General features: G+C 53.4%; 3 protein-coding genes across 4 annotated transcripts; all 3 read right to left on the reverse strand.

Annotated features, from left to right (window-relative positions):
• Positions 1 to 30589: 30589 nt before the first annotated feature.
• On the reverse strand, positions 30590 to 40892 carry BUB3 (BUB3 mitotic checkpoint protein). Of its 2 annotated transcripts, none has more exons than XM_051837326.2 (8): positions 40753 to 40892; positions 40174 to 40368; positions 39711 to 39780; positions 37873 to 38024; positions 35315 to 35473; positions 33581 to 33758; positions 33119 to 33335; positions 30590 to 30907 (listed from the first exon to the last, which is right to left on the reverse strand). In XM_051837326.2, exons 2-8 carry the CDS (start codon positions 40366 to 40368, stop codon positions 30898 to 30900), a joined length of 981 nt encoding a protein of 326 aa, XP_051693286.1. In that variant the 5' UTR covers positions 40753 to 40892; the 3' UTR covers positions 30590 to 30897. The 2 variants fall into 2 exon arrangements, with proteins under 2 accessions (XP_051693286.1, XP_002722642.2); XM_002722596.5 differs by having other exon boundaries at positions 30590 to 32128.
• A 3307-nt stretch (positions 40893 to 44199) lies between these two features.
• HMX2 (H6 family homeobox 2) lies at positions 44200 to 51738 on the reverse strand. Its single transcript, XM_002722595.5, has 3 exons — positions 51612 to 51738; positions 46030 to 46298; positions 44200 to 45189 (listed from the first exon to the last, which is right to left on the reverse strand). The coding sequence occupies exons 2-3, from the start codon at positions 46295 to 46297 to the stop codon at positions 44636 to 44638; spliced, it is 822 nt and encodes a 273-aa protein (XP_002722641.2). The 5' UTR covers position 46298; positions 51612 to 51738; the 3' UTR covers positions 44200 to 44635.
• A 2803-nt stretch (positions 51739 to 54541) lies between these two features.
• HMX3 (H6 family homeobox 3) lies at positions 54542 to 57732 on the reverse strand. Its single transcript, XM_051837325.2, has 2 exons — positions 57116 to 57732; positions 54542 to 56562 (listed from the first exon to the last, which is right to left on the reverse strand). Exons 1-2 carry the CDS (start codon positions 57525 to 57527, stop codon positions 55880 to 55882), a joined length of 1095 nt encoding a protein of 364 aa, XP_051693285.2. The 5' UTR covers positions 57528 to 57732; the 3' UTR covers positions 54542 to 55879.
• Between the last annotated feature and the right edge of the window lie 11802 nt (positions 57733 to 69534).

The following is a 69534-nucleotide window of genomic DNA, read 5'->3' on the forward strand; positions in this document are numbered from 1 at the left end:
TCCTCATGGTCATGGCCAGGGCCGGGCTGGGGCTGGGGCTGGGGCCGGAGCCGCGCTGGTCTCCTCACCGTTGTGTCCAGGTCTGTGACCGCTCTGGTCTCCTCACGGTCACGTCCAGGGCTGGGGCCACACTGGTCTCCTCACGGTCACGTCCAGGGCCGGGGCCACGCTGGTCTCCTCACTGTTGTGTCCGGGTCTGTGACTGTACTGGTCTCCTCATGGTCACATCCAGGGCCGGGGCCAGGACTGCACTGGTCTCACAGTCATGGCCAGAGCTGGGACGGGGCCAGGGCCGCGCTGGTCTCCTCACTGTTGTGTCCGGGTCTGTGACTGCACTGGTCTCCTCACGGTCACGTCCAGGGCCAGGACAGCGCTGCTCTTCTCACTGTCACGTCCGGGGCACCCGCCGCCATCCCTGACTCCGAGCAGCTGCCCTGCAGGCACGCGCCCAAGAACTGAGTGCAGCCCAGCGCCTGGGCCGAGCTCTCGCAGCCCGGCCTCCCCTGCCTCTTCTCCTCGCTCTCGGGCCCCCTCTGCCTGCAGAACCAGAACTGGCTCAGACCCACCGAGCTGCTGGGCCTGCTGCAGCGTGGTGCTGAGGGAGTCGGGCTGGGCCCCGGGAGTCGCCGTGAGCCCCCATGCAGAGGGGCCGCTCTCTGAGGCTGCCAACCATCGCAGGAAGCTATGCCCGGGGTGCCCGCCAGCCTCAGCCCCCCTGTTCCTCACCAGGAAGCTTCTCGGGTTCCTTTAGCGACAGGACTCGGGAACGGTGACTGGCGCCCGCGGCTCCGAGCTTTGCGCTGCTTCCTGCCTTACAGAGAGCGCCCTTGCATTCTCCCACTTCTCAGATGAGGAAGCTGAGGATCACACAGGGAAACTGGCACTCCCAGGGTCCCTCAGGACAGCCACGGGCGCCACCCACGCGCAAGTGCTGCTGGGAGCCAGTGCTGGAAACTCCCGGCCTGGACGCCTGGCACACAGGCAGTGCTCGGAAAGTGGCCAGCACCAGAGCCCAGGAAGGCAAGAGAGAAGCCCCCACCGGCCCTGTGCCCAGCCACGTCAGCACACCCACCCTCTGTCTCATTTCTCATTTACCCAAGGGGCGACCCCCAGCCCCCACCCCACTTCCCTGCAGGCAGAGCCCACACCTCGGGCTTATTCCTCATGGACCCCGGCAGCCCCTCCCTGCCCTTGCACCAGCTCCGAGGAGAGGAGGCAGCCAGTCCCATCGAGGATGACCCCAGCCCCGTACCCCTGCTCGCTCACGAAGGGCACCGGAATCTGCAGCAGATCCACAGAGGTGCCCAGCCCACAGAAGCCGGGTCCCTCACCCCCACTCCAAGCCCAAGGACCATCTCACAGGGCCGCTACAGAAAGAGGGCCTGGCAACCAGGGAGCAGGTCGTGTCTACTGGAACCCCAGCACCAACTCCACACGGCCCTGGCCGTTGTGGGCATTTGGGGCGTGAGCCAGCCGGTGAGAGCGCTGTGTGCGTGTACGCATGCGTGCCGCACCTGCCTTCAAATAAAACAGCAAGCATCATCGAAGGGGTGGGGGCACTGGACTGTTCACACGCGGCCAGTCAGGGCGTCAAGTGTGCGGCCGCTGTGGGAAGCAGTGTGGTGGCCCCTTGGAAAGGGGTCAGGAGTGCGGGTGGCTCGGGACACTCCTGAACGAGCGGAAAGCCCCCGCTCAGATGCACCGAGGGCTGTGGCAGCCGCGTTCGTGTCCAGCCGTGAGGTTGAGACACCTGATGAACATGAACGAACCTTGAAAACAGGCAGCACAGAAATACTAAAAACAGCAAATACAGTGTGGCTGCACATCCGTGGGGTTCCTAGAATATGCAAATGCAGACAGAAGTTGAAACAGGGTTGCTATGGTTTCGGGGGACAGTTTCTCTGGGGTGATAAAACTCTGCGAATGGCCCCTGCTGGTGGCGGCACATTACGAGTGTGCCTCATGCCACTGAGCTGAACCCTAAACAAGGTTCACACGGTGTGGAAAGGGGAGGGGAGAGAGGTGTTCTGTTCAGAAGGCTTGGTTTCCCAGGGAGTCGGCCACGGGCAGGCCCGCGCCGAGCTGGGCGTGGAATCCGGTGGGCGCTCGATCCCAGTGTGGATCTCGCCTCCAGGTGGGCTCTGCAGACGCTGAAGTCACCGCGCAGAGCCAGGAGGTTGTTAGGAGCAGGGCTGCAGAGCGCAAAACCACGGGGCCGCAGTGTGTGGCAGCCTGACACTCTCCCAGGACTGCGGGCTGGGGGTGGCACAGGGCACAGCAGAGGTCTCTCCAGCCTGTCCTGGGGGGTGTGGAGGGGAATTAGCCGAGGGAGAAATCGGGCAGGGGTGGGGCAAGCAGGAGGGGCCGGGTCACCCCCACCCTGACGCTGAGCTGCCTGGGAGCTGCAGAGATCTGTCAGCTCACAAAGTCAAGCTTTCACCGGGAGCCGGGGTTCTGCCTGCATTTTCTTGTCAAATGCCCGCCATGACATCATTTTGCCACGGAGAGCCTGGGTTCCCGGGAGAGGAGGGGTTCTGTCGGCTGGGAACTGCACAGAGAGTGCTACTTCTCACTGAGAGTAGGCGTGAGCCGAGTCGGGGAGCTCAGGTGACAACGGTGACTCCTTGAACCTAAAGCTGCCCACCCCGTTCTGGTTCCAGAGCGGAACTCTGAGGGTCCCGGCCAAGCCTATGGGGGACACCTGCCACCCTGAATTATCTGTGGACTTGGGGCTTTGCTCCCTGCCTCTGACCTGGGAGGGGCCACAGCTCCCACTCAGTGCCCAGAGAACCAGAAGCAGTTCATGCTAGAAGGAAACAGCCTAACCCGGGCGCTGGTGAGGGCCAGGGCCTCACCACCTGTGTGGCATTTGTAGGCGGCCATCATCCATCTCCCAGGAGAAGAGCTGAGGCTTCAAGAGGAGAAATGCCTTGTCTCGGAGTCCCACAGCAGGTGCAGAGCTGGCTCCACAGGTGCTGGGCCGGCCAGCACAAAATAAATGCAGGGTCCCTTGCTCAAAAGTGATGAAGTGATGGGTGTTGGGTTAAGATGCTACTTGGGACACCTACAACCCATATTGGAGGGCCTGGGTTCAAGTCCCAGCTCCACTCCTAATTCCAGCTCCCTGTTGATGTGTGCCCTATGGGGCTGCAGGTGATGGCCCAAGTACTTGGGTCCCTGCCATCCAGGTGGGAGATCCGGGTTGAGTTCTGGGTCCCTGGCTCTGGCCTGGACCCGCTCTGCCTATTGTGGACATTTGGGGAGTGAACTAGCAGGTGGGAAATCAATCTTTCTCTCTCTCCTCTCTCTCCCTCCCCCACCACTTTTCAAGTAAATAAAATAATAAAAATTAATTTTAACATGTTGAGAATTTCAAGATGGCGACAGGAGAGCACTAAGCCAAATGCAGCCCATCTCAGCACAGCACGAGGGGCCGCCCGAGAAGCCAGCCCTGGGCGTTGGGAGCAGAGCCAGGACTCCTGTGGGGGTGGGGCAGCTGCCCCGGCTGCCCCTCTGCTCCGTCCTCCGCGGCAGCGTGGCAGCCTGAAGGGCCTCCACGCAGCCGGCCACAGGCTCCAGCGGGCCCCATGTCGCTGACCGCATTAGCTGAATTCAATTGTGATTCTCCCTAATTGCAATCCTTCTCTAGGAACAAGAGGGCCAAACTGAATTAGGAGGGGGAAACAGTCCATACTTTCATTCAGAGAAGGAAAAAAATTGGAAGAAAAGCAAAATTAGATTTTACCCTGCGGGTACTGGATTTAGGAGCTGGAAGGCCCAGAGCTGGGTCTCACCTCGGATGCTGCAGCTTGTAGGTAACACAGAGCACAGCTCTCTCTCTCTCTCAGCCTTGATGTCCTTGTCTGTGAAATGGTGCTTTTGTGAAGATTAAATTATGATTATTATTTCAAGATTTGTGTGTTTATTTGAAAGGCAGAGTTACAGAGGGGTCTTCCATCCTCTGGTTCACTCCCTACACGGCCACAGCAGCCGGGACTGAGCCAGGCCGAAGTCAAGAGGCTGGAAAGCCATCCAGGTCTCCCAAGTGGGAGCAGGGGCCCAAGGACCTGGGCCATGTTCTGCTGACCTCCCAGGCGCATTAGCAGGGAGCTGGGTTGGGAGCAGAGCAGCTGGGACTCAAACCGGCACCCATGTGGGGTGCAGGCATCGCAGATGGCAGCCTAACCCGCGGGGCCAAGACGCCAGCGCCCGTGAAGATTACATTAGACAATGCAGCGGGGCTTCAGCTTTGGGAAGAGGCTCTCCTCCTGTCTCACTGCAGGGGGTCACGCCCCGCGGTACAAGCACAGTCTCTGGACGTGCCTGGAGATCCAGCTGAGAAATGCTAAAGAAAGAACTGAAATATATGGCATGATTTTGTGGGATTTAAGCCCCTGTCATGTGAAGACAGTGAAGTGAAATGCTTTGTTGAAATAGTCAGACTTTTTAACAAACAAGCCAGAGGACCTATGCATTATTTTGTTCTGCTCCAGCATGAATATTTCATAAATTACATGCAATTATTAACAACATCAACACCAGCAAATTAATTACTGTCAATTCATATTAATAAAATTGCATTTTGTAATAAATAAAGTTAGTTCACTGCGCCACATCAGTCTCGGAGGTATTCGCATTTGTCAATTGTCCTCTACTTCAGGCTAAAACAAAAGTAATCAAATAACTAATTATTGCAGGAGATGTATCACCGCTTCCACATCAATGCAAACTCAGTTATTTATAACCCTTAGGACGGAATATTCAAATCGGTGTTTATTCCTAACCAAGGGAAATGTTCAGCCTCTGCTTTCCGCTGCTCTCTGCGTCCCCACCCTCGGACCCCTGAGGAGCAGCTCCTGGCCCACCCGGGCCCCAGTGCACAGGGCGGCAAGCGGACAGTCAGCGGCCGCAGCGGGGAGCAGCGGGCAGGGCGTGTGGAGCCTGACCCCGCCTGCGCGTCACCATGGGCCCTGCGCCCGGCTCCTGAATCCTCTCCCAGGTTTTCTGTCTCAAGCTACAGTGCTGTTCATTCATGACACTACACAGAGGCAGAGCCGGAGGCTCCTCCAACGCCCGGGAATGCTGATTGCCCTGGCTCTAAAGGAGAGACTCGACGGGACAGGCCAGCAAGGCTTGGGCCCTGGACAGGACAGCCCTGGAACAAGGCTGTGGGGGCAGCCATGCCTTTCACGGGGACCAGTACAGGGGCTGTGGGTTGCAAGCTGATTTTCTAGAACACTGGCTGGACGTTTCTGGAAACGTCTGTCGTGTCCGGCACTGGCGTACAGCAGTGCTTCTGGTAGTAGCCCTGGATGTCCTTGGAGCACTCCAGGGACTCCCTGCACTTTAACACAAAACCTGTTTTCAATGTATCCATCTCACTGCCACAGATCATCATCGTAATCAGGACCTTATCACCTGTCCCCTCCCCCTTCAGGGAGTCAGACAGGGGCTTGCTCTGAGGACTCTGGGCCAGGCCAGGAAAGCCCTCCCCACGTCTCCGTCAACTTCCTTCTTGGCGCTCTCCAACATGTCACAGGGCCGTGGTCAAGACACCTGTCAGGCACGTTCTGGGACTGCCACAGCCCTGCCTCCTCCCACGAGGCTGCCACTTACCCAAGTGGCAAATTTCTCCGTCTCGTTCTCCCACTCCAGCAGCCTGGAGGCCCCGGACCCTGGTTCCCTCAGCGCATAACCAGTGACGACGGAGCCACCTCCGCCCCTGTGGGAACAGCTACCTTCAGACGCGTCTGAAACAATGTCCTCCTGCAGACGGGTCTCGTCCACTTCCCTGTGGGCGCTGTGAACTTCCCCAGCTCTGGCTCTGTCCTTGAGCGGACGGTGTTGGTGAGGAGTCCTCGTCAGTTCCCAGGCCCTTCCTGGCAGCTTTTAGCTTGGAAGCACCACACTGAGCTGCTGTCCTCAGCATTCCCAGGTGGCGGCCAAGGCTGACCTCCCGGCTGCTGCGTGTCCCTTCCAGGTCCTTCTCTGCAAGGCAGAGGCAACCTCCCGTCTCTGCGCTGCCGTGGGTGGTCACAATGTTGACAGCGGTGACCTCGCCCACACCCGTGGTCCTGATGGCCGCCTGGAGGTTCAAAGCATCCCGCCCGGCACTGAAGCTGATGCGGGCTTGGCCTGATCCCTGTGCACTTGGAGTTGGAGCCCGCACCCGCCACGCTGAGCTTGCACAGAACTTGGTGAACTGTACACGTCTTCAAATGAAGCCAGGCTGGGCGCCAAGAGCCGCAAGCATCCTCAGATGCTGGGCCTCCCTCTCTCGTTTTCCATTCTTGCATATAAAGATACCCCTTGTCTTTCCCAAGGCCTCTTGAGCTGTAACCTGGGATAACAACACTGGTTCTATCTCCCTGTGTCCACTTCAAAGCCAGGGTAGTGTACTCACCAGGCTGAGATCCAGGTACCAGCAACGAACATGAGCTAGGAGCCTGCTGCAGGCTAAGGCACACGCCAGTGATTCATTTGCTTACCATGTACTGAGGCCACACAGGGTCAGGTGACTTGTCCAGGAGCACTTGGGCCAGAAGCGGGGCAGCTGGCCCCTCTGCAGTGAGGTGGGCATCGAGTGTCCTGGAGGCTCCCTCAAAGCAGCATCGAGAGCAGGCTGTGTCTGCCCCAGTGCTGGCTTCCTCTCGGGACGCTTGGGCCAGGCCAGGTAAACGCCAGACCTGAGACTCAGCCGGTACAGCCTGGGCCACCAGCACCTGAGCCCCTTGGTGTTCAACCACCAGTTGAGCAAAACCAAACCAAACAACAATCTGGCAGTGCCCATGTTCCCCCCAGCGGGAAACTATTTTCTGAGATGTGTGTAAATGCTAGAATTACATCAAGCTATCTAAATAGCGCGTTTCTGCCTTAGCACGGGCTGTCAGCACACGGCTGAGCGTCCGCACAAGTGTCCCATGGCTGCGTAACAAAGTGCCAGAAACTGGGAATGGATTCACTCCCAGTGCAGAATCAAGGTGTGGACAGGGCCTCTGAGGAGGGTCTTTCCTGCTCGCCCAGCTGCCCAGGACCCTTGGCTTGTACAGTGTCTGCCCCTTCCCAGGACAAATTCCTGTGTCTGTGTGTCCAGACGCCCTCCTTGTAAGATCAGCAGCTACACTGGCGTTAGGGCCTGCCCTATTCCAGTAGGACTTCATCCGAACCCGATTATGTCTGGCCAGACCCTGTTTCCAAACCAGGTCACACGCACGGATTCTGCTCAACCCAGCACGCAGCACACATCGTGGCTCAGCTGGGCCCACCACGGCCCCCTGGCTGCAGGGGAGTGACAGAGGGGGCCTGGAGGGCCTGCCTGCAGTGAGCCATACATGAAGGGGACTGGCACAGCACAGGCTCCAGATGTACACGATGTGCAGAACGAAGGTGAGGGGGCTCGATGACCGGGGAAGTAAGCCAGGGAGAGCATTACCCAGGGAGCCCAGGAAGACAGAGACGGGCTGGAAAGCTGGGACGAGGTAGAGGAAGGGGCCAGCACTGTGGCGTGGTAGGCTACGCCTCCGCCTGTGACGCCAGCATCCCATATGGGAGTCAGTTCATGGGCGCCTGTTCATCCCATATGGGTGTCAGAAGTGTCCCACTGCTCCACTTCTGATCCAGCTCTCTGCTGCGGCCTGGGAAAGCAGCAGAAGATGGCCCAAGTGCTTGGGCCCCTGCACCGTGTGGGAGACCCAGAAGACGTTCCTGGCTCCTGGCTTCAGATCGACCTAGCTCTGGCAGTTGCAGCCATTTGGGGAGTGAACCAGCGGATAGAAGACCTCTCTCTCTGTCTCTCCCTCTCTTTGTAACACTGCCTCTCAAATAAATAAATAAATAAATAAAAGAGTTAGGGGAAGGGTGGCCGGATGCAGCACCCGCACGACAAGGCGACGGGAAACAGCAGTATCAGGAACAGCAGCCACCGTAACAATAGCTCAGTACTGAGCAGCCCGGGCCCGTGCTCTGTGCGAACCACCTTCCGCCGGGCCCATCGTCCCTGGTGAGGAATGACTATGGTGCCCATTGCACAGACAGGGAAGCAGGCTCCGAGAAGATAAGCAACCTGCCCAGCGTCACCAGAGGTGTGCACGGCAGACCCAGGACCTGGACCCTTACCCATGCGACTCCAGGCCCACCCCAGAGAATCCTGGAATTCAAGTCCCCTCTTGGGTGGCCCTCAGGGAGCTGTGCTACAGGGGACCTTCCGGGAGCAGGCGCAATCCCAGAGGGACTGAAGCGACCCACTCCGGCAGTTTCTGGAAATGCACACTCCAGGTGGGGTGGGGCACTGCCCACTCCCACAACGGAGCAGTCAGCCCCTGACACACAGGAGCTTTCCACAAGCTGAAAAGAGCACAGACGGGCTCCGCACTCATGACGGCAAACGTGCAGCCCAGGCAAGGAGTCCTCACACATCCGCAAGAAGAGGAAAAGAATTGGGGCAACCGTGGAAAGCCACATGGGTGCAGCCCCACGGAGGGAAAGCCAGTGCTGCATGGATCATCCTGGGTCCCTCCAGCTTGAGAAGCTTGTGCTGTGTGGACGCGGAGCTGGCAGTGTCCCCACGTCCCAGCCTAGGGATTCAGAAGACACCAGACGGGAACTGCGAGAGTCAGCAAGCCAGGGGTTCGGTGTGCCTGGGCCCAAGGAAACCAGCGTCATTACGGCAGGTGTTTGGGGCCCACACGGTGGCACAGCAGGTAAAGCCACTACCCACAGCACCTGCGTCCCACATGAGCACCAGTTCAAGAGCCATGCAGCTCCCTGCTGATGCACCGGAGAAAGCAGTAGAGAACGGCCTAAGTGCTTGGGGCCCTGCCACCCCTATCAGAGACCCAGATGAAGCTCCTGGCTCCTGGCTCCTGGCTCCTGGCTTTGGCCTGGCCCAGCCCTGGCTGCTGCAGCCATTTGGGGAGTGAACCAGCAGATGGAAGATCTCACTTTGTCTCTCATTCGCACACTCTCTCTTTCTACTCTGTCTTTCAAATACATAAAATAAATCTGAAAAGAAAAGAAAAGAAGAAAGAAAGAGAGAGAGAGAGAGAGAGAACAAGCAGGTGGGAGCTGCACACACACAAACTTCAAGTCTAGAGGACAGCGCTGGCCCAGAGGTTGAGACGCCATTTGGGACACGCACAGTCCAGATCAGAAGGCCACGCCCAGGTCTCATCTCTGCCTCCATTCTTCTTGGAAATGTGCATCGCTGGGTGGCTCAAGTGGGTGGGCCCCTGCCACCTATGTGGGAGCCCTGGAGGGCGTTCCCGGCTCCTGGCTTCAGCCTGCCCCAGCCGCTCTGCAGGCACTTGGAGAGTGAACCAGTGGATGCAAGTGCTCTCTCACTCTCGTTCTCTCTCAAAAGCATACATGAAAAAACTAAAAAGACAAACTTCAAACACAGGCCCCTTGGAAGGTCTCCGGGACACCATCCTTTCCGCAGCGACCGTCAGAGCTCTGCGGTCCCACAGACTGGAGAGCTCTGCGGCCTCCTGCCTCTCGCCCGAGAGGACCAGGAGCTGGCTGCAGGAGCCCATCCTGCTCCAACCACTCAGCCAGGTAGAAGGGACCCGGCCCCGCCCAAGGCCCCCGTTCCCTCCTCCCACCTCATCCAGCTGCTTCTTCCAAAAGACAAAGAAGCAGAAGCACACGCGTGTGCACACACGCACTGACACACACCACGCAGACGGACATTCTCCTTAAAAATCAATACAAATACTTGAAGACGGGACAACAGGAATTCCACGTGCCTTCTCCCTTAATTAACGAGGCTCTGCCCGCACGGCTCTCTGTTCAGATTTGCTGTGTAACAACAGGAAGAGCGGAGTAGAGTGGGGACTTTAGCTCTGAATTTCTCGCCATTAACAGTTGGTGTCACCACCTTCGTGGGATGCGAATTTAGTTGCTTTGCTTCTAATTGAAGCAGTGCACAAAAAAAGGTAATTTGACATCCAAGGAGGAGTGAGAAGAGACGGGAGAAAAGAGGGGACATATTACTTAACTTTATGATGATAATTACCCGAAGCACAAAGACGCTTATAAGAACGTTCCACGCTGGATATCATCCAGAAAAATTAAACCTATGTTGCTGCTTCAATACATCTGAATACTAGGAATTGGCAGAAAAACATCCATTCTATGAATAATAGCCTCTACAGCCGTGGAGGACAGCGGCGCATGAATTTTTTAGAGAAAAAAAAAAAAGAAAATGAAAAAGGAAAGAAAGAAAAAAGAAAAAAAATAGAATCTGAAGCTTTTTCCAAAATGGTGCTAATGCACCACTGAAACTTAATTTTATAATTTACTGGCAGTCAAGATGGCAGGAAATAAAATAATTTGCTATATTCTGCACAACAAACCCTGCTTTTCCTGGGAAGGGGTAATTATCCCCATGGAAAAAAAAAAGAAGAAAAAAATACGCCATCTCATATTAAGCTAAAGTCTCATCAAGAAGAGAAAAAGTGCCTCATTACACGTAATTACCAGAGAATTAGAAACATCATTTAACTAAATGAGCGAATAATGCTCAGGATATTGAAGAAACTTGCCTGCACTTCTGCAGAGCACTCTAAGTCCCATTACAAAAATTGCCCCTCTTTAATGCAATAATTTTAGGCCTTGTCTGCCTTGCTTTAAAAATAAAGAGGCTGTGAGAGGCAGAGAGAGGCTGGAGCTGCCATAAACAACTGTTGAAAGGGACCGGGGGGAAGGCGCTGTCTCTCCTGGAGCCCGCGACGCAGAATGACTCAGAATCTACCATCATCAGGAAAATTAAGCCTGAGGACCTGAAAAAAAGGCTTTGCCCCCTTTTAATTGTGCCTCCCCAAGACGGCCGTGTGCTTGTGGGGAGGACGGAGGGAAGATCTTGAGTTCGGGTGCAGCCTCCCTGCTCCAGGACAAAAGCAGTTACAGCCATTCAGCGCTCTTAAAAAATACAATTACACATACCTGCAGATTGATGTTTATTGCGGCTTAATGCAGTGATTTTCCAGCCACTCAAAGCTGCCAGGCTGGGCTGCGATCCCCTCCCCCTCTCCTTCCTTGCCTTTAATATTCGTCAAGGGTTAGCATGAAAGCGTAAATCTAACAGAACCATCCCACCATCTAGCAATACTAACCTTTAGTCCCCCGAGTTTCTTGACTTCAGAGCAGGTAAAATTTAGAGAGGAACGGATGTTGGTCAGATTCTTAGCAGACGCCACCTTAGAAACGAACCCAGTTAGGGGATGGCACTGAAGCACTGTCCCGAGGACCCCAGACCCGACAGAGGCGGCCGCCCACCCCGCCCTGGGGCGGGCAGAGCCAGGGCAACAGAAAGTGCCATTACCTTGGCCATGGCCTTTTACCCAGCGTCAGCTGCAAACCTCCATTTTTGCTACAAGGAAGCCAAGAGCAGCCCAAAGCCAAGGAGCTCCCAGGCTGGGTTCCTCACGGCCAAGTCCCAAGGCACACGCTAAATTCCAGCCAACTCTCGGCAGGGCCGGGACGACGCTCCTGCCTACCACCCCACGCCTGCATCCACTGCCCCCGTGGAAACTCGTCACCAACACCCACCCACGGGCCCTGGAAGATGGTGGGCAGGGAGAGCTGAGGGGGCTGAGCCCCGTCCGTCCCCTGGAACCACTTTCAAGTTCAGAGGCCAGGACGTCAATAAATTACCAAAAGTCATTGGCTGTTTTTCCAGGGATGAAAACAGCCTCACATGGGTAAAGTTCTAGAAAAAGAAGCCACATTTGGGGTTAACGGACAAGGCCCCCTGGACTGAAGTCCCCGTGTAACTCCGGGATGGAACCAGACGAGCGGGAACAAAGGGGACGCTGCCCTCCTAGCCCAGGCACATGGAACAAGGACACAGTAGTGACAGCGACTGTGTCTCCACTTGAGGAAGATGAGTCAGGTGACTGATGTGCCCTGTAGGAGGGCTCAGACCCCAAGCCCTGTCCCAGGCTCACGAGAGCAGAGCACCTGCCAGCTCTCAGGCTTTTCCCTCCAACGGGTGGGGCAGATGGCAAAACCCCGCTTCACCTCCAAACTCCAGTGCATCTGAGCCATCCTGCCTCTGACGCCTTTGTGCTCACGGCGGCGGGACAAATCCTCAGAAGATCCACCCAGCCCGGGCTGGGGAACAACCTTCGGCTCGCTGCACGTCATCACCGAAGCGTGCTCGTCACTGTCGGCCACCCAGACTGTAAACACCGGGACCACGCTTTTAACCATCATCCCCAGTCAGTTCATCCAGATCACGTGAGCCAGAGTGGAGCTGGCACACGAGAATTCAAGCTTCGACGACCCTCTGCAGTGGCAGCTGGTGAGCTAAAACGAGGAGAGAAAACACGGAAGACAGAACCAGGCTCTGGGACAAGAGCTGAGCACTGCTGTGGACGTGAGGAGCTGACTCTGGGCCAGAAGCAGGGAGCAGCAGGGAGTGGAATTTCTTCTGGGCAAAAGGGGACAGCGAGAGAGAGGATGGGGCACGGAGAAATCACAGCCGTGGCGAAGAACCGCAGTCGAAACTGCCGCTCAAAATACGCCGGAAAGTAAACATCGCAGTCAGCCGTCAAAGCGAAGCTGAAATACGGGCACTGCAGGTTAAATTGATTTTATACTTGAGCTGCCAATGACTCTACGTTCAAAACAGTCAAGGAGGGGTGCGTGCCTGGCTCGGCGGCTCTGACTTCACTTGGGACACCTGCATCCCATATCAGCAACCGCGTCCAAGGCCTGGCTCAGCTTCGGATCCCAGCTACCTGCTGCTGTGCATCCTGGCAAGCAGCAGGCCCCCCCACCCAACCCCTGGATGTGTTTCAAGCTCACGGCCTCCGCCTGGCCTAGCTCCACTGTTGAGGACGTGAGAAGAGCAACCCAGCTGATGGAAGGTCTCTGTCTTTCAAATAAATAAAATACAAAAAAATGTTTAAATGCTCCAGTCCCTGATAAACTGGCGTGTCAGGAAAGCTGTTAGAAGCTTCGTGTCTTCTGCACACGTACACTTTCCATTCTGATGTCCATCCCGGGAGGCAGCAGATGACGGCCAGTACTTGGGCCCCTGCCACGCACGCACGTGGGAGACCCAGATGGAGCTCCTGAGTCCCAGCTCCAGCCTGGCCCAGCTCCAGCTGTTGCAGGCGTTTGGGGAGTGAATCTCCCCCTCCCACTTTGCCTTTCAAATAAGAATAAAATAAAATTTAAAAAGCAATAAAATATTCAAAGAGATGAGGTATAACTCCAATAAAAACAATACAAGAGATGTTATATCATAGACAGGCAAACGCAGGGAGCAGGCATTGAGCCCGGTGGTTCAGCTGTCCCTGTCCTGTCCCATGAGTGATCCCTGGCTCTGGCTCCGGACGCCAGCTTCCTGCTAATGCAGACGCTGGGAGGCACAGATAACGGGGCTCCTGACATCCTCCTACACTGAGTTCCCAGCCCCCAACACTGAGGACCCTGAGGCATCTACATGACGCTTAGAACAGACCTCCCTGAAACGCACAACGGCTGAAAACAAGGGAATACAAATGTACATCACATGCAAAAGCTAACACAGAATTATAAGCAGAAACTGGCACACAAACTTGGTGAGCTCTTAATGTGTCACATAATTGATCGACAATGTAGTTCAAAATTTATTAAGAACACAGTGGAACTGAACAAAAAAGTAACACTCTAGTGAATATAAAAAAAATGAACACTGGGGCCAGTGTTGTAGCACAGTGGGTTGAGCCACTGCCTGCTCACTGTATCCCAATATGCTCAAATGCGCCACAATATGCTCATATGCGCAAGTTCAAGTCCCAGCTGCTCCACTTCTGATCCAGCTCCCTGCTAATGTGCCTGAGAAAAGCAGCAGAAGCTGACACAAGTGCTTGGGCCCCTGCACCCACGTGGGAGACCCAGATGGAGCTCCTGTCTCCTGGCTTCAGCCTGCACCAGCCCTGGCTGTTGCAGCCATTTGAGGAGTGAACCAGCAAATGGAAGATTCATTCTCTCTCTCTCCCTCCCTCCCTCTCTCTTTCCCTCTGTCTCTGTAACTCTACCTTTCAAATAAATAAATTTTGTTAACTGAACAGTTAATTAACACATAGAGAAAAATGAGAAATATTCTTTGCACCCTCATATGAGTCATTTCTAAAAACTAACCATGTCACAATAGAAAACAAATGTCAAGTACTGGTATCATTTAGACCACTCTGATCACACAGCCATTAAGCTACAAATGAAGAATAGGCCATGTGTTTAGAAACTTAAAAGTGTGTGTCTCAGTAATTCAAGGACAAAGGATGAAATCCAGTTGAAACCGTAAAGTATGAGGAACCCAACAAGTGAGGCTTTGTTGATCAATTATCTGACACGTTAAGATCTCTCACTCTGTTTATGTGTCAGTTTCTGCTTGTAATTCTGTGGTTAGCTTTTGCATATGATGTTGCATATCAAAACCTGAGAGCTATAACAAAGGACACTCTAGATAGCTTTGTATCAATTCATTTTAAAATGAGGAAAACTGAAAATTACTGAGTTTTGTGTCCAAATCAAAAAGCCAGAGAAACAAAAGAGTAAACTCAACAAAGGTAGAAGGAAGGGAAAGGCAGCAGCAGAGAGGATCAACGGACCCAAGAACGCTCTCTGGGGGGAGACAGTCAAGGAGACAGGCAGCCCCTCCAGCAAGGCCATCAGCATGACAATCAATTGCTACCTGGGACAATCCACTCAAGAGTGAAGTTTGTTTTCTATCATAGAAAAACACTACAAACAATAAGTTTGCCAATGTACATGCAACAAATAGCTTTTTAAAATTCATGTCTGAATTTCCAAAATTGACCCAAGAAGAAACGGAAAACTGGAATAAAGCGAATTGAGTTGCTAATCCAGTCTCCCCAGTGCTCCTAACGATTCAATCCTACGAGATTCACTTGAGCTTTCAGGCAGGGGGTACCAGATTTTCATGGAACTCACATTCTTGTTTTAAATTGTTTCAGATTAGAGAGAGAGAAAGCTACCCAATTTGTCTTACAAGGCAGACCTAAGCTGATAGCAACAGCAGACAAGGACCCTACAAGACAAGGAAGTCAGAGAGCATGCGGGGACAGTGCGAGACGGGAGCTTCAGCCCAGGATGGCCCAGCAGGCCCGCCTTCCTCCCCAAAGCAGCTGGAGCAGAGCCACTGCAGGCTGCAGCCGTGACACTCCCACCAGCATCGAGAAAACTTCAAGTGGAAATCCAGGGGGAGTGAGCTAGGACATTCTTGTTTGTTCTCTGCATTTCCAGAAGTCATAGTTCGCTTGCTCTAGGTTACAATTATGGATACCCAGGTAGGGGTGTGAAATCACTTGAGCCCTGGTCATGAAGGCGCAACCTCCAGACTAGCGATGCACAGTCCAGGGGAGCTTTCTGTAAACAGCCAGTGTGTACTCAAAACATGTGCTGGGCACTGGGACCCCGAGGGGTGTGTGTGTGTGTGTGTGCACTCTTACTAGTGTACAGTCCACGGACATTACATCTACTCAGTCTATAACCATCATCACCACTCATTTCTCATCTTCCCAACCTGAAACTCCGGACTCACTGAACAGTAAGTCTGACTCATCCACCTCCATGTCTCTGGCAATGACCATTCTGTCTCCAAGAACTGGATTACTCCAGAGGCTTCACACAGAGGACTCATGCAGTGGTTATCTGTATGCATTGGCTTATTTCATTTAGCACAGTGTCTCCAAGTTCACCTAAGTGTAGCGTGTGCCTGAATTTGCTTCCTTCTAAGGCTGAATAACACTCCATTGTATGCATGAGGATACTTCCAAAAGTTTGTGGAAAAAATGTTTATTTTGGTGCAAAAAAATTTAAAACCCGGGGCGCCGGCGCTTGGCACAGTGGGTTAACGCCCTGGTCTGAAGCGCCGGTATCCCATATGGGCACTGGTTCGAGATCCGGCTGCTCCTCTTCCGATCCAACTCTCTGCTATGGCCTGGGAAAGCAGTGGAAGATGACCCAAGTGCTTGGGCCCCTGCACCCACTTGGGAGACCCAGAAGCTCCTGGCTCCAGATCAGCACAGCTCCAGAAGTTGTGGCCATCTGAGGAGTGAACCAGCAGATGGAAAACCTCTCTCTGTCTCTATCTCTCTGTAACTCTTTCAAGTAAGTAAGTCTTAAAAAGAAAATATTTAAAACCCATGCATAACTTTTGGATGATACACATTTTTCATGAGTTTTTTTAAAAACTCTCCCCATATGTATGCACCTCATACACACCGCATTTTGTTCATCCATTCATCTGTCTGGCATTTGGGTCGTTTCCACCCCTTAGCTATTGTGAACACTGCTGTGATGCACATGAGTGCACAGTTCTCTCCAAGTCACACTCGGAACGTCCGCGTCCCGCCTCAGAGTGCTCGGTTCAAGTTCTCGCTCCACGTCCCGTCTGAGTGCCTGGTTCAAGTTCTCGCTCCACGTCCCGTCTGAGTGCCTGGTTCAAGTTCTCGCTCCACGTCCCGTCTGAGTGCCTGGTTCAAGTTCTCGCTCCACGTCCCGTCTGAGTGCCTGGTTCAAGTTCTCGCTCCTCTGCTTCTGTTCCAGCTTCCTGCCGATGCAGTCCTGGAAGACCCTAGGTAACGGCTCTGGTGTTTTGGTCTCTGCCACCCACGTGGGAGACCCACACAGGTGGAGCTCCCAGCTCCTGGCTTCAGCCTGACCCAGCCCTGGCTGCTGCAGGCATTTCTAAAATGAACCAGCAGATGGAAGCTCTCCCCACCCTGCCCAGCTCTGCCTTTCAAATAAAAAAGATTTTTTTAAATGCATATTCTCAGGTCCCCGCCCCAGACTGATTGAATCAGAGTCTGCAGAGGTGAGGGTCATGTGCCTGCATTTACATGTTTGTGCAGGTGTGTATGTGTGGTGGAAGTGAGCGTTCAATTCTTTGACGCATATGCCCAGGGGTGGGAACTGCTAGGTCACTGGGTAATTCTTATTTCATCTTTTTGAGAAGCCATCATCCTGTTTTCCAGGGACACTGCAGCTTGTTACAGTCCTACCAGCATCACACAGGGTTTCTTACTTCTCTACAAACTCACCAACACTTGCTATTTCTGGATGCTTCATAAAAGCCATCCTAAAGGCTGTGTGGAGACATCTCAAGGTGTTTAGACTTTATTAACATGATACAGTGTTGTAGGCAATCAGCAAAGGGGAGGAGTGAGCTCTTTCCCTTATCTCTTTTCTGTCCTTCCAAAAAAAAAGGGGTGGGGGGTGGTGTAGCGGGCAAAGCCACTGCCTGCAGTGCCAGTGTCCCATATTGGTGCCATTCAAGTCCCGGCTGCTCCACTTCCGATCCAGCTCTCTGCTTTGGCCTGGGAAAGCACTGGAGGATGGCCCAAGTCCTTGGGCCCCTGCATCCACAAGGGAGACCTGGAAGAAGCTCCTGGCTCCTGGCTTCGGATCGAAGAAGCTCCAGCCATTGCGGCCATTTGGGGAGTGAACAAGCAGATGGAAGACCTCTCTCTCTGTCTCTACCTCTCACTGTCTATAACTCTACTTCTCAAATAAATAAAATCTTCTTTTAAAAAGATGGACGTGTACGTATTTGTATAAAATAGATATCGTGCATGTTTATACAGTCTCTCCACACATAGCCAATTAGTACTCCCTGAGCTCTCCCTGCACAGCAGGCACTGGGTGAGGCTTGTTCCGTGCATCTCCACTTACTCCTCTAAACACCTGTGGTTTTTTACAAATGGGACGGCTGGAACCTAGGGGCCAGAAAACTCACTCAGGAACCCCCAGGCCCTGGCACAGCCAGGCTCTGAGCCCCAGGCTCTCTGGGTCTGGGTCGGACTTTTCATTCCCTAAGGCGTACGACTTCCAGATTTTTTTTCTGCAGCTTCAGTGCTCCTTCTTGTCAAACGTCAGTTCAGATCCCGCCTTGCTCACCAGTCAGCTCCCACACACTTCAGAAAATGGAAGCTTCCCTGAGGAGGATCAGCAGCCACGCTGCAGTTCTCCAATGAACCTGTTATGTCCCAGGTGTTGACAAACTCTCCTCCCAGCAGAGGCCAGGAGAGCGCCGCATCCATCAGGTGCTGGAGGGGCGGGGCGGGGCCCCCACAGATGCTCACGGGAGAACCGATGGGTTGGGTCTCCAAAATAAAAGCTCAGTTTTAATGGAATAGCATCTGTCTGGTGACTAACAGCCAGGTGGTTTTTAACTGCAACGCAGATCAGAAGGAAAGGCCAACAAAGTCAGGCATGCAGGAAATGCAACAGAAGACACAGCCTGGGCAGCGTGGACAACAGCCCTGGGCCGGCCTCACTGGAAGCGAGACCCCTGCGGTTGCCACTCAGCGCACACCTCTGCTCCTTGTCCTCAGCGTACACACACCTGCTGTGTGTACTCAAACTCCCAAATCTGCACCACTCTCTGCCCAGCTGCGGAGCCCACCCTGGGTTCCGTCTCTCCAGTGCCCCAGGGGTTTCCCTTGCCTGGTCCAGCTCACCCTTTTTGAGGACAACAGAAAGTGCAAGGTCACCATCCTCAGGCCAGTCACGAGAGCAGATGTCTTTGAGCCCAGTCAGCACCTGGGGGTGGGAGGGGCCAGGTACCTAGTTCTCTGCTTTGGGCACCATGCAGAGGAAGGAACTGGGCCAGGACAGAAGCAGCCCTGGTGCTGACAATAAGCTGGGACATGCGATTATCTGGAAGACTTTTCATTCTTTCTAAACATGATTATCACTGGGGCAGGTTCTGGCACAGTGGGTTGGGAAACTACATCCCATAGCGGAGTGCCTGGGATCACGTTCCCTCTTCCCACTCGGCTTCCTGCTTCAGGAAGCAGATGATGGCCCTGCTATTTGGGTTCCCGCTGCCTACCTAGGAGACCAGGATGGAGTTCCTGGCTCCTGGCTTCGGCCTGACCCAGCCAAAGCATTTGGAGAGTGAAGCAGCTGATGGAAGCACTCTCTGTGTATTTCTTTCTCTCTGTGTCACTCTGCCTTTCAAATAATTTTGAAACTTCTTTAAAAAATTAAAATCTCAAAAAAGGATCAGCATTATGAAAATGTGGTATTATTTCCACTTTGCAGGTATCCACGCAATGTTCATCCACAATACCTCCAACAGCTCCGAGCGGTGAAGAAAAGTGTCTGCTTACGTAAAGGGGAGAAAGACAAAGACACTCGACAGCTCAGAAGAAAGGAAAACCGGAAACTCTGCCTGTGTCCTGACGTGCTTCTCACTCACGTCCCTGTCCAGATCGGGTGAGGACACCAATGAATGCCTCCCTCCCCTCCACCCCAGGCCACCTCAATAAACTGCGAGCTTCCTGAAGACAAGGATTACATGGGATTCACCTTTAACAACAACAGTAACAGCAAGCAACACTGCACTCACAGCACACGCTGTGCTGATTGCCTTACACCCACGTGCTCTTCCGACGCTTCGAACCACCCTGTAACACAGGCACCCCGTTGTCACCACTGAGAACATGAGGCTCGGCAGTAATCAGGGGCCCCCAAACTCCAGTTGCTGAGTCACAGCAGCTGCATTCAAGCCTGAGAGGTGTGCTACGGAACCCACCCTCCTGAACTCAGGGCCAGGTCACCCTGAAACGTTGGGTTCAGGAGGTGAATGAGTTGGCAAAACAAAAGGTGATCCACTGAGGAGTGTGTCGGTGGCCAGTGACGTCAGCCCACCAAGGCAAGGCAGGTCGAAGGCCTGGCCTTGCTGTATGCCGGGTTTGGCTAAAACTTAGACATCTATGAAAAAACATGCCAACCACTGGTCCTGAGAGCACCAAGGTCGCGTCAGAGAGAGGGAAGGCAGGGAAGACAGAACTAGATACGTGCTGAGCACGGACTTTGCATGGGTCTGGATCCCCTTCAGAAAAGGTGGTGGCTGTCTTCATGTGAGTAAGACGTCTCACTATGGCCTGGAGGCCACAAACCACGAACGTCTCAGAACCACCTGGAAGACATGCCCTCTACAAGGGCTCTACTTCACTCTTGCCTTCACTTCTTACTCCTTTCGTTAGCATTCAGATGGGGAAGCAGACACCAGGGAGCAGCTACCATCCGGCAGTCGGCAGCCCAGCATCTGCGAGGGGCCTAAGCTCCAGGTGGGTGTGAGCGGAAGAGAGCAAGGTCAGGGGCGTTACCCATCAAGCGCGGATGCAGCCGCCCGTCACTGCCCCGACAGTGATGAGACCCAACCAGAACGGCCGCTGCCTTCCTTCGGCCCTCCCCCCAGCTGGCTGCTCCCCTTCCCTCTACCCCGGAAGCACACAGGGAGGTGAATGCTGGGAAACACAGTTCCCAGCTTAACCAAGTTGACCCAGCACAGTCCACCAGACTACTTTAATTAAATATAGAATACTTAAAGTGATTATTCACATCTTTGGGGAGACTGCACATTTTAATCATAATTACATGATAAATATTTCATGGTATATATCTTTGTCATATAATTAGGAATAAAAAATGTAATCTCAAAAAGATGCTAAATAATTCAAGTGGCTGAGAATGTGATTAAAGCAACGATGTGAACGTGGTCAGAAGGTAACTCAAGGTCTTCAAACATGATCTCCCAAGCAACCTGTCTCCTGACTACCGGCCGAGAGCTGTGAGCACGGCTTCCATGCCTCAGGTTTTATGTTAGGGTACACATTCTGCTTCAAGAACAAGCTCACATTATTTTTCCAACATCTTCCTCTCTTTACAAGTACTAGATCTGGAAAACCTGTACACGATCTATCCAAATGACCATCTTATTAATGTATGTATTTTACCATCCGAATACCAAAGTGTGAAACACCACACCCAGAAGTGAGGAGAGCAGCTCTAAGCTACTGCTTGGCAGAACCCTCCCACAATGCACACGTTTTAGGATTTTAATGTCTAAGACATTCAATGGACTGTATAACCTTTTTTTTTTTTTTTTTTTTGACAGAGTGGACAGTGAGAGAGAGAGAGAGAAAGGTCTTCCTTTTGCCATTGGTTTACCCTCCAATGGCTGCTGCAGCCGGTGCACCGTGCTGATCCAAAGCCAGGAGCCAGGTACTTCCTCCTGGTCTCCCATGTGGGTGCAGGGCCCAAGGACTTGGGCCATCCTCCACTGCCTTCCAGGGCCACAGCAGAGAGCTGGTACTGGAAGAGGAGCAACCGGGACAGAACTGGCACCCCAACAGGGACTAGAACCCGGATTGCCAGTGCCGCAGGTGGAAGATTAGCCTAGTGAGCTGCGGCGCCATCCCCTTTTCTTAATTAATTAATTAACTAATTAATTTGAAAGACAGAGTGAGAGGGAGAAATCGAGAGAGATCTTCCATCCATTAGTTCACTCCCCATATGGCTACAACACACGGGGCTGGGCCAGGGCAAAGCCAGGAGACAGGAACTCCATGTGGGCTGCCCATGTGCGTGGCAGGGGCCCTAGCACTCTTCCTTTGCTTCCCCAGGGGCATTAGCAGGGAGCTGGATCCAAAGTGGAGCAGCAGGGACTTGAACCAGCGCCCACATGGGATGCTGGCATCACAGGCAATGGCTAAACCTGCTGACCCACATTGCCAACACCCCTACCCACCCACCCACCTTTTTTTTTAAAGATTCATTTGAAAGGCAGAGTGACAAGCGAGAGAGGGAGAGACAGAGAAGAGATCCTCCCCCTGCTGGTTCACTACCCAGATGGCCATGATGGCTGGGGCTGGGCCAGGCCAAAGCCAGGAGCCTGGAGCTCCATCTGGTCTCCCACATGGGGGCAGGGCCACACTTGGGCTGTCCTGCACTGCCCATTGAAGCTCAAGAGCGGGGAGCTGGATCTGCAGCAGAGAGCGGCTGGGACTGGAACTGGGATCTGGGATGCCAGCATTGCAGGCGGCGACTTAACTTGGGGCTCACACACTGGCCTCCACTGTTCCACTGCTCCTTCGAACACCCATTACTTCATGGCACATGCATGCTAGATCAGATCCAACTCAGGCCTGTGAGCCCCCACCAGGCGACTTATCCATCGCCATCTCCCACCACTTGGACCAAATGGCACAACGGAGTCTCAAGCATCTGTGTGACAAGCCGACCAGCCAATTGCTACATTTTCCTAAGTCAACCTCTGCACAAATGTCTTTTATTGACTGGCTATTGACTGAAGGGAAGAAGAGGGAGAGAAAGGAAGACGGAAGTAAGGGGCAGAGAGAGAGAACGCAAGCTACATGCCCAGAATGGCAGACCCGTGTGATTACCAGTGAGGAGTCACGAGACCTTAACAGTGTGCCCCCCTCGCAGTCAGCCTGGTGCGGGCTTCTAATCCCTGAGGGCTGCGAGGCTCTCAAGAAAGACCCCTGACAGCTTCTCTAGCAAGCAGCTGGCAGTGATGGATGATCCCATTAGAAGAGCAGCCATGGCCCCATGTACCCTAGGAGGTCTCAGCACTGAGAGCACTGGCCGTAAACTTTTCAGACCCCCATTCTTCAGAGGTCCAAGGAGTTAGGGTACCCTCCCTCAGCAAGTTCCAGTACAGGCAAAAGGAAGCTTGTTTCAAACTGACTTCTTCAGTTTCCAATACCTGACCTCTAGCTCTATTTCAGGAGAGCTAATAAAAACAAAGATTAATCCCTGTCTCACAAAAGCAGTCATTCTTCCACAAATACTACAGACTCATACTCTGACACAGCTATCACCCCCTCCAGTGAATCCTCTCCCCTTATTGTGAAGCAAAGCACAGGTGAAATCCAACATGCAACAGTGTTCTCTTAGCATAAAGTGAGCAAACACCAAGCCACTGACACCAAGCTTTTAAGAACACTGCCCTTGGGGCCAGCCCTGTGACGTAGCAGGCAAAGCCACCGTCTGCGGCACCAGCATCCCATATGGGTGCCGGTTCGAGTCCTGGCTGCTCCACTTCTGATCCAGCTCCCTGCTAATGCACCTGGGAAAACTGCAGAAGATGACCCAAGTATTTGGCCCCTGCACCCACGTGGGAGACCTGGAAGAAGCTCCTGGTTTCGGATCAGCCCAGCTCCTGTTGTTTGGGGAGTGAACTGGCAGATGGAAGCTCTCACTCTAACTCTGCCCTTCAAATAAACTGACAAATCTAGACTTCTGCTCATCACAGAAAAGGGCGATGCTCACCTGATGAACAGTGTCAAAGGGCGGCCCGTTGGAAGGCTCATCACTCATATACCCGTCCCCACTTCCAAGATCCCCTTTACACTGGAGTCCCACGTGCAGCTGTACTTTCTCCACATCATTAGCAATTGTGGGGAACTAACAGCAAATGCAGCAGCCAGCCACTTGTATATCCACAGCCTGATGAAGGCGCACTCTGCCAAGCCAGGGGGTTTCTTTAAGAGCAGAATGCTAATAACTGAATGGCACATGAAACAGTGAAATAATGAAAGAACTAAAGGACTTTGGTCAGGCCAATCACTACGAACGTTAAGTCTTGGCAGCTGAGGAGATACGGGGAATAAAACCCTGAAGACAAATCGTCTGGGCTCTTTAAGAATACATGGCTGGTACTAAGAAAATCTTCAAGAGCCAAGTATTTTGAGAATTATAAAGTGATGTTATAACAAGGTCAGGAGAACAGGTACAGAGGTTTGAAATTACTGCAATAGCCTGCATGAAAGGTACTTCGTTACAAAACTGGAACAGCAAACTTAGGTGCCTCTGAGACCAGCAGGTATAATTTGGATGGCTTCTTCAGGTTTGTGTTTACCCCACAGTGTCAGCCAGCACGGCCAGAGGTGAGAGAACATTTCCTGGGAAATTAGTTCATGAAATAAACCATGGGAAGTGAACCTTTAATTACTTAGGCTTGACATCCTGCCACACTGAGCTCCGTGAGGCAATCCCTTCACTTCTCTCTGCAAGTCAGGTGGCTTGGAAGGCCAAACCACCAGTGGTGGGTTCCAGGAAAGCAAAACCAACTGCTTTTTCATTTAAAGCCAGTCCTAAAGACCAACTGTCAGATCATGAGTTACATCAAATGGGCAGGCTGACCCACGTCATGCAGCCTCCCAATTACAGCAGCCTAGGTTTTTAAACTTCAGATCCCCCCACCCCACCCCAGCACACAAAATGCTCCCCAGCCAAAAAGCCAGCGCTCTGCAACAACCCCAGGGCACGTTCTGTGGGCATCCTTTGAAAATGAAAGCATTGTAGGGCCGGTGCCTATGGCGCCGGCACCCCAGGTTCTAGTCCTGGTCGGGGCGCCAGATTCTATCCCGGTTGCTCCTCTTCCAGTCCAGCTCTCTGCTGTGGCCCTGGAAGGCAGTGGAGGATGGCCCAAGTGTTTGGGCCCTGCACCCGCACAGGAAACCAGGAGGCACCTGGCTCCTGGCTTCAGATCGGTGCAGCGCACCGGCCGCAGCAGCCATTTTGGGGGTGAACCAACAGAAAGGAAGACCTGTCTGTCTTTAACTTTGCCTGTCAAAAAAAAAAAAAGAAAAAAAGAAAAGAAAATGAGTGCTGTTAAAACAGCCACTGGTCAAAGGGAAAGTGCTTTTGGACTCAAGGGTCCAGGTGGTACTTGTGGCCACCAAGAGCAGCAGCTTTCATTTTTCTGAGCACCAGTTCCAAAGCAATGGAGCCAGGTGCCGTTCTGAAAGGCAACTGCTGTGCTAGTCCTGACGGTTTAAATCAGTACTTCCCCAAGTGAAAGAGGGACAGAGACGTTTCCGAGACAGGTGGGGAAGTCAACAGAAAAAAGAACCAAGAAGCCAAATGTCCACACGGATGTTACACATTAACACACCTAGCCTACCGGGTACTGGGAACACTGTTTTCCTGGAAGAGAGTTTTGGTTTGATCTAACAAGCCGCAGACAACTGCCAGTCCTTTTGTAATGGTGGCCAACCTCATTCAAGGGTGTGCTGGTGGCATCCAGCGGGGGCACCTGTCCTGCTCACACATCAGCATCCCACATCGGGGTACCTGGGCGCACACACAGCTCTGCCCTCACTCCGCTGCTAGGATGGCAGCAGTGAGCAGGTTCCTGCGACCCAAGGGGAGAACAGACTGAGCTCCTGACTCGCAGCTTCAGCTCAAGGACACGGCAGGCACCTGGGAAGACGGCAGCTATCTCTGCCTGTCAAGTTATAAAGAAAAAGAGGGCGTGCTGGAAGAAGTGCCCAGCCCAGCCTGTCCACTGCACCACCTTACTGCTGCGTCTCCCTACAGCGAGTTTGAGCTCTGCTCCTTCCCTTCTCTTGCACCTTAAGCACACCCAACATTGAATTCAGGTGAACAATTTCCTACTTACGCCATCTTTTAAAATATCCAGAACACATGAAGATACTATATGAGCACTGGCCATATATTGGTACAATATTTGAAAACAGAAAATAGGATTAAAGGTAAGGGAGGGGGGCCGGCGCCACGGCTCAATAGGCTAATCCTCCGCCTTGCGGCACCGGCACACCGGGTTCCAGTCCCGGTTGCCCCTCTTCCAGGTCAGCTCTCTGCTCTGGCCCAGGAGTGCAGTGGAGGATGGCCCAAGTGCTTGGGCCCTGCACCCCATGGGAGACCAGGATAAGCACCTGGCTCCTGCCTTCAGATCAGCGTGGTGCACTGGCCGCAGCGCACCAGCCGTGGCGGCCATTGGAGGGTGAACCAACAGCAAAAAGGAAGACCTTTCTCTCTGTCTCTCCCCCTCACTATCCACTCTGTCAGGAAAAAAAAAAAGGGAAGGGAAGGGTATAAATGAGACTTCAAGTATGCGCCAAGTTTTATTTAGAAACAGAGAAGGGGGTGGGCATTTAGCCTAATGCCCATATCCCACACTGGTCTAGGTCTGATACGCAGCTCCAACGCCTGACCCCAGCTCCCTAACAAGGATCCTGGGGGCAGAGATGACAGAAACAACTGGGTTCCTGCCGCGTTCGTCGGTACCTGGATTGCACTGCTGGATCTGATTCAGCCCCAACTGTTAGAGGCAATTGGATGTGAACCAGCAAATGGGACACTGGCTCTGCCTGGTTTTTTTTTTTTTTTCTTTCAAATGTAGCAAGTATGGCAAGATATCCATTTTTAAATCTAGATGGTCAACTTATGGATGTGATCCTGAGTTCTTCTGAACGCTTGAAACAGTTCAAAAATGTTTTACAAAGAAAAACATCCTGGCATATTTAAGGACTAGGAATCCATGGACATTTGAGAACTACATTAATTTACAAGGAAAATTTCTAGAAGGGAAGTCGGCAGTGTGACAGCAAATCCCTGCTCTGAGAGCTGGTATGCACATACACAGATATGACTGTCTTATGGAGACCTAATGTACGGCATGCTGGCTAGCCAATACCACATTGTGTATCTGAAATGTGCTAAAAAAAAATCCTATACAAAAAGTTACATGAGGTGACGGATATTAACTTACTTGACTGTGGTCATCCTCACAATGTATATACAAGTTTTGCTAATTATACCACAATAAACTTGAAAAAAAAAACTTACCTTCTATCAAAGAATGGCAATAGCTTTATTCATTACTCATATCTAAGTTATCTGGATTTCTACAATGAGAATATCATTTCTACAATAAAGGCCTAACACTCCACACAGCAGACTCAGAACGGCCATCACTTTAAATAGCACCCTGACCTCAGAATCAGCCCTTAAGGCATTTCAGTCTGGCTGAAAAGCCAAGACACTGTGGCAAAAAAAAAAAAAAAAAAAAAAAAAAAAAAAAAAAAAAAAAAAAAAAAAAAAAAAAAAAAACCAACCATGTCCTGCACGAAGGACCTCAGTAGGTGATACCCACAGTGGAAAGAAGTGGTCATCAAAAGATATACTCTTCTCTGAAGGGAGGAGAGAATTTCCACTTTGCTTATGGCCTTGACTAAACACCAATGGAGTTTGTGGATTTAAAAGGCTTGCATAGCTTAGGAAGCTCATGTCAAGAGCCTCCGGTTATCACTGACATCATAAATAAGAATGTTAATTGTTAAATTAACTTAGTCACTGTGTACTTACTTTCATGCAAGACCTCTGTCCTCAAAGAGTTAGTTGTACTGTAACTATGTCTAAGTGCTCCCAAAAGATGTATCATTCTTGGGTTCTTCTTTAAAGAATTAAGTCTCAAAATTTAAAAAAAAAAAAAAAAAACAGTAAAATTAACTTCAAGATGCAATGACTTTGAACAGCACTCGTCCCGACTGTTTAACATGTTTTTGTTCCAAGCAAATAACTTTATAGAGTTGGTCGTCTGTGTATAAAGTAATCAAAAATGGATCTCAGTGGAGAATGGGATTGGGAATGGGAGAGGAGCAGTAGTGGTGGCAGAGTGGGTGGGAAGGCGGGTATGGTGGAAAGAATCACTGTATTCCTAAAGTTGTACTTATGAAATGCATGAAATCTGTATTCCTTAAAGGTTTCTTTGGGGAGAAAATTTTAAAAATAAATTTAAAAAACAATAAATGCCTAAAAGTTGAACAAAACCAAGGGTGTTTATGCACTGAGCAATGTCTATCTAAACCATTAAGCAATATCAAAATGGCCTAAAGGCATATGCCATCACTTGGGAAGCCTGGAGTCCCGGCTACTCTGCTTCTGACATAGCTTCCTAATGCATCCTGGAAGTCAGCAGCAGATGGCTCAAGAGCTTCGGCCCCTGTCACCCAAGTGGGAGGCCCAGATAAAGTTCCAAGCTCTTGACTTTGGCCTGGCTCAGCCCTGGTTGCTGCAGGCAGTTGGGGAGTAAATAAGACGAAACCAAACAACTCTGTGTTTCTCCGCTTTCAAGTAGATGAAAATTAACTGAAAACAAACAAACAAAAACCCTGGCCCAACACTCATGGGCCAGAGTATACAAACAGATGTGGCTCCCCCATTCTTGATGTAACACAGAGGTGCATGAGAGAAACGTTGTAACACCAGGCAGCAGAACCACTGCCCAAGGTTAAAGCAGGAGGGGCTTCACCCCTGTGAGCTGCAAGTAGGCATGGAAAAAGGGACCCTGAACAGGGTCTTTAAGGATCCAAATCAAAGCCTGAGAGAGTAACTCAGAAAGACCGAGCACACTAAGATTCAGGAATCAACACAAGCAGATAGATGAGTGAACAGGGAGGCAGTCCAGCCAGCACTTCCTGGAGAATGGAAGAAGGTAAAATGAGTGGAGCAGAAACCAGCTGTGGCTTCTGACACCACCACGCCGTACGCTGCTTCTGGTTGTTTCCTGCTGATGCATCCCAGGAGGCAGCAGATGTAGCCAAGTTCTTGGTTTTGTGTCACCCAGGTAGGAGACGCAGATAGAGTTCCTGGCTCCTGGCTTCATCCCGTCCCAACCCTGTCTGTTATGGGTTTTGGGAAAGTGAACCAGTGGACTGAAGATCTCTTTCTCCCTCCCTCTGTCACTCTGCCTTTCAAATATAAGACTTTATTTTAAAATGAGTGGGGACAGGGTGTACAAGAGCAGACAAAGGATCCAAGGAATCTGAGGAAAATGGAGGTAAACAGATTTACATGTATCTTTTTTCCACTGAATTTCTCCACGTTCCCCAAAGGCTTCCCAGTGAGGGAAAGGAGGTAATCTTATTTGACCACAGAACCTTTTTTCACAGAAAATAAAAATGCTTATAAGCAACACCAGACTTTTAGTAGATAATGAAGGCAAACAATGAAGGAATTAAATGCCAGTGTCAAACTGGGAAGAGGCCTGGTCCTTGGAGCAAGACCTTAGTATCCCACAGAACAAAGGAAGACCTGCTAATATGCACATGCATTTGTACGCAGTTAACTCAGACACTGCTGCCTCCCTAATTCCCATCTCACCCACTTTGAAGAATTCCCAGTAACAGTCCTGCCACAATTCTTCTGAGAGCACTTTATTGTCAGCAGTCCCTTGGTGTGAACGCTTTGGAAGAAGTATCTCCATAGGAAGTACTATGATCCGTGGGAAGCCTCGGAGAACTCCAAGTATACAGTGATAAAAATGAGTTTAAAAATCCTGCATGGTATTGGGCAATTTTTTGCAAGTCCTAGATAGCAAGGATGCATTTACTGTAAACTCAGTTCAGAAACACTTGATTCATCACATGCGAGACAGGCAACTGATGTTTTATGAACCTTCTATCTGTTCTACATGCTATGACCAAGCTCTGGACTGAAACTCAAATTTCAAAATGAGAAGAAAGGTTAACGGCTACAACGCTTGACAGTCACTGCACTAGACACTTTTAAGAACCTGGACCGGGGGGCGGGGGTGGGGTGGGGGAGGTGGACATCCCAGCACTGTGACATATTGGGTTAAGACACTGCCTGCAGAGCCAGCATCCCATATGAGTGCCAGTTTGAGTCCCCACCATTCCACTTTCAATCCAGTTCCCTACTAATGTATCTGGGAAAGCAGCAGAAGATGGTCCGATTACTTGGGCCCCTGCACTCACAGAGACCAAAGAATCTCTTAGCTGCTGGCTTCAGCCTGGGGAGTGAACTAGCACATAGAAGATCCCCTCTCTGCCTCTCCTTCTCTAATGCTTTCTAAAAAACAAAACAACCTCAGAAAAGGGAACTAATGAAAAAGCCAAGGTAAGGGGCCTGCACTGTGGCATGGCAGATGGAGCCGCTGCCTGAGACCCTGGCATCCTATATGGGCATCAGTTCAAATTCCAGCTCAGCTGCTCTACTGCCGATCCAGCTCTCTGCTAATGCACCCAGGAAAGCAGAAGAAGATGGTCTACGTGCTTGGGCCCCTGTACCTGCATGGGAGACCCTAAAGAAGCTTTTGGCTCCTTATCAGTCCAGCTCTGGCCCTGGCAGCCATTTGAGAATGGACCAGCAAATATATCTTCCTCCCTCTCCGTAAACTCTTTTTCAAATAAACAAATCACAGAAGAAAGAAAAAAAAAAAAAAAAAAAAGGAAAAGGCCAAGGCAACCACACCTGAGTAATATGGGGAAGAGCAGCAACTATCAGCAGACAACAGTTAAGAGCTGGCTCAGGTATATGTAGGGAAGGCAGAGCCATGTGGTTTCAACATACAAGAGGATGCCCTAGATGAACTATCAAAAAGGGGGAAAAAACAAGTCCTTCCACACAACCTCCAAAACAGGTCCTCAACACTGCTTTAATTTGGTCCCCTTTAATACTATATTCCCGCAGTTACACAATGTTTTAAATTCATGCTACCCTCAATCAAGTGGTTATGACAATACCATCAGTTAGGGCCCTGGCAATTACATTATTTACCATCCCCAGGGCTTCTGACTTAGCATGTGATGGATAAAGACAGAACGATCTATCATTTGGCTGTGTGTGGACAGCAATTTCCCCAGCACAGGCACGAATGAGTGCCACTGCACTGGCACCACTAGGCAAGCAGGAGGCCAAAAGGCACCCAAAGGCTGCCACACAGTCTCCGTTTGTCCAGAGCAGAACTGCAGCTGGCTCAAGGGCCTTGCTGATCCACGGAGGCGGCACAGGGGAAATGGCTGACCTCCAGCACATCACTTTATCCAGGGCTGAATCCCCAGCATTCATCAGAGCAGACATAATTAAACGAGGCAGAGTGGACTTAAAGGTAAAATGTCATCCTCAGCACGCCCTTGATGAAGAGAGTTTTGCTTTACAGAAGCCTTTTAAGCAGTAAATTACATTAATTACCAGCATTTAAAAACATCCAACATTTAAGGGTTCTGAATCTCTGATTTATTAGACAGCAAGGAAATAACAGGTTTAGAGTGTTACAAAGAAAGACTCAAACTACTCAAACAGCAACTGGGCTTGCTGGGGGAAGGTGGGGAAATTCTCCAACTACTACACGGGCACAGAGGCCTCAGCCTCGACACACGTTCTTTGTAAGATAAAAACAGAGAAATCCACATACTAACACATGCCACAGTGACTCAAAGACACCCCTTAGGGGACAGGGATAAGCATGTATCGTAGGAAGCAAACAAAGCTTTCCACAGAGAAACCACTTTCAGGAGATGGTTAGGTGGACCTGCAATGAAGAAAACACATTTCAAAAGCTGGGTTCAGACTTACACTACGCTTTCACGAAACAATCAGAAGACAAAGAGCCTTCTCTGCATCAAAACAATGTGTTCCACATACATCAGAGATAAAACAAATTTCAGTAAAGGTCCAAGTCCTGTTCAGAGACACACATTTGCAAATAACAAATTGAAAAAAAGTCTGACATCAAAAATATTGGGAGCTACCTAGAATAGGCCAAGCTAAGTTCATGTTCTGCTTCAACGCATTACACTGAAATCTCATTCTCACTGTCATTTTTTTTCTTTTTAACCTTAATCACCAGCGGCTGGGCAACTGAAATGGACATGAGAACTATATAAATGTCAGAGAAATATGCAAACCTCATTAATGTTTCCAAAAATTCATTTAGAGATAGAAACAGGTCCAAATAGATGCCTGTCTAAATGTACTGCAATTACGTTACAATTATTTTTCCAAATACACAGATATGCTCTGTCTTTTCTCAGCTCATTACTGACTCAAACAATTTGCCCTTCTGGGATCAATTGTTTGCTAATAAATAATTGTTTACAGTCACAAAATGATGTTAGGAGGTTTTCTTATTAGTTTTCCTTCTGCACCCTAATAAGATTGAAAACTAGCTGATTCCCAAGAGTCTAACCTTAACCTCGCTTTGTTTAACAGCCCAGGAAATGATGAACCATCTGCTTCAGAAAATAATGGCCGGCCGAGAGGAAATATTGTTTAATTGTAGATTAACCTCCTCGTGAGGCAGTCTGAAGCAGCTTTAGAATTAGCAACTCTGACCAGTGAGAGAACAAATGGCTCAGGAGCCTTTTCCTCTAATTTCAGGTCCAGAAAGAATGCAAAAGGATTTTTATTACCCATATTTATTTACAAACATTTATTTCCACAGTGGAAACAAAAATCATCAAAGTCAAAACTGATTCTCAAAAGTGCAGTCACTGCCCTCCAATTTTGTTTGCCCAAATACCTTTAATGCAGCAAACCATCAAACCATCTCATGCACTTAAGAAATTGTTCATTAAAAAAAATTAATAAAAACCTCTTTTCCATTATTTTCAGGCTCTTATGATATTAAAATTAGTATGTTTCCCTGGTTTCTTTGTTAATAGTAATAAATCCACCATTGGGGAGTACGAATTGTTTTATTATCATCAACATGGCACTTATGTAAATGAAATCTTGTCAAGTACATGGTGACCTACAAGTTCAAAAGAAAAAAAGAAGAGCATAAGATCAAAATGGCTGGCCAGGACAAGAGACACAAAAGTGACAAATTAAATGCAAACATAGCCCTTTATCCAACAGGTCTCACATGCTAACACTCTTCTAAAGTCAAACCCGTAAAAACATGTATAATATGAATATTTAGTATTCTACTCTTTCTCAGAGGCTGAACTGATTTAGCAAGGTTACTATACCCATTTAATTCAAAAAGTATAGGAATCCTGAAAACTTTGTTATTCCACAAATACTCAGAATTTCCTTCAAGGGCCTGGAGGATAAGCGAGAGAGAAGAGGACAAAGACACTTGGGGAAGATACTTTACAGTTTAACAAATGCTTAAATGTTAATCTTCCCTCAAGCCTAGTGGAGATAATTTAAGTAAAAAAGCTTAGCTCTGTTAGCATTAAACAAAAAAAAAAAAATGGTTTCTCTCAGTCAATAATTATAACCAAGAACTAAAGACGTCTATGAAAATTTCAAAACTAAGGAAATCCGCTACTCCAGGCAAGGCCGTGTTATTCTGGATTTTCAGTAAAATCTGAGGGTCATTCACTTTGTGTAAATATTAAAGAAACAGCCGCTATGGAGAGGATTTTTGGCCATTCAAATCCTTAAAATATCTTAAATAGAAATTTGCTAAAATAAATTATTCTTGAATTCCTCAACTTAATTTTGATGCAATGAGCTAGTAATAACTCCAGAGATTCAAATAATAGAGCCCATTCAAGAAGAATGAGAGTTTGACATTCTTCTCTACAAAACAACTAGGCACAATTTTATCCATCAGACGTCTATCAACCTACGGATATTGAAAGCTTGGGAGAACAAGATAAAATCAACTCCAACCCTACAGTCAGCTGTAATATCAAGCAGGCATCAACAATGCTATTCATGAATTTAGAAAAATTAATAAATCCTGGGTTGAATGCAAGAAAAGGCTCAAACACAGGTGAAGCATACTCACTTGGGTTTTGTTTCTGCATCTGTCACTTGGCGAATGAAGATACCATCTTCAGGATGCTCCGTGTCATCCATTTCATACATATATGATGATGCTATTGCAAGCGTAGTCCCGTCATTACTGAAGGCAAGTGATGCGATGCTGGTGGGGTACCGATGGAACTGGCACAGTCGCTTTTTGTTAAATGGATCCCAAATATTTACAAATCCATCAGAACCACCTACAAGTAATTTCAAAATATTTGAAATGGTTCTTAATACGAGATACCAAAGTAACCTTTAATCTTAATTTTGTTAAAGTCATGAAGAATTTTTTCCCTCAATACCAGAAGACTAAGCACAATTAAAAAAAAAAAAAAAAAAAAAAAAAAACCACAACACCTACCTAAGCATAAAAACTGCTCAATTAACTTCAAAAATTATATTATCTTAATAACCAGATACAAGTTAGCATGCCGTATGTTACCTGTGGCGAATGTATTGTGAACATTATGAAAGGAAATGGCATTGACAGGGTAAATCTGCTCGATGTTGTTTTCTCGCAGCCTGTGGCACTTGAAGGCATACTTCTTCTTCTGCACCTCAGGGCTTGGGTCCAGGTACTCAACTGCCACTCGGCCTTCAATGGAGCTTAACACATACCCCTGACAAAAGGGAAACAAGGGGACAACAAGGGTGACACGGGTTCTAAAAACAAAGCACTAATTCCAAATTCAGTCCAGGTGGAAAGACTACTTCTTCAGGAATCAAAAGAAAGCACAACCAAGTGTTAGCAAAGTTTTTACACTACACTAACACAGATATGACAATTCTACAACATAAGACTAATCCTGTTTTATGAAAAACAAAACTGTCACAACTTGCTTTCTCCAGCACCTCCCCCATTGCAACCAAAAATGTCTAGTTATTCTGTCAAACCTAAACAAGAATTGTAAAGTGTTTTAGCGGCATTTATCTGTTGTCCTGTCTGGACTCAGATTTGTTCCTGCAGTTAAAATACACACTCCTGTGCTCCAAGCCTCTTCACCTCTGACTCTAAGAAATGTGCCGCCTTCACCGGGGGAACCGATAATCCACATCGACTGAGATACTCCGTCTTCCAACTCAGTCGCTCTGCCTTCTGCATTTACATCAGCAAGTCAAGTTTGTACACACACAGACCAGGTTTACAATTTCAAACTGTTCTCATCTTTCCTTGTACAGACAGCATGCTAAAAGGAACAGATAATAAACAAATATGCAACCTGTTTTGTATCTTCATTTTTAAAAATCCTTTAAGGTATAAAAAAGATTTATTCCTAAAAAATGCTTATGAGATATTTCAGACAAAGAATTAAAAGCAATGTAATTAATGCAAGCATATTTTAATCACATATCAATTTCTAAAGTTTAGAATCACTGCAATTCTTATATCCAATGGAAATTCACAATCTCCTGAAAAAGAAGAACCATGATCATCATTTGAGGTACTGGCCTTCTGTGATAATGAGCCAACAGAATAACTAACTGAACTGCTCTACATTCTGCAAGCTCTAAAGGACGGCCGTAAGAGTCCAGTGACTCTTCCTCTTGCAAAATTCCTATTGCAGCTGCCCACCCCCGCAGCTTCTTACAACGGTAAAGGGGGGTGGGGGAGGCCCAGGCTGGGAGGCCTTCGCAGTGGCTAATGAACAGGCTAATCTCATTCAGTGATGATGACAGAAGGCGACCCACCCCGTACATCAAGAGTTACTCATTATGTAAGGGGCACTGCCTCTTTCACCTCAGTCGGAGTCCTTCAAGAAAGAGTTCTGTTAGTACTGGGGTCACAGCAAAAAGAAGAGTAGATTCCATAGACCTGAATTCCCAAATTTAAGTTTTAATTTACCAGTTTATAAACTAGAATACCTTCCAAACTCTGATTACAGTATACCCTTCAAGCACCCAGACCAGGATCAACAAAACTGGAAGATGTCCATTCAAGCCACTGGGTGAGTGATCCTGGACAGGTATCTTAACCTCTGTGAACATCAAGGCCTTCTCTAAAATGGGTGTTAAGACATTAGCTTGTGACAAAAAGTTGTCAAAAATATTAAATGAAGATATACCTAACAACAAATTCTAAATCACTACACAAAAAAATAAGCTTTAAAGGAAATGATCAAATCATTAATTACTGTATGAGGTCTTACAACCTTCAAATTCCGGACGTTCTCAGTACCTGCTTGTTGGGAAACGCGCGTATGCAGCGAGTCTGGTACTTCAGGCTGGACTCCCTGCGCTGCTGCACGTAGCCCATGTTCCGCAAGTCCCACACCAACACTCTGCGGCCTGCCGTCCCCACGATCAGCCGGTCTCCAGACACTGACAGCGTATATACCTTTTAAGAGAGATCAAAACTTGCTAAACATCATCTACTTGCCTGAAAATGGGAGTTTTGCCTCAAAACAAAGTCCATCTATTCACAAAACCATAAAAAGTTAGTAGATGCCCAAACACCAGTACCAGTTGTAGACAGATAATCAAATCAAATAATTAACACAAAACAGCAAACCCAAGATATTCTTAAGACTCAATACTTCAAAGTATCAAATAATGTATGCTGTAATTAATCCTGTGAATGCACTTTTGAAAACCTAATTCTCATTATTAAAACAAATTTTTCCCAGCCCATGTTTCATTTAGACAGTACAAAAGTAGAAACAAAACACCACTCAAAAATGAGACAATAAAGCCACAAAATTATTCGAAATACCTTTCAATAAAAAAGTAATCAATTTCAAAGTTCATTTTCCACAACTATTTTTTGAAGGGGGTATTATTTTGCAACTCTTAAAACCTTGATTTTTCTCCAGCTGTTATACTGAATAAATAGGGCATTGCAGGAAGAGGGAACCATCTTTAATTAGCTGATTGGCTGCTTTGAGTAGCATACAAACTCAAAATTGAAAGACAAGGACAATGGTCTGTCATATGGCAAAGCAAATTCTTCAGTACTGATATAATACTAAATATTCAAGACAGAAGTTCATCTTTAGAGAAAAATTCAAAAAGCATTTTATCCCTTAAAATTGCCTCCTCCTCCTCACTATACTACCATTAAATACTATTAAATCTGCTTTAAGCATCCCTTTTAACACATTTCTGAATTTCCTACAAGCAGATATTTCGTGGTTTATTTGCAAATATAAAGCTACCTGGAAGCCAAACAGAGGTAGCAAATTCAAAAAAAGAATGGCAAAAAAAAAAAAAAAATCTTCCTGATGATACTAAATAGTATCTTTAAATCTAGATTTTAGATCCTTAAATGTGATTATTATTCTCAATTTTAATTTAATCTGATATAATTATTTCCAAACCTCAAGAATTGCTATAAAAAATTTAGAGGCCCCATGACATCTCTGTAACATTCAGTTATTAAACCACATGGTTAATGATCACGTAAGCTAACGACAGACCATCAGCCCATCACGTTTGGGTAACAGTGCAATGTCCCAAGAGTCTCTACATATTGGCCTCAAAATTCAACAATAATGTGACCAAAGGAAAAATAAGGAATTTAAAAAGATTTAAAACAAATACAAGCAGATTTAAATTAAAAATGTAAAATTTATCCAGAAAACAAAGTGTTTACCAAAAAAATGAAAATCTAAGATGTATAAAGTAGCGGACTTTAAAATAATCAAAAAAAAGATCAATTTATAATGGTACAATCGTATCGGGAATTTTATCTTAAATCTTTACTATACAGGTGACACACAAGCTTCTCACGGTGCTTTCTATCCCCACTGATCGTAAATCAAGTGAAACCACTGTCATGCTACTGACTAGGTATATACATTTATCAAAAAAAGTATTAAAAAAAGTGACATAATGAACCTTGCTGAACCAATAAGCAGCTTGATTCAGTGTGGCTGTCCATTATATGATATTCTGTCAGCAATTTATCACAGCTCTTAACATGTTACACACAACCATAAATCAAAACTAGAAACAATGCAATTATTTTATTCTGAACAAAGGTCTTGCCAGTAGAAGATCCGACTGTGATGTGACAAAAATAATGGCTCTTTGGATGCACTCCTGTATACAACGATGGCTAACAGGAACTGAATAGTATATGCACACCAAGGAAACAGACTCAAGTGAAGGATACTTTTAAACTGCTAAAGCAGTCAATCATTAAAATTAACTACCACCTGATAAAGTCTGATGAGAACACAGCAAGCACGCTCAATTACACTTCATCTCACAGATCAAAAGGTTACAACAATACACAATGTTAGTTTTCCAAAGCTTCCTTCACTAAGCCTTCAAACTACATCTGTCAATATTAAAAAACAGATAAACACACAAACAGTAAAAGCCAGGTAACACATAATACTTTTCTCATGAGAAATACCCCATTTTGCTCTCTGAACAACAACTCAAATGAAACCTCAGGTCACAAATGGAAATGGTGAGGCTCTGTCCCATTTTCCGGCTTGGGCATGTCAAAGCCAACTGAAGACAGCGTGTGCTACATGACTTCTCCCCAGTGCTGAGATGGGAAGCAAGCTCATTTACACCAGCACTCCCACTGCAATAACTGACACCAAGGACGTTTATCGAAATCCGAAAGCAAACTTTTCTTTCCACTAAAGCATTTCTTTATAGCTATGTTTATAAAACCGACTTTGTTGATTCTCAACCTCTAAATCTGAATATTCATGAAAAGCACAATAAGACAAATCACCCCAAGGCCTGTAATTCCTGCAGTAAGTATATGCAAAGACCTACCTTTTCAGGCTGCGAGAAGGTCCCAGCATTACACGGAGTTCTCGGATCCCACAGTTTAACTGTCTGATCCCAACTTCCAGTAACCATCACATTCACTTCTGGACAGTACTCAACACATCTGATGGGAGCATCATGGGTTCCAACAAGATTTTCTATTAAACAAAAAAGAAAGAGAAAAGGGGAGAACACCTAGTTTTACTACCTCATCAGCTAAACAAAGATTCTTCAAATGAACAAGTAAAGGCAACATTCACTCAACTGGAATCGATCAGCTTCATAACTCCGTGGAAAGGGGGGCATACAGAAAAATCTCTTCATAACCACCAAGTTCTCCATTCCCCCATTCACCGTGGAGTTCACAGCGCGGCACGCATCCAGGATACACTGAATTTCAGATTATATGGTGGCGTGGCTGCTATTTGCCTCATCTGAGTCTAGATTTCGTATGAGAAACCTCATTTAGCTCTGTACCTCTGCCTGACTCTAGCCCATGGTCTGGTACATACTAAGTGCTCAACACCTGCTCAAGGAACAAATGATGACTCTGGTCTTCTGTTGCGACAACACTTATCCTGAACATTAAACCAATGCTTCAGAGACTGACTTACACGGTTACAGGATTAGGAGAGCTTGGGGGTTAAGTCTTGGTGATTACTACACTTGGTTTTCATGGCAGGTCAAGCTCCCAATACCCAATTACTTTCCTTTCAATTTCAACCATCTCATTTACTCATTCAACATCTACTAAATACCTCTCATGTGCCAGTATCTGTGCTACCTGCTAAGGACACCAGAATGAACACTATGTGGTCTTGACCTTCAATCAGAAACTTTCCCTTATTCAAAAAAACCTATCATTTAAACAGAAGAGTATTTCATAAAGTTTAGGGATGATCCTCAGAGAGTAAACAGCCAGTTTCCTCAAGTTACAGCCTATAACTCTGAAAATCATCTTCTAAGTTTGCTTTTCAGAGTTTTTCCCAAGTTCTCAAGCAAACAGGACCTAACCTTCACACTAACTTATGATTTAGGCTACTGGCATACAGAACCAAACATCCGTAATTGTCACATAAGTAGCTTTCATGCAAAAATCTCTTATGATTGGGTTTTTTTTGACCAAATGTGTGCATCTTCCATCTGTCTTCCCACCGTCCAACTCTTCTATCTGGTTCAACGTCTGTGACCGACCATCTCTTCCCAGAGTATCTGTATCTAATGTACATAAAAATAAACTCTCAGTAGAAACTTCTTTGCACTTGGTTTCCGTTCTGATATCTATTCTGCCCCAACGTCACCATAAAAATTTAGGTAAGTCATTTCATACTAGGCCTCTAAGGAATTACTTACATAAAATGTGTCATCATTTGTTCAATAAAAATGCAACTGAAACATACTGCTAAATAAGTATACCAGCTGGGTTGATATAGACATGATTTGCTATTTTATAGCACTGATTTTTAAAAGCCTATCTTTTTGTAGTTTAAACTGAATTAGCTTCTGAAAAGAAAACTCTGAACCATCAGCACTGTCCGGGAAACGCCTAATGACAAATACACAGGATCCAGGCCTTGTCTAAGAACAAGAAGGGCAAGGACACATGAGTCACTTCCATGAACACTTGGCAATGTGATTGTACCGAGTTTTATTATAAAAATAACAGGCATGTTTTGTGATAATTTAATGGCTACCATTTAACAACAAAAACAAAAAATCCTTAAATTTAGGCCACTTCTACCTGCATCTAACTAAAGCAATTCAGGCTCTATTCTCCCCAAATACACATTTACACCCTAATAAATGAGCGAAGAAAACAAAGCGGTAAAATGTGGTCGCAGTACCTTGATCAGTGTTCAAATCATGCATTTTCAACTGATGATCTAACCCCCCACTCCAGGCATGCGTTGGATCCTAGAAAACAAAGTTCCGAACCCGTTACAACTCACGGAGCTGCAGCGATCCTTCCAAAACCCTCCCTTCCACACCAAAGCGTCCCGCTGAGGCTCTCAGCGACACCCACGGGGCAGACAGACAAACCACACAGTTCAGGGATCGGCAAAACCATGCCAGCAAACGGCAGTAACGGGCAAGCCACGCCGGCCGAGCGCAAACCGGCCCGCTTTCCCAACAGCCCAGCCTGTCCGGCGGCGACTTTCACACCGAACTCTGCGCCGCGAGCCTGCACTTGACACGGAAGACCCACTTCAGACGTGCTAACGACCACGGGGGCGGGCCCGAGGCGTCTCGCCCTGGGACCCCCCCACGCCCACGCCCACGCCCATGCCCCCGCCCCAGGGCACCTACGTAGAAGGCGCAGTCCAGCACGGCGCCCGTGTGCTGGTACTTGAGCCGCATGGAGTTGGCGGGCACATCGTAGAGGCGCACGGACGTGTCCCACGAGGACACCAGCAGGAACTGGGAGGTGTTGGGGCTGAACTTCACCGAGGAGATGCCGTCCTCGGGCGGCTGGTTCAGCTTGAACTCGTTGGAACCGGTCATCTGCACGCACAACACGCCGCCGGTCAGTCCCCGGGGGCTCCGCGGGGTCGCGGTCCGCGCGCGCCCACGGGGAGGGGCGGCGAGGAGTCCGCGCCTGCGCAGAGCCGGCGCCCGCCACGCGCGGGCCCCACGCCCTCCCCGACCCGCGCGCGCGCCCGGCCCGCCCCGGCCGCGTCCACGCCGCCGCCCCGGCCCCGCAGCTCCAGCCCGCGGCCCGGCCCGCCGCCCCGGCCCACGACCCAGGCGTCCCTTCCCCCCCTCCGAGGCCCGTCCCCCCGGAGAGCCTAAAACAAAGGAGAAACGACGAGAGAGCCTCTCCGGTGTAAGACCCCGCGGGCTGCGAGCCTGAGGGATCCCCGCAGAGCCCGCCTCTCTCCCGCGTACCGTGGATTCCCTTCAAAATCAACGTCGCCACCGCCCGCCGCTCGCCGCCACCGCCTACTCGCTTCCCTCAGAGCACTCGCGGGCTGAGCGAAGGAGGCGGAGAGGAAGCTCCAGAGCAGGCCTCCCATTGGCTGATTTCAAACGCCAACGTCTCGGGCGAGGCAGGTGATTGGTCCGCTCCGCTGTGGCGTCGTCCCGCGCACTCATCCTGTTCCGGCTCAAAGGGAAACCGCCGCTTTTCCGATCACGTGGTCTCACTTTGCCCACAGCGCTGAGGGACCCGTGCTCCTGCTGATCGAATGAAAACTACAACTCCCAGGAAGCATCGCGCCAAGACCTCGTTGACGCCCGTCTACGCCCGAGTGCAGCACGCTGGGAGATGTAGTCTCCCTGGGGCCGGACCCTTTGCTGGTGCCCTGAAGAGTAGGCGGGAAAGATGCTTTCTCAGGCTCTGCGCGCGGCACCCTCGCCTCTCTAGCTCTCAGGCACTAGAATTCCGTTGTGGTCCATACTCCTTTGAAGTTAAATTATTCTCTGCTCCCCTAGACGCATATACACCCATAAAGTAGCCAAAACTGGTATGCAGCGGGAGTGTTTGCTCTAACTGGCTGCGCTATTTTGCTCGTTTTCCATAATCCTGGACTTTCTACCCCTGACCGCCTTAAGTACTGCCGATCTCTCCCTAAGAACCCGTCCTTATTTATCCAAGTCACCTCTCTGCGCGCACTCGCTGAGCTGCGCTGGGTGCCAGGCCTGGGCAGGGGCTGGGGAAGCCTGCATTGACGCAGACCACCCCCTGCCCTCAGAGCGACGCCCCTCCACTGCAGGGTCCGGCCGTGCCCCCCCAGGTTCCTCCCGAACCGGCGCCCAGGGACTGAGAAACGACTGATGCGCAGGAGAGCGCCGTCACTGGGTCCCGCTCATCAGGGCTCCGCGACACCTTTCGGGTCAGTCCATCCAGAATCTCGCCTTTTGCTGCCTTTTGTAAAGAAAACTTGCTTTGTTGTGTGATTCTGTCCGGAGCGCAAGGCTACTGCGTTTAGCTGGGAAGGCGCTTTAGTAAGAAAAGCGCCCCGAGCCCTGGGCGTCCACACACGCAGAGCTGGGCGTCCACACACGCAGAGCTGAGCCTGACAAGGCGAACACACACGAGCACCCCGCTTCTGCGGGGCGGTGACGTCACGGCCTCGGCCGGCCCTCGTCCTGTCCAGTCCTCACCCTGGGTTCTCCACCCCCTTCTCTCCGCGAGTTCTGGATTTTACAACGCAGCGCCTGATTTCCATTCTAACTTTAGCTAAATAACCTTATCTCCTGAGTCATTTGGTTCCCTCTCTCGGTTGTTTGTTTAATTCCATCAGTGTTTCGCGATGTGGAGCATGAATTACCCACTAATAAAATCCAAGTGTATTTCATTAGCCAGTGTGTGCATGATTCAGGTCCCTCCGGGCACGCGGTTGCAGCCGGACTCCATTTGAGTTCTAAGAAACGTCAATCTTTTAAATCCAGTTCAGAGCCTGAAAGCAGGCTGACGATTTTTGCTGATTATTCAAATGAATTGATAGTCTTGAGAAGGGAAATCCGGCAACAGTGTGGTCTTGAACCGCATTTTAAATCCAAATGCAACGTCCTGTGTGTGTGTGTGTGTGTGTGTGCAATATTTAGTTATCTCTAAGAGAAAGGAATTCCTAAAAACTAATTACACTATTGGGTCACCTTTAATTGGCAATTTTGGATTAGTAAAAAAAAGAGTGAAATATACACATTTTGACAAACTGTAAGCGACATTCCCTCAAATGTTAAGGGCAAAACAGTGATTAAATGCACACAGTGACTAACATGGCCACTTCCTATAAGAGAAGTGAACCTAGGAACACAGTGATCCAACGCTGTTAAAACCATCATCTCATTAAAAAAAAAAAAAACTGCAACATATTGAAATGCAGACGAAAACTGACAGGGACGGACTAACCCTCTGCACGTAGCTCCTCGGAAGTAATTTGATCGTGTCTGCGTGGAATATTCAAGCAGCAAAGTTAGAGAGAAATCATTTAAAGAGAGTCATCTGGAGAGAGAGACCATTGAAATAAAGTAGTGCCCATAATAAATCGGAAGCAAACAGGCCCAGCGCCGCTGCCGGCTTCCCTCCCACTGCCCAGTGGTTAGCCTCGGCTCTCCCGGGTTCCAGGGCTCAGTCAATATTGGCGTGAACTCGCTGAAATGAAATAAATGCAGCTGAACCAACCTAGTGTCGGCAGTTAGCTCTCACTAACTTCCTTCTGACGTCACCTTGGAATAGATCGTGATCTTTATGAAGTCGAATACAAGGAGGGAAAAAAAATCTTACACTGGACAATATCAGATTGGGGCTTTTGGGCCAAGCACTTCCCACTAACACTGCATGTCGCTCGGTCTGCAGATACTCGGTTGGGATTTTCAGAAAACGTAGTGATTTCGATCTCTCTCCAGGAGAAGTCTCTCCTTCCCATGTTTCCCCTCTGGAGGGTGGGGGCCGGCCTGGGTGCTGCGGCCCTCTGGGGTCTCCGGCTCCCTCGCACAGACTCCGCTCGCCACCCCCCCCCCCACGCCCGCCCCGTGCCAAACCAGCAGCCTCCTACAAGCCCAGGCTCGCCTTTCCGATGTTTCCCGAGAAACAGGTGGCTGCGACCTAAGCAGAAGGACCGCAGACTACGTGCACTGCTGTCCCGCAGCCGTTCTCCGCGCGCGGCGCCCTCCCCGCCCCGCGCGCCACGCATCCATTCGGAGCAAGTGGCCGGCCGCTGCCCCGTGACCCGGTCATTGAGCCACGCACAATGCAAACCGCTAACAAAAACCAGTGAGTGCGGTTCGGAAGCGCCTGTGCCTCCAGATCTTGCCTCGCCTGGTCTTGGGCCTGGGAACCCTTCTGGGCCGAAGTGCGGCCTTGCGGCGCCCATTCCCGCTTGGGGCGGGACGCGCGGCCGCGGCACCAGCTGCGGAGCGCGGTGCGGCTGCAAGCCGGTGGCGCCAAGGTTCGCGGCGAGCCCTGGGGGATGACTCGCTGGGTGCAGGCAGCGCCACCGCTAGCCCTCCGCGCTCGGAGAGGAGACGCGCGGCCCAGCCTGCGCCACGTCCGGCGGTGCCCTGCTTCGGCCAAGCTCGTTCCGGGAAGGCACCCGCTCCAGCGGCGAGGCCTGCCTCCCCGCTTTTGTCTGACTCCAGCCGGGGTGCGCCCCAGCCCGCGCCGGGCTCAGAGGCACCGACAAGGGGTTGGAAAGGGAACGAAGCTCCGGCCACGTGCCGCCTGGGCGGCGCCAAGGTCCCGACCTTTACCCCTTGGCCCCGGCCCCATTCGCACGTGTTTCCAGCCAGCAGCCCGCAAGGCTTTCCACGGAACGGGGAGAAAACTTTGCGCGTGGCAGCGTGCCGGGCAAAAAGCCCTTCCGAAGTTAACAACGATGTTTAAAACGTTTTATTTTTTTTCCTCTTTAAAAATATTTACAGATCTGGACTCTTACCCCTTTCGCCCCTACCCATCCTCAGGATGAGAGGCGGTTAGAGAGTTGTCCGAAGCCCCGAGGGACTGGCGCGGCGGAGCGCGCGTGCAGGTGCATATGTACAGGTGTGCCTACGGGGGCGGGGAGGTGGGCACCGGGTGCTGCCGGCGTTCCGACTTGGCCAAGACCCCCTTTCCCACCGCCACCACCGCCCACCCGAGGGCATCCCCCTCCGAGGTGGGCTTTCAAAGCGCATTGGTTTGGGCTGGGTAGCAAGCAGGCGATCCGGCTCGCGGGACGCCGATAAATACCCGAAAGGATGAAAACAAAAAAGCAGGACGGAGGCCATAAATAAGAGCTAACGAATACACATGGTGTATTTCTTCACGTCTGTGGCAGCTCGAGCCGGGTCAGTAGTCCAGCTTGTTGTACAGGTTGTAGAGCGGCAGGGCCGAGAGGCCACCGCCCGGGTAGTAGAGCGGCGCCGGGAAGGCGAGCGAGCGCGGCACCGGCACGCGCAGCAGCGAGCTGTCCCGGAACACGAGCGGCATGCCCACCAGAGTCTGCGCCGACGCGTGCGCCATGTTGGCCGCCTCCAGCTCGGCCGAGAGCTGCCGCTTCCACTTGTTGCGGCGGTTCTGGAACCAAGTCTTGACCTGCGTCTCGGTGAGCTGCAGACTGGAGGCGAGGCAGGCGCGCTCCGAGCTGCTCAGGTAGCGCTTCATGTCGAAGGTGGACTCCAGCTGGTACACCTGGCTGCGCGAGAACACGGTGCGCGTCTTCTTCTTGGCCGCGCCCGCCTGCCGCTCGCCGCCGCCGTCCCGCGGCCGCTCGGGCCCGGGGGAGGGCGAGCCCGCGGGCAACAGCCTCTCTTTCTCCTCCTTAAAGTCCGGGGGCGACGGAGAGAGGAAAGGCGTGCGCTCCGAGCCCGCCGGCCCCGCGCCTCCGTTGCCCTTCGGGGTACCTGGGGAGCGAGAACAGAAAGCAAGGCATGGACTTGGGGCGCCCTGGAGACCAGGGGGATGGCAGCCGTCCGCAGGCTCGGTCCTGGCTTAGGGACCCCCATCCTCCCCTCCCTCTTGCGAGCACCTGAAGCTCCAACCCCTGACCTTTAAAAAAATAAAAAGCTACGGGAGAACTGAGTGACTGAGAGTCTGGGGTCTCCGTGCGCACACCTCTATGGCAAGAGGGGGAGGAGGTCGGGAGGGGGACGCGAGCATCATTTCCAAAAGCGACTGCGCCCTGGAACCACCGAGCGGCCGGTTCTCGAGGCTCATAGGGCGGCCTCATTTCACAGGCCGTTTGTTTGGAAATCACGCGAAGGGCTAACGTGGAGTTCTCCTTCTCGGAGGTAAAGAGAAGGCTCTGAACCGCACAGTTGTCACGGTCACCGCAGAGTGCTCATTAGAGGGACAGAGAGAGAGAGAGAGAGAGAAAGAGAGAGAACGCCCAGACCCGAGCTGCACACCTCGTGTCTGCAAAGGAAGCATCGGATGCGCAAAGGGAACGAGGGCAGAGCCGCGAGTTGGGCCGACGGGGTGCCCGGCCCGCTGCGATCCAGCCTCCCTCCAATCCAGCCTTCCCCAACTCGCCCGCGGCGCACGGGGCCTGTGCTCCCCACTTCCTCCCCAGAGCCTGGGGGCCAGCTGACCCCACGGCGCGCGCGCGCCCCCTCTCCTGGGCCCGGAACCCCCAGCGGCCGCAGCTCTGACCCGAGGGGGCCGCGCGCGGAAGTCTTGGCGGGGCGTGCTGCCTCCCGCTCCTCGCGCGTACTCGCGGCCGGCCGGCGACGTGCAGTCCTTACCCAGGCAAGGAAAAGGGATGGGGGGGTGGTGCTTGGGGCCCGGCTCCTTGGGGCCGTGCGGGTCTGGGCAGAAGCAGGCCGGCGCCTTCCAGCCGTCGTCCGGCTCCTCCTCCTCCGAGGACACTGACAGGCTGCGCTTCCGGGCCGGCCAGCCAGCCGGCTCCCGCGGCGTCTGCGAAGGGCCCCCGCCCAGGATGGACTGGATGGTGAAGCTGGAGACGCCACCGGCCGCCGGACACCCCTTGCCCGCATCTTCCTTGCTGCCCATCCTGGGTTCATAAGAAATCGGAGGAAACCAAGAACTCCCTTTAGACACGATGCGGGTGGAAGGTGGTGCAGAGAGGCGGCGGGGAGGGGCGGGGTAGGGAAGCCAGGAGGAGGGGGCGTCAAGGCCGGCGAGGCGTCCCCTCCGCGCGGGGGGCACGCGGGCACCGGATGTTTGGCGGGGGTCCCTGCCCGCCCGGCTCTGGGTGCGCCCGCCCAGCCCGGGTGCGAATGCCCCTTACTCGCCAGCCGGCTCCGCGGGTCTCGGGCAGCGCGGAGGCGGCGCGGCCTCATTTGCATAGAGGTTACCAGAGCGCGGCCAATCGCAGCGCCGCCGAGCGGCCCCGGAAAATTTCAAAAAGGCCCGGCCCGGCGTGCGGCGCCCGTGCGCCCCCCGAGCGCGCGGAAAGCCCAGCGGGCACCCGCTGCCCAGCCGGGGGGCGGCCGGGGCCGAAAGAAGCTCAGATTCCAGCCCGGGTCCCTGGCCTCTGCTGCAGCTCGACCCCCGGCCGTCTCCAGGGGTCAGGGCAGTGCTGGGCTCCGGGCAGGAGCCACCCGACGCCTCGCCAGGCGAGGAGTCCTCGCGCCTCCGAGGGTCTTCCACGGGCTGCTCCCCGCCCCTATCCCTTTGCGCAGCCCTCTATCCTGCCAGGCCCGGCGGCCCCGCGTGGGGATGGGCGGTTTGCAGGCTCGTGTCCCCAAACTAACGCGCTCTCTCCAGGAGTATGGCGGGCTGCCGTCCTGCGCACACCAGGTGTGCCCATCCAGGGCACAGACCCCGCCCCGACACAGGCCCAACAGGGCTACACGGTCTTTGCGGAGTGAGGCGGAAGCCCTAGACCTGGGGTCTTGAGGCCCTGGCTCAGGTCTTAGCACCGCCATTGACCCATTGCATGAACCTGCACAAGCCTCTGCCCTCGCGCGTGGGTGAAACGCGTTCCCTAGCGCCTCCCCTTTCTCCGGCTCTGAGCATCGCCTCCCGTGGGAGGGGAAAGCGCTGCGAAGCCAGCAGCGCTGGGAGGGCGCCCTCCGGCCGCCCTCCCGAGGCACAGATGAACCCCATGTTTCAGTAAAGAGCAGAGGTCCCGGAGTTGCTGCAGACGAGAGGCGCGTTGCTCCCGAGGAGTGCGAGAAGTGGTGGCCGGACGCGGTTTTAGAGTAGGGTAGAGTGCCCTTGTGCGGGAAACAGACCCTATGAGCCCCCGTCTCCTCGTTCCTGAAATTGGGCGCAGCGATGCCTGTGTCGCCGAGGCTGTTGGGAGGGTCAGGTGCCCAGGCTGGAGCCAGGCACCCGGAGGAGCGCAATAAGCCATGGCTCCTTCCTCTGCTCCCACGGCCGTCTTATGAGCCCTGGCTCTGGCCCCTTCAGTTCCAGGTCAACTGTTTCCTGATTTGGAATCATCCCAGCGCGCAGGCAAAAAAGTCACGGTGTGGGGCTACAGTCGTCTACACCACCCCCACGGGCACGAAGGCGAGGCGAGGCGCGAGGCGCCTCTGAGCCACCCCAACCCCGTCCCTGGGGCGGACCCTGTCTCTGCGGCGCTCCCAAATGCAGCCTGTGGGCAGGGGGCACCCCCGAATCAGTGCCGCGAAGATCCTGGCACTGCGGCCCCGCGACGGCGCGGTTCCTGCCTCGCCCGCGAAGCGCCCGGGGTATTGAGTAACGCGCTTATAATATCATTAGCCGCGGTGAGTTACCGACGGCGGCCCTGCCGCAGATCTCCCCCTACTTAACTCCTCCAAGGGCTCCTTAATGGGCTAATTGATTAGGAGTCGGCGGCGCAGCCGGGGCAGGGCCGGGCGAGGGGCGGGGGCCAGAGGCCGTGCGCCGAGGCCCGGGAGGCCGGCGAGGGGCAGGTGCCGGCCTCCGTCACCGCATTAACCTCTTCAGAGCTCGGCGGCGGGGTCGAGACACATTACAAATGGTCAGCTTTAATCATGGTGTCAGCTCATTAACCCGGAAGGACCCGGCGCTGAAATACAATTTGTGCGTCTTGCTCCCCGCGGCCGCGGCGCGGGCTCCCGGGCCTTGGCGCAGCGGGGCCGGCGCGCTCCCGCGCGGCTGGAGGTGCGGGCGGAGGCTCTGGAAAAGCCGTGTCCGACGCCCGCGCCAACAAACCGCGGCCTCTCGCGGGCACCCAGCCGGGGAAGAAGACAGTCCGGGTCAAGGGGTGGAACTTCCTGAGATGCTAATTAATACTGGGTGCGGGAACGTGCTGGAAGCCCCCGTCTTTCTTCACTTTATATCTCCCCCCGCCATGAACAGGAGAGGTAACCCAGGCACGAGGCGAAAAAATGTGGGCGGCCCTGGCAGAGAACGCAAGATTGGTGCTCAAGGTTGTTCCTCCGCCAGTCCCACGCCCTTGGGAACTTGAGGGACAGGTGCAGGGGGAGGGATTCAAAGGGCCCGCGGTATCCCGGGACGGCAAGCGATGGCGTGCGCGTGGAGCCTGAGGCGTCCGCGGCGGCTGCCGGACCTCCGAGCCAGAGAAGTCCAAGCCAGGAAACTGTGACCCTTCCAGCCTCTCCGCAGAGGCAGCGTGGGGAGTCAGCAGGCGCCCTGTGGCCTCGTATTCCGCCACCCCTGTCTCCCTCCCCCATGGGGGTCCGGTCTACACCGAGGCGCCGCCTCCTCGCCCACACCTCCAGATCTCCGGTTGTGCGCTCTCCTAGCTGCCCGCACGCACCTGCACTAACGCTTACGCGCTCACATTCCCTCCGCGTCACGCACACCCCGCCCTGAGCCAGGCAGGTGGCGGCGGCGGGCGCAGGGCGGGGGCAGGGACCAGCTTTTCGGCCGACGGGATGCGGCTCTCCTGGGTCCCCTGCAGGGGCTCCGACGGCTGGAGCACCGACGGTGGGGACAATACCGGGCGGGGGGGGGGAGGGAGGGGGGGGCGCTAAGACCTTCCCTCTCCACCCTCTTCGGACACATGTGGGGGTCCCAGAGACTTCGCTAAGTGCGCAGAGGCCAGACGCCCTCTCCTGGGCCCAGCTGCAAAGCTGACTCCCGGGAACCTCTACTTCCAGGAACCCGCATAGACCCCGCCACGCTCAGTCCCGCAGAGCGACAATCTGGCGACCTACGCCCCTCCTCAAGCTGCCCACCCCCTACCCTGTCTGCTGAACGGCCACACCCGGGAAGGCTACCCCTCCCCTGCCTGGCATCGCCACCCCTCGACCCGGCCCCCTAGGAACGAGGCTTAACGGGGGTCCAGGAAAGATAAACTTTGTGAAGGAGCGCTTAAAGTTTAGGTCCCAAGACGCCACTGCTCACCAGTGAAGCGGCCCCGAGCAAACTTGCCGAAGCGCCTAATAAAAATTGATCCCGGGTGCTCGGCGGCGGTTGGGAAATAGGCCGGCTGAGCCGGATGCCCGTGGAAGAAGGCTTCCTCCAAATGACAGATGAAGTCATAAACAAGTTTGATCTTGGAATCAAGCTTCGATAAATATTAAACACAGCCTGCCCCCCCACACCTAACGCGAGTGGATTATGATATATGGCGCGTCCGAACTTTAAAATAAGGAAATACCAGAGAAAATGATCTCAATAAATTTTCTAAGTATAAACGTTGATTATGTTTCGATTTTCATTCAAGAGTCTCTGCTGTTCCTTCGTTGGTGCAAATGACATCTCGCAATGGGCTTTTGGGGAAAAGGGCTCCCTATTTGAAAGAGAGCGCCCCAGAGGTGTACAATTTATGTAATCTGTGGCTGGGAATGAATTGTGTAATTTATTGGAAAACAGAAAGTCATGAAGATTGGATCAGCATAGCCGAGTCCCGACACCCCCCCCCCCCATCCATCAAGTTCCAATTAACAGCCTAACCAGAGAGCTTTAATGGGTTTCCAATCTAGTGGCCTGATAGACTCATCAATTCCTCTGGGAGAAATTAAGAAAATCGACCGCCCCTTGGCGACGCAGTGTCATTCCTTTCTGCAACTATATGTCAAATTAAAAACACAATTAAAATTTAAACTGTTTCAATCAAAGGGTGCCCTGCAACCTATGTTTCACTTAATAGAACTTTGATGAAAATCTGATGCGTGCACTCCATCACCAAGGGGGGCGAGGGCGGAGAAGGCGCTCAGGGGAGAAGGGGATTCTTTATATTTCTTGAAGACATCGGCGCGGGGGTGAAGCCGGCCAGGTGACTCCACCTTGCTGCTCCAGCCTCAGCGATGGGTGCGAGAGCGCGCTCTCGCTCTGGCTGCCCGGCTCTTCCTCTCAGAAACGCGAAGGGATCCTTTCGGAACCCCAGCTACACAGACTTCCGGCAGTCCATCCCGGAGGCGCAGCTGCCAAGCGAGGGATCCGTGCGACTGCGAGCAGAGCGCCCGGCTCAGAACTCTGCAGCCTTCAGCTCCCACACCTGCCGACGCTCAGGCGGTCTGCGTCCCGCAGGTGGAAACGTGGGGCGGACTCCTCGGCGAGGCTCTAGGGCAGGGTTGCCCTCTGGGCGCCGCAGCTCTCCGCACCCCCGACGCCTTCGGCATACTTGTGCAGGAGGGAACCGCCGGGGTACAAGCAGCCCAAATCTCAACCCAGAATCCCTATCATAGAGGCGCCCGGCAGTGCCAAGAACTACACTCGGCCCAGTCGTCTCCGCGGCCCTTTCATCTCTTCACCCCTCGACGCCCCCACTGAGGGTCAAAAGGTCAACATCAAGCATACTGCACACCCAGATGGGCGCATGCGCGCACACACTGGCGTGCACATTTCCAGGCGCGCACGTCCAGGCGCTAGGGACCCCGGCACCCGAAAGCCGGGGAGGACCTGCAGGCGGGGCGAGGTGGCGGGCTGCGAGTGGGCGGGCAGCGGAGAGGAGGAGTCGCGCCCAGGGCTCTAGGGGGGCCACGTGTACGTGCTAGGACGAACGTTGTCCCCAAGGTCTGCCTGGTTGCACTTTGGACCCCAAACAGTGATTTCTTGAGGCTCGAGGCCCAGTAGAGGGGTCTTTTTCCTAACGGCTAAATTTGGAGCATTAACAGAGAGGTCCCCGGGCTGGGTCCCTGAACCCCAGGACTCGAAGATCCGGAGAGGTAGGGCACAATGGTGTCCTGGAGGCGGCCAGTGTTGCGACCGGCAAAGGCTCCGGCCCCACGGTCGCCCTCTCGAGTGGAGTGCAGCTGCTCCACGCTCGCAGAGGGGCGGAAGCAGGGGTGCGTGCTCATCACCCCCGTATCGCGAGGCCTCTTCAAAGCGCTTGAAGGTAGCTGGCGGCGCAGCCCTTCGGGCCCCAGGGCTCAGACCCCCTCCTCCCATTGCCCGGGCTCTAGCTGACGCAGTCGCGGAAGAGAAAGCGAATCCCACCGACCTTTCCGCCTCCGCCTCCGCCTCCTTCCCTCGGCTCTACCTTCAGCCTCGCCAGCGAGGAGAGGCGCGCGCCCTGGGGCTCACCCGGCTTGGCCTCGGGCTCTGGCGCGCCGGGAGCCTGCCGAGGGGCGTCCCGGCTCCGAATGAGCGCCAGTGGCAGGGGGCAGTTTATATCTGTCTTGCTGTTGTTTGATGTACACACATCTGCTCTATTTACTACCAAATAAAAGAAATACATCTGTGTTGCCAACAGAAACAGTTCGCACGCTGGCTCCGCACTCTCCCAGGGCCGGGAGGCGCTCAGAGCCGCGGAGCCGGGCACTGCGGGGACTTCGGCTGGGAGTGAAGTCCTGGCGGTAGGAGTTCGAGGGTCCGCGGTGGCGAGGTGGGGGGGGCTCCAACTCGAGACACCCCTGCCGGAGGATGAAATTCAGCTTCCGGCGGCAGAAGTGGGAGCGCCACCCTGCTCGCAGCCAAATCCTTCCCGAGATTCTTCCCGGTGCCTTAGCCTGGGCCCACCGTTGGAAAACTGGCTGTCCAGGATCGCCTTCGCCACAGTGTGATGCTAAGCACATATGTGGCTGGGCTGCCAGGAGCCCCGTGAAGAGGGTGCCGCAGGTGTCCGGTCCAGAGTGGGTGTCTGAGTGTGATGCTTCTGTCCAGTGTGAATGTATCCTGTGTGCTGTTTGCACGTGTGGCTGTTTGGGGGAGGCCCACATCACTTGCTCTAACTTCAAGATTAATTGGGGGTACAGATGGGGGAAGATCTGAAGTTAGACCAGGCAGAGACATCGTTGGGCTCCCCCCAGGGGTGTCGGCCGGATCAGTGTCCTTGGATAGAGGACACGGGCTGCTCTGGCTTCCCCCATGGAATGTCCAGGAAGAATTCCATGCGACATCCTCCCTCTACGTCTGGTGAGTGGTTCCTGCAGAGGCAGCAGGAAGGGGCATCCTGGGTGAAGGATGAAGATGCCCCCAGCCAGCTCTCAGGATGCGACAGTCTCGTCAAGTGGTTCCTTGCCCCCTCCTGACACCAGGCTTCCAAAAAGCCTGCAGTCACACCTAGGATGCTCCCTGAGTGGAGCAAGTTGTCTGCTCCACCTCCCTGCACACTGGCTCCACTCCTCCTGCACCGGGAAATACCATGACCCCCACCTGTCGCGAGGGAAGTGGACCTTTCCCACCAGCCCTGCTTCCGGCCTCCCAGTGCTGCCAGCCAGCACCACTCCCCTCCCCCAGTGCCTGTGGGAGGGGCGTGGGGGGGACTCTGGGGAGGGCAGCCGGGCTCCCCAACCAGAGGGAAAGAAGCCGCAGGGAGCAGAACACAGGCTAAGCTATGTTGATGGAGAACCAGTTATTTCTCGACTTGGTAAAGACTGGGTCAGTCAAGAACCGCTTTCCAGAATCTAAACAAATAAAGAAGTATTTTCTTGGCATTTGATTGCATCGCGTGCTGGCTGTAAAATCTAAGGCCGTGTTTGCTGTTGCAACATTATTTTTAATGAGCTGTTATTGGCGTGTCCCACAGTTAGTATTGCCAACAGTAAAAGGCATCACTCTGTTTGCAGGTAACACAAGGCACAACATATTTTGACCCCGAATTCCTGTTTATTTTTTCACTTACGACTCATGCCCTCATTTTTTTTTATTCCAAACCAGAGGGAAATAAAGAGAAGTCTGTCCTCACTGGGGTCCAGAGTAAAATTTTGCCATAGATATGCATGCTGGTTTATTTGGAGGCAGTTTCCATCAACAGAAAACGATACTGATATTTCGGCCACCATAGAATTAATCGTGTCGGGATTGAGTTCGAGGAGCCCGGCAAAGCAGCGGGCAAGGAAAAGCAAGCGCGTGCAGGCGCTCCCCAGTGGTCGCGCCCAAGTCCCCCTAGCCTCATCGCCCCCTGGGGCTCCTCAGCTCCACACGTACTCAACCGGGGTTCGCGGGTACACCCCAGCTTGCAGCAGGCGGCCACACCAGGCTGGCGAGGGGCACCGTTCAAGCACCTGCCTTTGCGGGGCAGACCTGCGGTTCCAGGCCGTCTTGGCACGCCGTGCCTCGGCAGGCTGCTCACCGAGAGCTGGGCGGGCCCGCGACCGGCAGCACGTGCGGCACTTCCTGGGCCCGGACAGTGGTGGGAGGCCGAGCGTGGCCGCTCTGGAGGTGTTGGGGGCCGGTGGACAGAGAAGAGTCTGGCTAGAAAGGTACAAGGTCCTGTCTGTTGACGCTACTCCAGCCAGACGGCCTCTGTTGCCAGGCGCTGGGCGCAACAGGACAGCCCCCCGCCCGCACCGCCCCCGCGGAGCCGCAGCTCTCGAAGCCGGGTAGGGAGCACCCTGACCTGGAAGTGGGAGCCATGGTCCCGGTCCTGGGGCTGGGTTGGGTTCCCCAGGGCTGCCCTCTCGCGGTCCAGTATCTTCCAGCCTGGTTTAGCTATAGGCCCGCAACTATAAGCTCACTCGGTCCCCTCCACCTCCCCAGGCGCTACTGGAACGACCGCAGGCTCTTGGCCTGCGGACTAGTGTTCAGAGATGCCCGTCTAGCAGTGCTGGGCTCTGGAAGGAACGGTGGATCGGTAACCCAGCGGCGGCCGCAGCCCTCCGTTTAGAAACACCAGCTGTCTGCACGCTCGTGGCTGTAGCTTCGCGCTGCTCACTTTCTCAGGATGGAGCATGGGTCCTCACCCCTTCCCTCTTTGGGCGGGCGCTTCCACGCTGCGGGAGCCACTATGGAGACGGCGCCCCGTTGGCGCACAAAGCGGCCTCTGTCTCGGCCTTCTCCCGGATTACAGCGGAGGCCGCCGGGGATGGGACTCAGCCTGAGCAGAGGCCGCCGGAGCGCGTGCCGGGAAGGCGTTCCGGAGACACCTGCTCCGGGGACAAGCGCCCGAAGTGACACACTCCGCCAACACGAAAGGCTTCGCTTTTTTTTTTTAATTAATTCAATTTCACGACAACATTAAGTGTAACAATATTTTGTGAGGTTTTCTCTCTCTTTTAAAAAGGGTCTGAACCCGGGCAGAGATGAAGGTTAACAAACTCTCAGAACAACAGGTGTAGCCTAGCAGACAGAAGGAAACAGAGAGGGTGGCAAAGCCGGGAGCCCTGCCAGTGCAGGGCAAACTTTACAAGAAATCTGTACATTTATCAAATAAGTTAAAATTCTCCTAAATTGATTGTCCGTCACTTAAAGCGCTCCAGTATGCCTAACTTACTCCTCAGAGCACCGCATCTGTCCTCCTCCTCTTCCTCCCCCGCCCCCTGCTTCGTCTTCTCTTTCTAAACGAATGATGGCGACTAAGCGGTGAGAAGATGAGCGTCCCTCCATGGAGAGAGGCGCAGGGTTTCAGGAAATTTGTTCAATATTGCACAGATCTAGGGACCACAGTTACAGAAAGAAAAAAAAAAAAGGCAAGGGGAGCGGATGACGGGTTCTTTTTTTTTTTAAATATTGAAATCATCCTTTCAAAACAGGGAGCCAAGTCATGACAGTAATATCAACAATAATTCAGAGGAAGTGAAATCCCCCCAAATAAATGCTGCTCATAAATAAGACCACTCAGATCAAACCCTGCGTGGACCTGTTGGGAGGGTTGGGTTCTGATGTTTGGCAGTCTTGTCTTTCCCTTTAAATACTTAATAGAAATCTTCTGGCCCCAAAGCCAGTCGGATGCAGGGGTCAGCTGCGGGGGAGGTCCTAGAGAGAAAGCCTCTGGAGGTGGGGTCCCAGTGAGGGGTTACTTGGCTTGGGGTAGGGGAGCAGAGGAAGAACCACACCCAGAAACGCGGATACAAACATGGTACCCTACCGATGCTTTCTCCCGTTGGATTCTGCAAACAGTGGTACGGAAAAATGAATAAGCCAGAGGGATCTGAGTTTCGCACTTATTTTCCTTCTATAAAAATATGACCAAAACGCCACAGCACAGTGCAAACTTGGGGGGGGGGGCTGCACACCGTACAGAGCTTTCAGCCGAAATCTGTGACCCGCCCGGGAATGCTGTCTTTCTCCTGCTTTCTCTCAGTAGAACCCGAAATCAAAAGTAAGAGGGGGAAGCGCCTCAAATCCATTGGGGACGAATTGCACGGAAATGCGTTGCAAATACTTACAAAACGCTACCGATTGGGGGAGGGGAGGCCGGGGCAGCGGGCCGCGTCGAAGCCCCGGTTCCCGAAGGCCGCTGGACGTCTCGGCGCCCTCGGCCCGGCCCAGTCTCCTCCGGGGTCCGGGAAGGGGGCCGGGCGCTCCCTCCCCCTCCCCTGTCGGGCTTCAGACCGGCCGGAGCAGCGGCACGGACGAGACCACCGGGTGCGAGTAGTAGACTGGGTGCGGGAAGGTGAGCAGCGGCTGGCTGGCCGGCACCGGGGCCCCTGCGGCCGCGGCCGCCGCGCCCTCGGCCGCGGAGTTCTCGTGGTAGAGGATGGGCACCCGCACGATGCGCTGCGCCGCGGCGTGGCTCAGGTTGGCCGCCTCCAGCTCGGCCGCCAGCTGCCGCTTCCACTTGTTGCGGCGGTTCTGGAACCAGATCTTGACCTGCGTCTCGGTGAGGTGCAGCGACGCGGCCAGGCCGGCGCGCTCCGAGCTGCTCAGGTAGCGCTTCATGTCGAAGGTGGACTCCAGCTGGAAGACCTGGCTGCGCGAGAACACGGTGCGCGTCTTCTTCTTGCGGCACGCGGGCTTCTTCTCCGGGCTCTCGGCGCCCTTCTTCCAGTCCTCGGCGCCCGGCGTCCCCGCCGCCGCCGCCGCCGCCGCCGCGCTCGCCCCGGCCGCGCCCGGCGCCGCCTCGCCCTCCTTCTTGCCCTCCTCCGAGTCGCTTTCCTCCAGAATGATCTCGTCCGGGCTCTTGGAGTCCAGCTCCTTGTGGTCGGGGTCCGCCTTGAGCAGCGGCTCGGGGGAGTCGCGGTCGGTGCCCGAGGCGGGGGAGGAGTCTCGCAGGAGGGCCTTGTCCGAGGCTGGGGAGACAGACAGACGGACGCGCACACACACGCACACGCACAGACACGGAGTTGAGCGAAGCCCCGCGCCAGCCGCGAGGCCGCACCACTCCCGCGGGCTTCCTATCCGCCGGCTGCGCCCGCCGAGCTGCGCCGCGCCCCGGGGCCCCTGCTCCCGCAGACGCCGGCGACGCGGCCGCTTCCCTCCAGGGGCGCGCGGCAAGATCTGCCTTCGGCTCGAGCCCACCCAGGTCACCCCCTCCTCCCAGGCCGCGTCTTCAGCCCCCGCCGCCCCAGGCCTCCCTCTTCTAGCGCAAAACCACTTTTCGCGGGAAGCGCTGAGCCCCCGGCTCCAGCTCCACTTCTTTTCTCACCAAGTGGGATTGGATTCCCGGGCGGCGCAGCCGAGCCCCGCGGGCCGGAGACGCAGACCAGGGGCGGGGGAAGTGGAGAGGGACTTGGGGGGCGTGGGAGGGGGGGTCCCAGGGCTGCGGTGGGAAGCAGTGCAGGGCGGGGATGCGACCGGCGCGCGGGGGAGGGAGACACCCAAAGTTCAAAGAGAGGTCGGTACCTTCAGGTCGCGGGAGGTGGCCGCCGGCGGGGGTCAGGGTGTAGGGGTACCACCAGGCCGGGGACCGCTCCAGGTAGTGCGCGGGCACGGTAAATCGCTGCGCCGGGATCTCAAAGCGGGGGAAAGCCAGGTCGCCCACCTGCGAGAGCGCGAAGCCCGCCGCGCCCTCCAGGGCCCCCTTGGCCGCGGCGGCAGCGGCGGCGGCGGCGGCTGCAGCAGCGGCGGCCGAGGCCGGCGCGAAGAGCGTCCGTGGGGGCGGCTGCGGCTTAGGGGGCGGCCGGTGGTGGTCTCCGTTGAGCAGGTTCTTGATGGAGAACGGGGACTCCTTGGGCGCAGGAGGCGGGGGCGGCGGCGGCGGCGGAGGGGGCTGCGCGCTGGCGGTGCCGGGGGCGTCCGGCCCGGGCTCCGGCATGGTCCCCTCTCCTCCGGGTCCCGGGGAGGGAGGGAGCGGGACAGGCGGGCGGCCGGGTGCGCGGGCGGGCGGCCGGAAATCAGACCATAAACGGAACTCAACTACGGGGCGCAAAGTCGGGGGCCGCCCCGGGCGCAAATCCAGCGGCGCGAGGGCGGGGTGAGGACCCGGCCGGGGCGGGCTCGCATGGGGGAGGGGTGCGGGAGGGCGGGGAGCGGCCCGGCCGCGGCACCCGGGGAGCGAGGCGGCTCGGCGGCGGCTGCAGCTCCCGGGGAGGAGGCAGCAAGAGCAGTCCCCGGCTTGGGGCTGCGTCAGTCCGGCGCCGGATGCTAATGATGAAATCAAAATGTCATCCAAGTTAAATGCGGGGAGTATACGGCGATTGGGCGCGTACAATGGCAAATGGGATTAGGCAGCCGAAGGCGCAGCCGAGCCCCGGCCCCGCAGCCGCCTCCGCCACCGCCCCCTCCTCGCTTTCCCTCGGATTTTGGCGCTTTGGCTTCGGGCTATAAGAGCCCGGCTGTTATTGGCTTTATATAGTCCAATTAGGCAGCAAATGAGGACAAGCCTATTAGCACAAAAGGATATTGGCTCCCGCTAAAGAGGCACTCGGAGCGCTCCTGCGAGCGCAGGAGGCGAGCGAGGGACCCGGAGCCGGCTGCGCCCCCGGCCCGCGCGCACCGGCAGCCGAGAGTCCGGAGCCCACGCCTCCCTCTCCCCACTGTGGCTCGGGGACCCGCTTCCCGCCGCCGGGCCTGCGGGAGGGGGGAGGGGCGGGCCAGGCCCGCGCGGGTCACCCCAGGGTTATTCCCTCTCGCAGCTGCCGCTCCCCCGCCCCCAGGGGCTCGGCAGGGCCCCGCCGCCCCCACGCGGCTGGAGAGCCACGCAGCGCCAGCCCGGAGTCAGGACGCGACCTCGGCCCGCGGCGAACTCGGCACTTTCCTACCCTTTGGGGTCCGGCGGCCTCCGCATTTTCCCCAAAGCCGGCTAAGAAGGGCGCGGCCACGAAGAGGGGTAACTCGGTTCTCCGTCCGCCGGCTGGCCGGTGGGAAGGGGGTCGGGTTGTAAGTTCTTGCACTGCGTCCACGGGCTCAAGAATCCTCGTGGCCTTGGCCTTTGGCCCCGGAAAACCGAAGGGTGAGCTTTCCCGCAGGAGCGGGAGTGAGCGTGCGTCCCCGCGCGGCACCGCGAGCGCGCAGCACCTCAGACGTCCGCACGTCACTCGGTGGGGTTGCTGGGGCAGAGCCGGGTTCCCGCACCGACGGCTGCGCTCGCCAGGGCTCGGGGCTCGCGGATCCGCCGAGCCTGCGGCCCCGAAGACAGCGCTAGCTCCCGACAGTCTCTCCTGCAGGTGCTGGGGGGCTGCCCGACGCGTTATAGGCGCCCTGGGAACCGAAGGCGCGGCCGCGTGCGTGCCCCCGCCGTGCCCGGGACCGCGGCAGCCGCAGCACATCCCGACGGCCGCCACGTCTCTAGGGAGCCTCACTGGGCTGCGAGGGCGCACCTGGGCGGAAGCCACTCTCCTGCGCTCGCTTTAAACACAGCTCCCGGAGGCTGGCATCTCAGACCATAGATTGAAGCATCAAATAAGTCAGAATTGTTGGGGGGGGGGTGCCTTCCCTAGAGACCATAGGAAAAGAGGGGGCAAACTGGGCTCGCTCCGGGGAAGCCTGGTACAGCCGGGTCTTGGCACTGCCTTCCCTTTGGTTAGGATGAGCCCTCGCCTGATTCCAGGCCGCCCTGTATTGGCCGACGAGATCATTTTGGGGGCCCCAGGTGGAAAGCAGGTATGTTTCGTTTTTTCAGACTCTCTCCCCCCAAATCTCGATGTCTCAACAAACGTTGCTCTGTAGGAATGGACCCTACTTTTCCTCTGCAAACCTGGGACTATCGACGGAGCTTCCATTAACAATTATCACCGTCATCGCCGTCGTTTCGAACGGCTTTACCGGAATGCGCAAACGCTGCACCACCCAAAAATCGGGGCCGAGTCAAACCAGGGTGGTTTTGCACTGGGATTAGAGAGGCAGAAGTCGAGGAGGAGGCCATGGCCTGAATCCCCCGCCCGGGGCTGAACTCCCGGAGGTCGTTTTCACCCCAGCGGCACAAGTGGCGGGATGCGTGTGGGGGACTGTGCGGGTTCCGCGCCCTCCGCCTGCGCGCCGCGAGCAGGGAGGCCCCCGCCTGAGTGCTCGCGGGGATGGCGCGAGCTCTCCCGCCCCGGGCGGACGCGTGCAAACTTGGCCAAAGTTCTGCCGCGCGGAAGCCGCCTTTAGACTGCGACAAACGGAAAAGCTGCTCATCTCGCGGGCAGACGTAGCGAGAGAGGCCGAGGTTCCCGTCCGGGGAGGTGGGCTAGGCCCAAACCAGGACAGCAGCCCCTGCCCCTACCGCGCGGCACCCGGAACCTCGCTTCTCCGCGGCCGCCGGGTCTAATGCCGGTGCCGCTCCTCCCGGGCGCGCGCAGGTGCACGCCGCCTGTGTGCGAGGCGTTTGGCCCTGGGAATGTCTCAGGTAACAGCGCCCCCAGCCATCCTCCGAATTGGGGAGGCCGGGCTTGAAGAGCAGGATGCACAGATCTTTCCGTTCCACTTCGGTAAAGTTGGGTGACACGGGTCTCCGGGCGGGGGCACAGACCTTCGCCGGCCCTCTGACGTTGGGGGCGGGTAGGGGGCTCCCGAGCTTTGCTGCGCGCATCTCCGTTCAAAGTCAGGCAAACAGCACCCTCTATGGGACGTCCTCTAAACCCAGCCTGCGGGCTGGGCTGGAGACACCGCAGTCCTCGCGCTAGGCGTTTAAAACCCACTGCGGCCCTAGCCCTCGCTGCCGCCGCGCCCGGAGGACAAAAGAGTTTGACCCACTGGTTCTGGGAGGGCAGGGGGTGGGATGCCGCACAGCTCTGCTGAGCCTCGCCTGGCCGCCTCCTTCTCTGCTCTCCGCTTTCCCTGCGCGTGTTAGGGCGAGTTCTGCGTCCCTCCCCACCCGGCCTTGTCCTCTCGCGTGGATCCTGACGCAGGAAGGAGCAGGTCGCGGCCGGGCCAGAGCAGTCTTGTCGGTCCCCGCAGGACTCAGGGCACTCGCGGGCTGGGGTCGGTGGGTGCTCACAGCCGCTTGTGAGCTTCTGTGAATGAATACCTGAGTGACAGGAGCCAGGGGCAGGAAGGAAGGAATTGGAAGTTCCCGACGCAAACCGCTGTGCACTTGGTTAGACTTCTTTCCTTCCCCACAGTGGATTCTAGAGCTCAATGAAACCCCGGGGACAGGCCCCTGGGGCTGGTCCCAGGTGGGTGATGTCCACAAGGACAAGGTCCCAGAGGCAGAGGGGGCCTGGACAGCTCTAGTGAGGCAGCGCTGGGGCACAGCGGGTCAAGCCCTTGCCTGCAATGCTGGCATCCCAAAAACTGGGCACTGGGAAAGCAGTGGACGAGCGTCCAGACTGGGTCCCTGCCTGGCATGTGGGAGACCCGGATGGAGGTTCTGGCTCCTGGAGTCCCCTGGCTTAGCCCTGGCTGTTGTGGCCATTTGGGAAGTGAACATGTAGATTCTCTGTCTCTTCCTCTTTCTCTGTCATTCTGCATTTCAAATAAATAAGGCACCTTTAGAAATAACAGGTAATACGTATACACAGGTAACATCTGTGACCAGCCATCAGGTCCTCGTTTTATGCCAGGCACTGTCATCTGGTGAGCTAGGTAGTATTATCAGGCAAGGCAACTGAGTCATAGGCAGCACACCAGAGGGAGGCTGGAGCAAGCACTAGGGCGTGTTTAGCCCTACAGGGTTCTCTAAGGACAGGGAGGCACCCAGGAAGTACCGCGTGCGTGCTGGCTGCTATTGCTGAAGCTCTCCATTCATCCAGTCTTTAAGATGAACCTACAGGCCAGAAGTCCATCCTTACAGGGTTTCCCAGAGAAAGCCAGCACAGGGGCCAGCGCTGTGGCGGAGCGGGTAAAGCCACCGCCTGCAGTGCTGGCAGCCCGTATGGGCACTGGTTCGAGACCCAGCTGCTCCACTTCTGCTCCAGCTCTCTGCTATGGCCTGGGAAAGGAGTAAAAGATGGCCCAAGTCCTTGAGTCCCTGCACCCATGTGGGAGACCCGGAAGAGCCTCCTGGCTCCTGGCTTCGAATTGGCTCAGCTCCGGCCTCCGGCCATTGCAGCCATCTGGGGAGTGAGCCAGCGGATGGAAGTCTCTCTCTCTCTCTCTCTCTCTCTCTCTCTCTCCCCCTCTGCCTCTGCCTCTCTGTAACTCTGCCTTCAAATAAAAAAAATAAATCTTTAAAAGAAAGAAAGAAAGCTAACCCAGCCCAATGAGCGAGAGATGCCCGCTTGCTTCAAACCTTCTCCTCTGCCAAGGCTAAAGGTAGTTCTCTCACATCGCCCTTTCCCCTCCCGGTTCTCCTGTCTTCTTCAAAAGTCTTTCTCCCCAAGCCAACAGCCTTTCATATGTAATTATTTGCAGGTTGCTGTCTTCAGAATTCCCTGAATTAGATTAGATAGACCTTTTTTTTTTTTTAAAGATTTATTTATTTATTTGAAAGTCAGAGTTACACAGAAAGAGAGAGAGAGAGAGAGAAAGAGGTCTTCCATCTGCTGGTTCATCCCCCAATGGCCACAATGGCCAGAGCTGCACTAATCCAAAGCCAGGATCCAGGAGCTTCCTCCAGGTCTCCCATGTGGGTGCAGGGGCCCAAGGACTTGGGCATCTTCTACTGCCTTCCCAGGCCATAGCAAAGAGCTAGATTGGAAATGGAGCAGCTGGGACTCGAACCAGCACCCATATAGGATGCTGGCACTGCAGGCAGCAGCTTCACCTGCTATGCCACGGTGCTGGCCCCAGATTAGATAGAATTTTGCATTTTGCTCCATCACATCTGGTTTCCTTCGTGTTGTTGAGACTGGCTGCAGTTTCCAGAACAAGGCCAGCTAGCACCAGGAACATCACCTCGGTGTCTGCAACAGATGTCTTTTTTTTTTTTCCTCTTAAAATGGAATACCTGTGTGGATATGTGGATAGTGTTTTTTTTTTTTTTTTTTTTTGACAGGCAGAGTTAGACAGTGAGAGAGAGAGGGAGAGAGAGAACAGAGAGAAAGGTCTTCCTTCCGTTGGTTCACCCCCAAAATGACCACTACGGCCGGCAAGCTGTGCCAATCCGAAGCCAGGAGCCAGGTGCTTCTCCTGGTCTCCCATGCAGGTGCAGGGCCCAAGCACTTGGGCCATCCTCCACTGCCTTCCCGGGCCACAGCAGAGAACTGGACTGCAAGAGGGGCAACCGGGACAGAATCCGGCGCCCAACTGGGACTAGAACCCGGAGTGCCGGTGCCACAGGTGGAGGATTAGCCTAGTGAGCCCCGGCGCTAGCTGCTCTATCACATCTTGCCATCTGCAAGTGGCCGGATAGTTTTTGGGTTCTGGCTGTGAATCTACTGTGGCCCCTTCCCACACAGGAAATGTCTTTTTGTCCCAGCCTCTGTGTCTGCAAAACATCGGTGTGCGTGAAAGCAAACCTGCTGGGCCCACAGCAGGACAGCCCCCGCATCTGGGAGGAGGATTCTTTGTGGGAAGTCCCTGACTCCACCGTGGGTCCCGGCCCCTCCTAGGTCTCCCTCCGAGCCCCGGAGCCCCACACTGCTCACCCCAGGAGGAGCATCTGCTCAGAGGTGATGGGGCGCCGCTGTGGGCCTTCCTGCTCCTCTGGTTTCCTTTGCGTTGTTGAGACTGGCTGCAGTTTCCAGAACAAGGCCAGCGAGCACCAGGAACATCACCTCGGTGTCTGCAACAGATGTCTGTTGAGCACCTAATAGGTGCCAGGAACCCTTCCAGGCAGGTGGGTGCCTCAGTGAACAGCACAGGAGCCCAGCTGCCGCGAAGCTCACATCCTGATGGAGGAGCAGGTGAGTTATCAAGTGCACAAGGGAATGAATGTTACGAGGAGAACTTACAAGGGAACAGAGGTGCGGGGGTGGGAACAGCGCTAAATCAGGTGGTCAGGGGAAGCCACAGTAGATGGGGAGGGCTTTTTTTTTTTTAAATTTACTGATTTATCTTATTTATTTGAATGGCAGTGAGAAAGACAGACAGAGATCTCCCACCCACTGGTTCACTCCTCAAATGCCTACAACATTTAGGGCTTGGTCAGGCCAGAGCCAGGAGGCTGGAACTCAATCTGAGTCTCTCCTGTGGGTGGCAGGGACTCAGGTACTCGAGCTGTCACCTGCTGCCTCCCAGTGTGCGCATCAGCAGGAGGCTGAGTCAGAAGCAGCGCTGAGACTTGGGTCCAGGCACTGTGATGCAGGATATTGGTGTGCCACTGCGCCAAATGCCAGCCCTAGACAGTGAGGTGGTTTTTTTGTTTGTTTGTTTGCTTGTTTAAGATTTATTTATATTTGAAAGGCAGAGCAGCAGAGAGAAAGGGAGAGAGAGAGAGAGTGAGTGAGAGAGAGCGAGCAAGAAGGGGGGGGGTTCATCTGTTGGCTCACTCCCCAGATTGCTGCAATAGCTATGTCTGGGTCGGGCTGCATAGGAGCCAGGAACTCCGTCCTGGTCCTTCACATGTGTGGGAGGGGCCCAAGCACTTGGGCCACCATCTGCTGCCTCCTCGGGCACGTTTAGCAGGAAGCTGGATTGAGAGCAGAGCAGCTGGGACTCCTAACCAGCCCCCGATATGACGAGGACTCTGAGCAGGTAGGTTGTGAGGATGCACGTCCAGGCAGAAGGCACTGTGAGCAAAAGGCTCAAGGCAGGAAGTGTGGGGAGGACGACAGAGGTCAAAGGGGCTGACCCGGACCCCTGGCCGGAAGCTTACCTTTGCGCTGGGTGAATGGAGGAGCATGCAGGTTATTCGGTTTTTAATTGTCTACTTACAATGACAACAGAGATGGGGTTACTTGGAAGTAACAGAAGATTGCAATACACGGGCTGTGATGGCCAAGGGTCCGTCCAAAGGCACTGGGGAAGGAGGGTCTTTCCAAGGCGACAAGCAGAAGCCCACGCAAGCCTTGCTGGAACAGAAAGCCCAGGCTGCCGGCGCGTTGGCGCGTGTCCTGGTGGGAACGGCTTAAGATTTATTTGAGAGGAGAGGCAGAGAGAGAAAGAAGAGAGAGAGAGAGAGAGAAAGAGGTCTTCCATCTGCTGCTTCACTCCCCAGTTGATCACAACGTCCGGAGCTGCGCTGATCCGAAGCCAGCAGCCAGGAGCTTCTTCCTGCAGGGGCCCAAGCACTTGGGCCATCTTCTACTGCTTTTTCAGGCCACAGCAGAGAGCTGGATCAGAAGTGGAGCAGCTGGGACTTGAACCTGCGCCCATATTATGGGATGCCGGTGCTTCAGGCCAGGGCGTTAACCCGCTGCATCACAGCGCCAGCCCCTCGAATGCTGCATTTTTTTAGGCACTTGGTGCATAGCTCCCATCAGAAGCAAGCTTGCAGACATTTCTTGAGAGAAGACATACATGCCCGAGGGCTCCTCTTCATGGCCGCATGTTCCAGCTTCACATAAGTGACTCCATTTTTATATCGATAACTTCCACCTTTTTTTTTTTCTTTAGTACAATTTGCTGTGCATTACAGTTCCCATGTTTTGAGGACACAGGGCAATGAACTTTGGCAAATGCGTGCATCACAGTCATAGTTGCCCTCCTGGCCCTTTGCTGTTAGCTCACCCAGGACACTCTCACCAGCCCATGGCTGTGATCTCATCACTAAGGACTAGTTTTTCTGATTCTAGAATTTCATACCGGTAACAACATACAGTGTGTATTCCTTATGAGTCCAGAAAGTCTGTGCAGCTCACCTGTGTCGTGCATAGTATCCCGAAGTTGTGTTTTTGTTTTAGCAGAGGAGTAGTAAATCTGGTCTATACCTAAAAATTTATTTTACAGACTGGTGTTGTGGCGCAGCGGGTTAAAGCCACAGCCTACAGAGCCAGCATCCCATACGGGCACTGGCTCATGGCCCAGCTGCTCCACTTCCCGTCCAGCTCCCCAATAATGTGCTTGGTAAGTGGCAGAGGGTGGTCCAAGCGCTTGGGCCCCTGCACCCACGTGGGAGACCCGGTGAGACTCCTGGCTCCTGGATTTGGCCTGGCCCAGTGCTGGTAGTTGCTGCTATTTGGGGAATGGACCAGTGGACGGAGGGTATCTCTCTCTCTCTCTCTCTCTCTCTCTCTCTCTCTCTCTCTCCTCTCTTTCTCTGTGACTCTGCCTCTCAAATAAATAAATCTTTAGAAAAAAATTATTTTAGATTTGTCAGTTCTAACAGTATTCTTACCCTTAAAAAAGTTCATATCACGTGAATGGATAAAGAAAATGGTACAGACAGGGGCCAGTGTGGTGGTACAGCAGGCCAGGCTGCTGCGTGAGGTGCCAGCATCCCATATCAGAGTGCTGGTCTGAGTTCTGGCTGCTGTTTGCAGTCCAGTGCCCTGCTAGGGTGCCTGGGGAAGCAGAGGATGATGGCCCAGGGGCTTGTGGCCCAGGAGACCTGGATGGAGTTCTAAGCTCCTGGCTTCAGCCAGGGCATTGCACCCTTTGAGGAATGGACCAGCAGATGAGAGATCCATCTCTCCATCACTTTGCCTTTCAAGTAAGTAAATAAACAGATCTTTAAAATTTTGTTAAAGGAAGAAAGAAAATGGGGCATAATCATACAATGAAGTATTACTCAGCAATAAAATGGAATGGCCTAGGGGTAGCTCTACAATCGGATGAAACTTTGAAGTAACGGTGAGAAGCGGGCAAGGCAGTCGGCCAGGACCCCGTGGTGTCTGATTCCATTTGTGTGAAATGTCTGGAACAGACGAATTCACGGAGACAGACGGGAGCTAAGCGGCTCCAGGGTCTTGGGTTATGAGGGGAAGGGGAACGGCTGCTACAGGGTGTGAGATTCCTCTCAGGGTGGTGACACATTCTGAAGTCGGTAGTGGTGATGGCTGCCCAGCCCCACGACTGCGGAAGCCCACTAGCTTCCACACACGGAGCGGGTGGACTGTGGGATGCACAAATGCGCCTCACTAGCTTGTTGTAAACACAGCCAGCTCCCAGCCACCTCGCACGTGGGCGAGCTTTCCAAGGCGTCTTGTCTGGAGCAGCCCGAGAAGCTGTTCCCGAGTCGCTGATGGGGCTGCCCCAACCTCCCCTCCACCGCTCCTCCTTCTGCAGGTGGCTGGGAGGAGGAGGAGGGACCCAGGAACGTGGGCTCAGCCTCCTGTGTGTGGGAAACTCTCCCCACCGCACAGGGGGCAGCCTGGCCCTTTGCTCTCGCTGGGGGCTGTGTGAGCCACATTGGAGCTGGGCTCTCAGCAGCCAGCCCCGTGGCCCGCACAGGGCTATTATTCCGGATGCTCCCTTCCAACTCCAGTGAGGTTCTCTGGTTTTGTGCTCCTTACCTGGGTGACTGAGGAGTGACCCACTCTCCCTAAACCAGTGGTTCTCTTCCGCCACACAAGTCTGGCGGTCACGTGGCATCAACCCAGCCGCCTCCTGCAGCCTGCCAGGCAAGGAGCGGCTCCAGCTTCCTCCAGATGGCCGGCCCAGGGCTGAGACGCCCTGGGGGTGCTTCCATTCACTGACTCAGTGACAGTAAGCTGGGCAGGTGTTGGGCCAAGACTGGATGAGTCTCCGCTTGCGTCCCCTAGGCACTCACAGTCCAGGAAGGGAGCCTGAGGAGGGAGTGGATAAGGCGGTGCAGCCAGCCCGGGGAGCACAGAGTGATCTGGACCTCAAAGACGGAAACAGCTCATTCATTCTGCTTGTGTAAGGAGGTCACGGCGGCTTCCCGAGGAGGGAGGAGCAAGGTCTTGAGTGCCTTATTAGGGAGGAGAAGGGGGAGGGCGAAGAAGCAGAAGCCCCGGCCAAGGCACAGCCATGGGGGCCGGGGAGGTGCACAGAGGGCGGGAGAGGGGGACAGAGCCTGACCAAAGAGACCATTGCTCTCATGTGGGTCCTGGACTTCTGCATCAAAGTCAATAGGTCTCGGCTACACCTTCATACCACAGGGCAGTCATGGGGGCGGGGTGGAGAGCGTGGGCGCCAGGATCTGCCTTTTCCACTGAGTGTCATTGATTGACTCAGAGCCTGGTCACTGAATTAGTTTCCTGGGGCTGCAGAAACAAGGTACTGCAGACCTGGGGCAGGTGTGGTGGGGCTGTGGGTTGAGCCCACTGCATCCTGGGATCAAGTCTGCCTCTATCTCTGTCACAACCCAGCAGATGAAAGCGGCAGGTGGTGGTGCAAGTACGGGGTTCCTGCCACCCGCCCGGGAGACCCAGATGCAGTTCCTGGTCCCTGGCTCTGACTTCAGCCTGGCCCAGCCCTGGCTGGAGGCCATTTGGGGGGGTGAACCAGAGGATGGACAATCTCTCTCTCTCTCTCTCTGTTCCTCTGTTTTTCAAATAAATAAAAGTGAATAAATAAATATTAAAAACAACCACCACAGACCTTCATGATTTCGTAGTTCTAGGGGCCAGAGGTCCAAAATCAAGGAATCAGGAGAGGCACTGGGGCGGGGGTGGGGAGGTATCCGAGCTGTGGCACAGCAGGTTAAGCTGCTGCCTGCAGCCCTGGCATCAAATGAGTACCAGTTTGGGTCCCAGCTGCTCCACTTCTGACCCAGCTCCCTGCTACCACGCCTGGGAAAGCAGCGGAAGGTGGCCCAAGTGCTCGGGTCCCTGCACCCACATGGGAGACCTAGATGAAGCTCCTTGGCCCCTGGCTTCGTCCTGGCCCAGTCCTGGCCATTGCAGCCATTTGGGGGGTGACCAGCAGATGAACCATCTCTCTGTCTTTCCTTTCTTCTCTCTGTAAGTCTGCCTTTCAAATAAATAATTTTTAAAAAATATTTATTTATTTATTTGAAAGTCAGAGTTACACAGAGAGAGGAGAGGCAGAGAGAGAAAGAAGAGAGAGAGAGAGAGAGAGAGAGAGGTCTTCCATCTGCTGCTTCAGTCCCCAATTGGCCGCAACAGCCGGAGCTGTGCCAATCCGAAGCCAGGAGCCAGGAGCTTCTTCCGTGTCTCCCACATAGGTGCAGGGGCCCAAGGACTTGGGCCATCCTCCACTGCTTTCCCAGGCCAAAGCAGAGAGCAGGATGGGAAGTGGAGCAGCCAGGACTAGAACCGGCGCCCATGGGATGCCAGCATTTCAGGCCAGGGCATTAACACACTGGGCCACAGCGCCGGCTCCATCAAATAAATATATATATATATATATACACACACACACACATATATATATACACATGCACACACATATATATACACACATATACACACACACATACACACACACATATACACACATATACACACATATATATACACACATATATATACACACATACACACACATATATAATATATATATTTACATTATATACATATTATATTTATATGTACTCAGCAGGGCCATGCTCCTTCTGAGTTTCCAGAGAAGAACCTGTCCTGGGAAGGATGTCTCACTCCTAGCTTCTACCTTCTTAGCTCCTTGGCATCTCTTGGCTCGCAGCTTTGCCACTTCCACTTCTCTCTGTGTGCCCCTAGGTCTTCATGGGATCTGCTATTGCAGACACCAGTTACAAATCCACTATGATCTCATCTGGGTTATCGATGCAAAGATGTGTTTCCAAATAAGGAAACAAACAAGGTACTGGGGGTTAGGGCTTCAACATTTGTATTTGGGGGGCACAGCTGAACTGGCTGGGGCACCACATTGTCCCACATCCTGTGTGAGCCCCTCCCCTTGAGTGTGGCCAGGACCTGGTAACTGTGCTGTAGCCAGCAGAGTACAGCGAAGGCAATGGGGTGTCAGTTCTGTGGCTGCGTCACTGAAGATCCTGTCTTGTTAGCTGGCTCGCTCCACTGCCTTCTCAGCTCGCATGCTTGGATGGACCGAGGGTGGCTTCACATCACAACAACCAGGGGGAAATGAAAGCCCTCAGTTCAACAGCTGCGAGGAACCTTCCAGAATGCTTGGTGAGCTTAGAAGTGGCTCCTTCCCCGGTCAAGGCTTCAGAG

This window comes from Oryctolagus cuniculus, chromosome 15 (genome assembly GCF_964237555.1).
Source record: "Oryctolagus cuniculus chromosome 15, mOryCun1.1, whole genome shotgun sequence".
NCBI classification, from domain to species: Eukaryota; Metazoa; Chordata; class Mammalia; order Lagomorpha; family Leporidae; genus Oryctolagus; species Oryctolagus cuniculus.

What these genes read in the sequence shown, in the direction of transcription:
- HMX3 (XM_051837325.2), bottom strand. Translation starts at nt 57,527, where the DNA reads ATGCCGGAGCCCGGGCCGGACGCCCCCGGCACCGCCAGCGCGCAGCCC. An exon ending in CCACCTCCCGCGACCTGAAG is followed by an intron (nt 56,563 to 57,115) that starts GTACCGACCTCT and finishes CTGTCTCCCCAG; the next exon opens with CCTCGGACAAGGCCCTCCTG.
- HMX2 (XM_002722595.5), bottom strand. Translation starts at nt 46,297, where the DNA reads ATGGGCAGCAAGGAAGATGCGGGCAAGGGGTGTCCGGCGGCCGGTGGC. An exon ending in CATCCCTTTTCCTTGCCTGG is followed by an intron (nt 45,190 to 46,029) that starts GTAAGGACTGCA and finishes CTCGCTCCCCAG; the next exon opens with GTACCCCGAAGGGCAACGGA.
- BUB3 (XM_002722596.5), bottom strand. Translation starts at nt 40,368, where the DNA reads ATGACCGGTTCCAACGAGTTCAAGCTGAACCAGCCGCCCGAGGACGGC. An exon ending in TGCTGGACTGCGCCTTCTAC is followed by an intron (nt 39,781 to 40,173) that starts GTAGGTGCCCTG and finishes TTTGTTTTCTAG; the next exon opens with GATCCAACGCATGCCTGGAG. An exon ending in GCGCGTTTCCCAACAAGCAG is followed by an intron (nt 33,759 to 35,314) that starts GTACTGAGAACG and finishes CCCTTTTGTCAG; the next exon opens with GGGTATGTGTTAAGCTCCAT.